The following is a 72,089-nucleotide window of genomic DNA, read 5'->3' on the forward strand; positions in this document are numbered from 1 at the left end:
TTTTTTTTTTTGTCTTTTGAGGGCTGCACTCATGGCATATGGAGGTTCCCAGGCCAGGGGTCCAATCGGAGCTATGGCCACCAGCCTATGCCACAGCCACAGCAATGACAGATCTGAGCCACATCTGTGACCTACACCACAGCTCACGGCAACACCAGATCCTCAACCCACTGAACAAGGCCAGGGATCAAACCTGCAACCCCATCGTTCTTAGTCAGATTCGTTTCCGTGGAGCCACGATGGGAACTCCCCTAAGAATCAGTTTTTAAACTATCTGTATTCTCATTCCTATTTTGAGCTCCACAAATGTGCTCACCATCTGAAAAGTGAAATGCAGCCCCAGGCCTTTGCTTGGATTACTTAATACGTGTTAGCGCCGATCCATTTCATCTGTCTGCACTTCCTAGTGAGTCACTGAGGAAGCAGGTGGGCGTTGTGTGACGGGTCTCATCCTAGAGGCAGGTGCCCGCGGAGGGCCACAGTCAGCCTTCAGTAGCTCCGAGCCCACCGTGCAGCCTCAAGGCCTGGAACAAGTACTGAGGTTACCCAGCATCAAACCCAGTGTCAAAGGGCAGCTTCGCCCCTGGATTTCAGGATCCTGCTCCCTGCAGAGCTTTTCCAACCCAGTCCCCACTGCGGGACACGACGTGCAAGGGAGACCCACCTTCACCTTCCTTCTCTATTCCAGCAGGCTGCCCGCCGTCCTCCACGGAGGTAGCCACCCCTGGGTCCAGGGCACACACGGAAGCTATGTCCTCACCGCATCCTTGCCGAGCCAATCAGCCAAAGCACAGACACAGGCAGGCAGCGCCCAGAGAAACAGCAGCTCGCGGGGCTGGCTGCAGAACAGGGCCACGGGAGGTCCCTGCTTGTCCAGGGAACCAGGGCTCGCAGACCCCGTCTCAGGTTCTGAGAGGAGCTTGAAACCCTTGCAAACAGCATTTCTATGCTTCTACCAACCCCTGGGGCTTCTTTAGCAAGGACTATAAATGCAACTGTCACGTACATTATTCCGCCTCGTTTTTCTGTATCAAGAGAGCCTCTGTAATGATGCGCAGACACAGACTGAGAGGAGGAAATGCGACCTAAGGAAACTCCTATCACGACCGTCTGGGACCTTGCACCTGCTGGCCTCTGGACCTGCCTCTGCCCACCTCCCTTCCTGCTCCAGCTACCTTGGACGTCTTCCAGGTCTGTGAACAAACTGGCCTCCTGGCTTCCTCAAGGCGTCACACATCCTTAACCCCGGTCCTTGCAGAGAGGCTCCTGCTTGACCCTCAGGCCCAGAGAGGCCCTTCTTGACCAAGAACGTGTAGGTCCAGCCATGATCCACGATGGCAGCCCTCCATGGGGTTCTCCTTGGTGCTTAAAGCAAATTGCAACGGTGTTGGCACCATTTTGCGGGGAGGGGCACTGTCTTAATAAAACGAGGGACCCTGTGTGGCTGGTTCACTATTGCAGCTCCAGCACGCAACACGGTGCTTGGCAGCTTGTAGACACGGGTTATCTTTGCATGATTTCTGAAGACTTTTGAATTGGAACCAAAGCTCTCAGCCAAGAGAGCAGGGGCAGCCTCAGGCCAAGAAAGGCCACAGGTAGTCTGCTCATCCTTTGTTCTTCAAAAAAATCATAAAAGGATTTTATTATTTGAGGGGAACACGCAGGCCTCTAGTGACATGAGGTGAGTCAATCTGCTCGTCTACGTTGCAAGAGCTTACACCATGAAGGGGGTTGTCAAGTGCATCATAAAATAGCTGTAGCCCAACGTGATGAGTGCTAGAATAAAGGCTCAAAAAATGGACTGAGAGTTCAGGAAGTGAACATGAACTCTAGGGGCCTAGGGAGGTTATATATAGACTGGATTGTGAGACACGGATGGAATCCATGGGAAAGGGAACACTGTGGCTCCAGTGCATGGTGGCTGGGAGTTGACATGGGTTGACATGAAGGGCTAAGGACCAGGTGTGTGCAGACCTGGCTGATCATCAGGTTTATCCAGAGATCTTAGAGATTTCTGGCATTTCTGTGCTATTCGGATTCACCGGCTGTCAGGTGAAGTCCAACAATATAATATCCTGATGGGCTGAAGAGGATGCTCTGGGTTCCTCGCCCCTGATGTAAATGAAGAAATCGTGTCGGGTGGAGTTTGAAATGGGGAAGGATCAGCCCTGGTCAGGGCCCAAGGTGATGGTGGAAGGCAAGGGAAGGTGGCTCTAAAGGCCGTCTGCTTCTTTGTGCAGTCACCTGGAGGACAGTAACGACAGCAACAATAACAAGGACAATAATGATACCGAAATGTTGACTGCCCCTCCTGCACTGCCACTCTGCTGTGCTCTGTGTCCTCTCCACAGCCTCAAAGAAGACTTGAGTGCATCCTGCTATGGACTGAAAGTGTGTGTCCCCCAAATGCAAATGGTCAAGCCCTACCCCTTTATGGGATGGTATTTGAAGATGGGCCCTTTGATTCTGAGATCAAGAGGCTGGGGCCCCCATGGCAGGATCCCTTATGAGGAGATGGAGAAACGAGAGAAAGCACGCTCTCTCTTGACACATCCACCACGGAACACCCAAAAGAGCAGCAAGAAGGCAGCCAATGGCAAGCCAGGAAGAGGGTTCTCACCAGAACGCACTTGGACTGAATCTTGGACCCCAGCCTCCAGATCTGTGAGACAAAAATTGTCCATTTTTAAGATGGTGTACTATTTTGTGGTGGCAGCCCAAGCAGACTAGGACACCCCCAAATACCCTACTCTGCTCTCTGAGCTCCTGCAAGTCAACCTTTGCTCAGGTTCTTCAAAGGGCTCTGCTCCTTCTCTCATCTCCAGAGCCTCTGCATAGGCCTGGCACGCACCTGATTCCTATTGCTTCTGTAGCAACTTGCAGAAAACGAAGCATCCTAAAACAGCACAAACATGACCTCAGAGCTTTGCAGGTTGCAAGTCCTGCCACAGTGGGATCACCTCCCTCCTCTGATCTCAAGCTCATAACACCCAGCGACCAAGGCTTTGGAGACCACTCTTTCTGAGAGGTTCTAGGGGAGAATTTGTCTCTAAGTGTATTCAGATTGTTGGTGGAATTCAGTTCCATGTGCTTGTAGGCCCATATGCCTTTGCTGGCCATCACCCGATCATCATATTTGCCTTCTACAAGCCACTCGAATCCCTGTTTATGGCACCCTTCATGTCAGAGCTCGCAAAGGTGTATCAATTCCTTCTTGTGTTGCAATATCTTTGTCTCTGCTTTCTGTCACACCTCTCTTCTGCCTCTAGTCAAGAACAGTCTCTTGTATTTAGATGGTATTTTCAGGGCTCTTGTATTTAGACTGGGCCCATAGGATAATTCAGGATAATTTCCCTGTTTTAAAACAGGTAACCTAATTTTAATCCGCCAAATCCCTTCTCAGTAGAAGAGGTTAACATTTGAATCTTAAGCGGGTGTGCGCCTACCATCAGAGTGTGAGAGGATGTGAGATAATAGCAATGATACCGATGAGTGAAGTAGACAAATATCCGGTCATGGCGGGAGATTTCAATAACCCTCCATCAGTACCTGTGAAATCTGCAGACATGAGAAAGTTGACCTAACCAGCACTATCAATAATCTTCATCTCATAGATGTTTATAGATTTCTCCATCCAACAACAGCAGAATATACATTCTTGTTAAGTTCACCTAGAGCGCTTACCAAGATAGATCACGTTTTGAAACATAAACACACATTAACAAATTTAAAAAGTAGAAGTCATACAAAGTATGTTCTCAGACAACCATGCTATTGAACCTTTCTCTTCCCTTCCTACCTGATTCCCTGGGGCTCTTTCTTACAGCCTTGGTTGGACAGAAGTCTTCCTGCCGCTTACTAGTTAGTTTCCAGGGAGAACTTTTCTGCATGTAGATTATTTTGATGTGTTTGTTGGGGGGGGGGCGGTGAGTTCCAGGTCCTTCTCCTCTTCCACCACCTTGATCTCCTCCCCGTCTTTCAGGATACTGGCCTGTTTCATCTAAGTTAGGGAGGGAAGAGGAGTGATAAAGTCAGGACCTGTGCCCCCGGGAGGGTCTCAGAGGAAAAGGGAGATTATACAGAGAGATTCCCCCTGGGGAGGGAGAGGTTCGAGGCATGTATTGGGCACCCTAGTCCTGGGGTCCAGCACAGGGAAGACAAATTCCCCTGGTTGGATGGAGGGCTGGTGGGTCCAACAGGAAGGCTATGGGAAGTCTGGGACTCCAGTCATGAGGAGGGTGTATGTGCTGGCTGGCTCCCAGAGCAGGGCGGAGAGGGAGGATTGAAATTTGCTCCAGTGATTGTTGGATTCCCTGAGACACCCCCCCCCCCGGGGTGTGCCCCCACCCCTGCCGCAGCCTGAGCTGAGCCAATTCTCCAGCCTCACTTACTCCAAGTTGCAGCTCTGCACTGGAGAAAGGGCTGTCGCGACCAAAGAAAGAGCTTGGACGTGAGACACAGAGGAGCTCAGCCCCAAAAAGAACATCTAAGCAAGGCAAGGCAGCCATTACCAATGCTAGTACAGGTGGTGCATCAGAAACAGCTCCAACCTCTGTCTGCAGCTGGATCACTCCAGCCCATGCTCATCACACACTAAGAGTCACACACGAATGAGCCCCTCTTGCTCTGGCACTGCTCCTCTCTGCATCAAGGTGCCTGTCCTGGGAGGGATAAAAGCACACATTTACGTGGAACAGAACCAGCTCAAACCCACTCCCAAGGGATTCTGCTCTAGCAACTTTGGACATGACCATGCACCCTGAGGGCAGGGATAGAGCCTAAGCAGAGAAGCCTTGTCTTGTACCTGAGTCTGGGCCTAGACCCTCCATCTCCAGCTCATCTCCAAGCAAGTTATTAGCTGATAATACATCCACAGAAAATATGCAACTTGTGTTCATATTAAATGCAGTTCTCCCACCAAAGACAATGGGCACAGGCAGCCTGTATAGGGACAGGCCCACATAGAGATACCTCTGCAATATCACAATAGGTAACTGTTTCGCCTAATTTTACAGAGAAAGTTAAGCAAAATGAGAAGATGGAGGAATATATTTCTGTTGAAAGGCCAATAGAAAACCCCTGAAAAAGCAACTAATGAAATAGAAATTTAAAAATTACCAAATCGTTCAAATCACTTGTAATAAAAATGCTAACTGCATTAGGAAAAGAATAGATGCAAAAAAAAAAAAAAAGAGTTCCCGTCATGGCTCAGTGGTTAACGAATCCGACTAGGAACCATGAGGTTGCGGGTTCAATCCCTGGCCTTGCTCAGTGGGTTAAGGATCCACTTGGACCCCTAGCCTGGGAACCTCCATATGCCTCAGGAACAGCCCAAAAAATGGCAAAAAGACAAAAAAAAAAGGAAAAGAATAGATGAACACAGTAATAATCTTAACAAAGAACTATAAATTATAAAAAGGAACCATCAGAAAAGAAGCATACAGAAACTGAAATGACAAATAGTTTGCTTGATTGCTTTCATTCTAATCTAAGTGATACAGAAAAATGTTTATGTGAGGACAGAATAATGAAAATTACCCAATCAGAAAGCAGAAGGGAAAATAATTTTTTAAAAACAGTTTAAGAGATGTATGGGATAACATAATCACATCAGTATTAGCATGTGAAGTATAAGGAGAAGAAAGAGAGAAGAAGGTCAAAACATATGTGATAAAATTGTGACTGAAAAGTTCCCAAACCTGAAGAAGGAAACAGACATCCAGGTACAGGAAGCAACGAGGATCCCAAACAAGATGAACCCAAAGCGACCAAAATCAAGACATAGCATAGTTATCACAGCAAAAGGTAAAAAGAAAAAGAAAATTATAAAGGCAGTAAGAGAAAAACAAAGAGTCATATACAGGGGAACCCACATAAGGCTAGAACAAATTTTTCTACAGAAGCTTCTCAAGCCCAAAGGGAGTGACAGAATATATTGGAAGTTCTGAAAGGGAAAAACCTGCAGCCTAGGTTACTCTACCCATAAAGATTATCATTTATAATTAAAGGAGAAATAAAGAACTTTGAGAGAAGAAAAAACGAAAAGAGTTCATTAATACTAAAGCTCCTGTAAAAGAAATGATAGAGTCTTCTCTTAGTGAAAAACAAAAGGCTATAACAAGAAGAATCTATAGAAAAGGAAAAATCCCACTAGTAAAAGAAAATTCAGAGTAAAGTCTGAGTATCAATCATGTAAATAAGCTAGTATAAAGATTAAAAACAAAAAGTGTAAGATCAGTTATAATCACAGCAATTAGTAAAGGGATAAACATGATGATGTAAAATATGACATAAAAAAAAAACAAACCCGGGGGAGGGGAGTAAAATACGTTGATCTTGTGGAATGTACTTGACCTTAATTTACCACCTGTTTGAAACAAGTAGATATGGTTATAGGTCAACAGATATAAACCCCACAGTAACCACAAATCAAAAACCTACAACATATACACAAAATCTACAGATAAAGGAATACAAGCATACTACTAAAGAAAACCATCAAACCACAAGGGAAGAAAGGAAAGGAAGAAAAGAATTGAGAGAGACTACAAAACTACTGAAAACAAGTCATACAACAGCAATAAATACATAGCTATCAATAATTACTTTAAATGTCAATGGACTAAATGAGACAATCAAAAGATAAAGGGTGGCTGGTCGGATAAAAAATAAGAAGCATCTATATGCATCTCACATAAGACTCACTTCAGACCTAAAGACACACACAGACAGAAAGTGAAGAGGTGGTAAAAGACAGTTCATGCAAGTGAAATGTCAGAAAGCAGGGGTAACAGTATTCATCAGTAGACAAAATAGATTCTAAAATAAAGTCTATATCAAAAGATAAAAAGGGTTTTATATAATGACGGGGGAGCAATACAAGAAGAGGATATTACATATCAATTATTTGTTGATGTACATGCACCCAATACAGGAGCACATAAATATATAAAGGAAGCACTAGCAGACATAAAGAGAGAAATGAACAATAATAAAATAATCATCATGGGCGTTAACACCCCACTTACATCAATGGACCAATCATCCAGCCAGAAAGTTATTTAGGCAACAGTGGTCCTGAATGACCCAATAGACCAGTGGAGATTCACAGATGTCCACATGACATTCCATCCCACAGCAACAGAAAACACATCCTTTTCAAGTGTGCATGGAATGTTCTCCAGGACAGATCACATACTAAGCCACAAAACAAGTCTCAACAAATTTAAAAGAAAAGAAATTATATCAAGCATTTTACCCTACAACAACCATATGACACTAGAAATCAATTACAGATAGGAAAATGGGAAAATCACTAATACATAGGGACTAAACAACATACTTCAAAAAAAAAAAAAAACAACTACAGATCAATAAAGAATTCAGAATATACCTCAAGATAAATGAAAATCAAAACCCAACTTTTCAAAATTTATAGAATGCATCGAAAGCAATTCTAAAAGGGATACATGCCTGCAAGAAAAAAGGAAAATCATAAATAAACAACTTAACCTACCATGTAAGGGAATTAGAAAAAAAAGAGAGCAAAGTAACAGAATAGGGAGCCTAGAAGTAGGATCAGACAAATAGTGTTAACTGATTTAGTGTAAGAATCAAAGGCAAAACCAAGGAGAAAGAACGGCCTTTCCAATTTGTTGAAAAGTGCTAGAATGTTTAGACAACTATAGATTTTTTTTATTTTTTTATTTTTTGCTTTTTAGGGCCGCATATGGAGGTTCCCAGGCTGGGGGTAGAATCAGAGCTACAGCTGCCGACCTACTCCACAGCCACAGCAGCACTAGATCAGAGCCACATCTGTGAACTACACCACAGCTCATAGCAATACCAGATCTTTAACCCACTGAGCAAGTCCAGGGACTGAACCTGCATCCTCATGGATACTAGCCAGTTCATTTCCAATGCACCACAATGGGAACTCCTGTACATCTATATATTTTATTTTATTTTTTTGTCTTTTTAGGGTCACACCTGCAGCATATGGAGGTTCCCAGGCTAAGGGATGAATCAGAACTATAGCTGCTGGCCGATGCCACAGCCACAACAATGCCAGATCCAAGCAGGGTCTGTGATCTACACCACAGCTCATGGATCCTTAACCCACTGAGAGAGGCCAGGGGTCAAACTGGCATCATGGTGGATACTAGTCAGATTTGTTTCCACTGAGCCACGATGGGAACCCCTATCTATATCTATTAAAATTAACATTTCCCCCAAATGAATTCAAAATACATCTTTGGCCTAAGTGTGTAATGCAAAACTACGGCAGCTCTGGAAGAAAACATCGGAGAAAGTCAATGTTACTTTGCATTTGATGATGCGCTTTTAGCTACAATAACAAAAGCATAATCCGTGAAAGGAAAAAGCTCACGAGCTGGAATTTATGAAATTAAAACCTGATGCTCTATAAAAGACATTGTTAAGGTAATGAAAATCAAAGCCACTGACTGGACGAAAATATTTGCAAAACTCATAACAAATTAAAGACCTGTATTCACAGTGTGCAAAGTATGCTCAAGACCCAGCAATGAGACAACAAACAACCCAGTTTTAAACTGTGCAAATGATTACCTCACCAAAAAGCTACGAATTCGGCCTATAAGCAAATCAAAAGGTATTCAACATCGTGTGTCACCAGGGAGTTCCCAGTTCAAGAGCAATTAGATACTGACGCCTGTTAGAGTGGAAAACAAAGCAAAGCCTGCCAGCGCCTCCAGAGGAACTCACTCATTGCTGGGGGGAATGCAAAGTGACACGGCCACTTCGGCGGGCAGTATGACAATTTTTTTAAAAATTAATCCTACGGTACAAATCAGCAATAATATTCTTTGGTATTCACCCAGCTGAACTGAGAACCAATGGCTATAAAAACTCTTATGGGTAAATGTGTGTAGTGTATTCATTCACCATCGGCCAAAGCCGGGAGCAGAACTGGGAGCAGCCACGACGTCCTTCAACAGATCAGTGGAGAAACAGACAGAAACACCCTTCCAGCGGGGATGGGGATCCTGGGCAGAAGGCTTCAGGGACAAAACGTCTATTACAAACACAGCATATGGAGCTCCCGTCGTGGCGCAGCAGAAACGAATCCGACTAGGAACCATGAGGTTGCGGGTTTGATCCCTGGCCTCGCTCAGTGGGTTGAGGATCCGGTGTGGCCATGAGCTGTGGTATAGGTTGCATACATGGCGCAGATCTGGGGTTGCTGTGGCTGTGGGGTAGGCCGGCAGCAACAGCTCCAATTCGACCCCTAGCCTGGGAACCTCCATAGGCCGTGGGTGTGGCCCTAAAAAGACAAAAGACAAAAAAGAAATACGGGGAAAAAACCTCACCAAAGAGAAGGAGGGAAAATCCTTTTTCTCCCAAGCAAATTTAGATATTAGAGGAATCTGTAAAAATAAAGGCAAAAGAAATGAGACATAGAAAAGTATGGTAATTGATGATGTAATTTCACCCAGGAGTGCGGATTCACAGGTATGCGGTTGCTCTCTGGGGGCCCTGGAGCCGAATCATCCAGAGAAAGGACACTGGAACCCAGCTTCCTCCCTCCAGACACGGAAGAAGAGGAGGAGAGCGGATGGACCCGTGCGGGATACAGTCTCAGATATCCGCATAAATTCCCAGTTAGCCTTATTAGAAACACAAGAAGTACTGAAAGTCTTTAAAGGCGATGTCCATAGGCTGCAGGTGCAGCCCCCCCCCCAAAAAAATGCATTGGATAGAAAACTCAGGTAATCTGAATTTGGGGTAAGCACTTTAGTTAATAATAATAACTCTATATTGGTTCATTAATTGTAACAAATGATGGTACTGAGGCAAAGTATCAGAAAGAGGGAAACTGGTTGTCAAGCAAATGGGAACTTTCTGTGCTACCTTAACAACTGTTCTGTAAGTTTAAGACCATTCTATGGAGTTCCCCTTGTGGCTCAGCAGAAACAAAACTGACTAGCATCCATGAGGACGCAGGTTCAATACCTGGCCTTGCCCAGTGGGTTAAGGATGCGGCATTGTCGTGAGTTGGGGTGTAGGTTGCAGACACAGCTAGGATCCCGAGTTGCTATGACTGTGGTGTAGGCTGGAGGCTACCGCTCCCATTTGACCCCTAGCCTGGGAACCTCCATATGCCGCAGGTGCAGCTCTATAAAGACAAAAAAAAAAATTAGAGAAAAAAAAGACTATTCTAAGATAAAATATATATTTTTTAATGAAGAGGACACCTCTAAAAAGCTGGGTTCCAGTGTCCTTTCTCTTTACCAAAGAGACTGAGATAACCAGGAAGAGGTTTTTGGTTTTGTTTTGGCTTTTTAGGGCCTCATCCATTGCATGTGGAGGTTCCAGGCTAGGGGTTGAATTGGAGCCCCAGCTGCTGGCCTACACCACAGCCACAGCCACAGCCACGTGGGATCCAAGCCACATCTGCGACCTACAGCTCATGGCAACACTGGATCCCCAACCCACTGAGCAAAGCCAGGGATCAAACCTGCAATCTCATGGTTCCTAGTTGGATTCGTTTCTGCTGCACCACGACAGGATATGCAGGAAGAGTCTTTTAGGATAAAAAAAAAAAACTGTGTCATTTTGACTAATTCTCTGAGAAAGATACCCTAATCATGGAAAATTGGGGGTTTTTATCATTGGGAAAAAAAAGTTTTATCTGTGTATAACTGAATCATAACATGTAATCATGAACCAATCTAGGTAAGTTTAATATATAAAATATTTTTATTTCAAAATAAGGTAACAAGTAAAAAGATGATGTTTTGTATTTCTCCCTAGGTTTATCCCAACTCAGACACATGCAACCTACTTATTAAAGTAAATAAAAAATAAACACTGAAGTAGCAAATAAATAGGCTTTACAACCATCTTTACCTATTAGCATTAGTTCTCCTAGAATGTGATTAATGCCCTCCATTATTCTTTTTTTTTTTTTGTCTTTTTAGGGCTGCACCTGTGGCATATGGAGGTTCCCAGGCTAGGGGTCTAATTGGAACTGTAGCTGCCAGCCTACACCACAGCTCACGGCAATGCCGGATCCTTAACCCACTGAGCGAGGCCAGGGATCAGGGATCAAACCCACAACCTTATGGTTCCCAGTCGGGTTCATTAACCACTGAGCCATGATGGGAACTCCCCATTATTCTTTTTGTTAAGGGTTTTCTACAGAATCCCACCATCACTGTCTTCGTTCTCATCATGCTTATCTTCATCTTCATCTTCATCAGAGCAAACACTTCCAGGAGGCTTACATGGGTCCGACATGCTTCTCAGAGTTTAACTAATTCTATTCATCCATTCCCACACCCTAACAGGTGGATTCCGTGGAGAAGCCGAGACGCAGGCTGGGTGAGTTTCCAGGTAGTGGAGTTAGTGAGGAGCCAGGATGCACCTGCCGCTGTTCCATTCAAGCGTGCACACATCTACCACCACGTGATCCTGCCTCGGTGAACAGACCAACCCCCAAGTGACACGATACTGACCCTTGGGAAACCCAGGGATCCACCATTTGTTGGCTGCAGTGGGTGAGTCTGGAGAAAGCACCTTTTACTTCTGTGCTGTGGCAAATAAAAACCAGCCTTCCTTGAACTGGATCAGTGGCGAGAGAGCACGGCAGGACTTACGCTGCCCAAGAGCGGTGTGAGAGTGTAAGCACAGCTACGTGGCACTAACACATTGGGCATGGGGTCAATGGAGGACCGTGCCGGGTCTGCTTCTCCCAGCGACTCCATCACCCCAAACACATGTGTTTGGCAGCTGGGAGAATGCGTTAGTTCAAAAGAAATAATGATAAAAGGCAGACGAAAAGAAAGCTAATGTGCATTCTTCAATTTAGTTGTAACATATGTTAAATAACTGTAATCTGTTTGTTTTCATGTTTCGTTACTAGGAACTTTCACCTTATCTCCAAAGACTAGAAGACAGCCAAGTCACAAACAGTCTTGCCTCTTTCTAAATAAGTCAGTTATGAGCAGGGGGTGCAATGCTGCCTCTGACTGTATTAGCAGCCTATCCTGGCTACTTAAAAACTGGGACATAGTTTCCAGACATTTAATAACTAGCAGACCAGTTCTGCTTGAAAAGCCAATGTAAATAGTACCTGAGATTCTTCTTGTCAGGGCCCTGCAGGGGAAGAGTAGCACCTGCTGAGGCTGACACCCAACCACCCTGTCTCATCATTCCGAGTCTGAAAAACGACCAATTTTGAAAGAAGCAACCACGACATCAACTCAAAGGGCCAGTCGAAAAACGATCTTACATTCTTCTGAGAGTCAGAACGGCACAAGGGACAGAACTGGGGCTTTGGAGTCAGGATGCGAATGCCTGGGGACTAAGCATTTCCTCTCCGTGAGTCTCAACTGTCCCATCCAAAAATTTGGTGTATGATAAACTACACCCCGTAGAGCCATGTGAGACTGAAGCACGCGTGGAGCTATCCAGCCGTGATAATAAACATGAAGCCACTTTTATTTATTTATATTGCTCTCGGCACCACACCCTCAGATAACTGAGATGGAACTTAGTCCAGCTGAATCTCAGGAGTAGGTTACTCTCCTAGCAGTACTTAGAACCAGCACTTGAGGGAGGGGACTTACTGTCACGTGACAGAGAAACAACCCAGCTCCTTAGCCATCTGGAGACCCCCCCCCCCGCCTCACTCTAAGGAGATGCGCAGCTCCCCTCCCCAGTTGCAACGTGGAAGGAAGCGTGTTGATAGGTGGGAACAGCTCCCTGGAGTGGGGATGCAGTTTGTTAGAAGAGGCAGCAAAAAAGTTTGCAAGATAATCCACAGGACGCCAAAGAGTGTCCTAAAGAACCGTCACATCATCCGAACGCTCTATCAGGACCATTCCTGCCGCCCACCGCGCTCTCGGGTAGGTCAGTCCTTCCAAGCCTTCTTCCAACTACCCTCTGAGGGGCAATCACCATCTCCATTCGGAAGGTGAGCAGCCTGGAGCGCCGCGAGAGGGAGGACCTGTCCAAGTTTGTACCAGTGTGGAAGCCCGCCCAGGCCCCCCCAGAGCCAGAGCCCCAACCCAGGGGCTCCCCTGCCACCGGCATTCCCCAGGCTCTGAGCATCACGAGGACAGCGTGATGGCTTATTTAGCTTTGCTCTGCTGTAGCCCAGCAGCCCCAGCTGCCAAATCACAAATAGTTGTTGGATGAATGCTGTCTAGGTTGTAACGATGTGACCCAGGCCAGGTCATGATGAAACGGGTGCTTGGGGAGCATTAGTCTGATAGAGTGCAGGTTGGTTGGAGCAGAAACGTGGGTGTGGAGATGAGAACCAGAAAGCTGTCTTGAGGGACTATCGCAGTGGACTGGTGTGAGGACATCTGAGGCAGCCAGAGCTTAACCCTTCTTTCTCCATCGCACGGAGCCTGGCTGGCTGAAGCCACAGAGCCTACGGTACTGGCCACTTTGCATAACCATTGTCCATTTTCTGTAGCTTACCTTTTATCTCTGTGGAGTTAGAGACCCTTCTGCCTCTCTTGAAGGTTCCTCGGGGATGGAGATTCATTCCAGCAGCTTTGCAAAATGGTCCCAGGGAGATGGCATGACGGACTAAAGAAGACCGCACTTACGCCACGTATCCTACTGCCCGAGTGACGTGTGAGTTCAGTGTGAGGTTACTTCATACATAATTGTATGTGTCTCATCCTGACTCCGTGCATCTGATTGCTTGCATTGTCATCCAGAAGCCACCCAGGTCTTGACTATAGCAGGGATTTCCACCCAAGGCTTTTTTAAATGCATATCCATCCACCTGGTCCACGTATAATTACCACACGCCGGCTGTGCACCAGGCAGTCTCATCCATTCTAGGAGCAAGACAAGGTCTCTGCGTTTTAGAAGCTACATTTTAGAGGGACGAACAAGCCAGGAAGGAGTAATCCACTCAGGCCTCTCTTTGGTTCAAGTCTTCTGGTCTCATATTATTTGGCTTAGGAAGAAATCTAAACTTAGCCTGACTTGGAGGTTCCGATGAGATCTCACTCCCGCCCCTCTCTGAGCTCCCTACTGCAGCTCTTTCTCTTGAATCCCGTCTTCAAGTTATCCTGAAAGATGTACATCCTTCTTAAGTGTTCAGAATTCTCTTCTGAAAGTTTCTGGGCTTCTGCTACTTCGAGGACCTGGAGAGAAGTCCTTTCCCGTCCTTGTCCACCAGCTGCTCATCTTTTAACCGTCAGCTTAGATGGTAACTCCTCTTCCAGGAAGAGTCCTGCAGCACCCATTCCAAGTGGACAGACTTCCTCTTTCTTCTTCCCCAGTATTTGTGAGTGTTTATAAGGACCTCCTTTAAGGATAAGGGTTTTACTCTTCTGTGAACCGAGGGACGGGACCGCCGTGAGAGGCGCTGAGTGTGTGTCTGCAGAGGGAAGGAGGAAGGAGGCGGAGAGAAAGGAGCGGGAGAAGGAGGCAGGGGTAAGTCAGGTCTCCTAACACTCTTTGCCATCACTCTGCCCTGTGATTCAACGTGATTTCCTGCGGGTCTGTCCCATCCCCAGTTCCGCGATGACCAAACAGGAGGTGGTGCCGGACCCCAAGAGAGAATGTGAGAGAAATATGGAAACAATTGGAATGAAAGAAGCAATCGCTGGTGACAGGTCCTACCGCGAAAGAAAAGGAAAAGAGTTTTCTTCATCTTGCGAAGAGAGCAGGCAGATTTAAAAGCGAACGCAATGTATTTTCGCAGACAGTTCATAGTCTACTGGGTGAGAATCAGATGCTTGACTGTTCCCATCTAAATTACTCATAAGAACGTAAAGTACGCACTAATGTGGAGCCAAGCATGAAAGCCTTAACGTACGTATATAAGAGGAACCACGGCCCTAAGTTACTTCACGGGGGTGTAGACCGTCCAAAGCGTCCCTCCCAAGCTTCAACCAACAGACATCGACTGTGAATCATAACTTGCCCAACAAGGTTAGCTCTTCACCTGAAATTCCTCCCTCTTCCCTCAACTTCAGATCGAGGGCTGCCGCCAGCTCAAAGTGTGTGTTTTCTTTTAACGTGCTTATGAGGGCTTTAAGCAATCCAGACAATCCTGATGACATTTAAAATGAAACCAAAGGAACCAAATGTTCATTAATTTACACAGTAAGGATTCAGTTGATGGATCATCTGCTCTGTGAGTATCAGCAGGGGGCTGAGGAAGGCAGTATAAGATGAGAGGTGGGAACCCTGGAGATGAGGTACATATACACAGAGGAATACTATTCAGCTATAAAAAAGAACAAAATAATGTCATTTGCAGCAACACGGATGGAACTAGAGACTCATACTGAGTGAAATGACTCAGAAAGAGAAAGACAAACACCGCATGATCTCACTTATAACTGGAATCTAATATACGGCACCAATGAACCTTTCCACAGAAAAGAAACTCATAGACTTGGAGAACAGACTTGTGGTTGCCAAGGGGGAGGGGGAGGGAGCAGGAGGGACTGGGAATCTGGGGTTAATAGATGCAAACTATAGCCTTTGGAATGGATAAGCAATGAGATCCCGCTGTGTAGCACTGGGAACTATGTCTGGTCACTTGTGATAGAGCCTGATGAGAAAAAGGAACGTATATATGGGTCACCTTGCCGTGCAGCAGAAAATTGACAGAACACAGCAGAAAATTGACAAATCAGCTATGATGGAAAAAATAAAAATCATTATTAAAACAAATAAAAAGAAGCCTTGGCAGATGGACCACAGCCTGGCCGAAGATGGACTTGAGGAAAAGCCAGTACCGATCAAGAATCGGTCCTCAGAGGAGCGGCCCTGTACATTTCTCCCCATGGGGCTGGATACGGAGGCTCTGACTGAGGCGCTTCAGAGGAAGAACCGCTTGCCTGGGAGCTAAGGTACATCACCCTGAGACGACCCTCCTTTTAGGTGCGGATGTAAGATTGCTGTCAGCACTGGGGGATTTTAGAGCCGGGGTAATTCCAAGATCCCATAAGGATTCTGATGTTGTTTGAAAATTCCCCATCAAACTTGAAGCCTCGGAACACTCCTGGGGCCTTTCCGAGAGGAGAGAATGGGTTTCCCCAGAGACTCTCCTCTTTATGAAGCAGTGATTCTGACTAACGTGCGCCAGCATAACTGCGGTACCCTCATTGCATCATTAATTTGGCGTATCTTTCCCAGGCTCCCGTGGAGCTGAAGCTGGTGCCTAAACTGGCCAAACCCTAAGGACAGACCCTCAGGGCAGCCCTCCTATTATGATTTTTCTCTGGACTAGATGCACTTGCTTCTATTTGTAATAACATGTATTATTAGAGCATTTTTCAAATACATTATCTCATCTGGCCTAAGGATTTGGCACAGTTGTTGGGCATAAGTGAACATCTGGGAAACTCTGACTTCCAAGTCCATCATTAACCCATCAACAAACAGTCACTGAGCAGCTACTGCAGGCCAGTCACCACAGGACTATGGGATGACCCGGGAGACGCTGGAGAAGAAAAACGAAACCTCATGATAACATGAGCTGAAAGAAATGTCAAGTTGGAGGGAAAAAAGACCATTCACAAATATTCAAGTCTCAAGGAAAATGTTCACATTATCTGAAATTTCATCTTTAACCGTTTCTGCCACTTTTCATTCTTAACCGTTTCTGCCATTTTTTTTCCAGCTAAGTTTGTTCGTCTCTCCTCAAGGTTGCACCTTCGACTTTAGAAAAATGGTTCCGATATTATCTAGCGCAAATCTTCCTGGCCAGGACCACCTTCAGAAAATCATCTTCCTACATGTCCTCTTGGTGCTTCAAGCTCCGTCTGTCAAGTTGGGGATATTTCTCCCCAAATCTAAACTCCCCTTCTAGTTCCTGGCTCAACTTCTAGATACTCAGTCCAAGTTAATTCTCAGAAACTTTAGATTTTTCCCACACTTTTTTTTTTATCGATCATCAAATCCTTTTGGTTTAATTTAAAACAGAGTTGTGCCTTTCCTGCTTTTGTTAAACTAGTACTTAACACTTAATGAAGCATAGCATTGATTACGCCATTCGGTTATGATGTGTTTACATGTCCCCTGCCCGTGCAATGTTGTGAAGTCATAAGCTCAGGAGAACTCTGCCTTATGGTGTACACGGTTAGTTCACGGAAGAAAAAGTAAATACCTGCGACTCCGAAGAATCGATGATTGTGTAATGTGATCATTTTCCTTCTTGTTCTGAGAGGTCCCCCCACATTCTGTCTGGTGTTTGCACATCTTTACCCAGTTATTACGCAAAACAAGATGCGAATCTAAGTACTGCTGTGAGGGGTTTCCCTTAATAAGTTAATAAGTTATTAAGGGGTTTCACTTCATATGGGATTAAGTTCCCAAATAAGTTGACTTTCAGAGAAATTATCTTTGTTGGGATGGGCAAAATCAGGTAAACCCGTAAAAGAAACTAAGCCCCTTTGGGACTGGCGCAGGCACACTGAGGTATGTGGAATGACTGGCTCCCAGTGACATTAGCACAGGGAACTCTGCCCCAAATTCTGTGGCTATCTATGTGGGAAAAGAATCTGAAAAAGAATGCATGCGTTTATATGTGTATAACTGAATCGCTTTGTTGTACAGCAGAAATTGTCAAAAGACTGTAATTCAACGGTACTTCAATAAAGCCTTTAAAATGAAGATAACATGGGAAAAAGAGTGTATATGTGTATGACTGCATCACTTTACTGTATCGCAGGACATTGCAAATCAAATCTATGTCAATTAAAAAAAGTGTCCCCCAAAAAGAAAACAAACAAAGGAATGAAGAGATTGCGAGGAATGAGAGGGGTTTGGTAAGAGAGAGGGCTTCCATTTGGGGCTTTACAAGCGGAAGGGGCCTCATGGTGAGGGATGTGGACAGCTCCCAGGAGCTGAGAATGGGTCCCAGCTGGCAGCCAACCAGGAAATGCAGCCCTCAGGCCTACAACCACAATGAACTAAATCCCGCCAACGACCTGAAAAGGCTTGGAAGGGAATATTCTTCCCCAGAGTCCAGGAAGGAACAGGATGCTGCTGACACCTGGACTTCGGTTTCATAGGTCGATGAGAAGAGAATCCAGCCCCACCTTGCCCAGAAAGTCTAGGGAACTGTGAGCTGATAAATGGTGGGGGTGGGGGTGTTGTTTGCTTGGTTGTTCCTGTCTGTGTGTTTGTTCTTTGTTTGGCTGGTTGCTTCTGTTTGGCTGTGCCTGAAGCACATGGAAGTTCTGGGACCAGGGATTGAACCTGCCTTACAGTGGTGACCCAAGCCGCTGTGGTGACAACACTGGATCCTTAACCTGCTGCGCCACAAGAGAACTCCTAAAGGAGGGTTTTTTAAGCTGCTGAGTTCCTGATAATTCGTTCTGCAGTCAAAGAAAACTAACACACTTTTCTTCTAATTGTGCGATGCTCCCTTCATATGCTTAATGCTCGTGCTCGACATCTCAAGGTCGGCCTTCGAATTAAATGCAGGCCGTACATACCTGATCCGCAGTCCTTGGGAAGGATGCCCCATATGATTGCAAAGAATGCTTTGGATCACTAAAGATTAGTATCTTAAGAACGACTGAAAAATATTAAGATGTAAATTGTCAAAAATTACGACATTCTACCTAATTCTATTAAAAATAATGTGTAATGCTCCACTAGAAGGTTTAAACTGGGTTATTTCAGAAATTTGGTTTTGGCCATCTATATAGACCAATAAATTGGTAATTTATTCACAGGTCTTCAGAGAATGTTGGCTTCAAAATTCTATACCACCTTCAGCCAATTTGTTTTCACTATAGATACAAAAAAGTTTGTCAAACCCAAGCATTTGTATCAAAAGAGCCAGAGACATAGCATCTCCTTTAGCCTCTTATTCTAGGCATGATTTAAAATGCATGAGTCTAAGATTATTTCAACCTCTACTTGTACTAAACTACTTGAATAAGGGTGTGTAACCCCTAGCTTCTGTAAACTGCTAACAAATAAAATACCAACAGCAAAAGGTGCCCGAGAATGAAGTTGACTAATATCAAGAAAACATCCCAGGAAGCAGAAATTTAAGTAGAGCCAGATATTTAATTTTCACCCCCTCAGAATAAATTGGTTGCTTATAAGGACTTAACTTTTTGAAGTGTACCTTTTATGCTAATGAGGGAAATTATGTTCAGGCAACGGGCTTGGGTTATTTGCATAGCAAAATATTCCCCCTTCCCACCTTAATGACATTTCCTTACTCATCCTAAGTCCCCATCATAATAGCTCTTCTGATTTATGGGTAATGCCACTAGCATAAAACCAGTAGTTCCATTCTGAGTGCATTCTTTTCTTTTCCTTTCTTTTTAATTTATTTTTATGGCCATATATGGAAGTTCCCAGGCTAGGGGTTGAGTCGGAGCTGCAGCTGCCAGCCTACACCACAGCCACAGAAATGCCAGATCCAAGCCTCACCTGCAACCTACACCGCAGCTTGCAGCAACACCAGATCCTTAACTCACTGATCGAGGCCAGGCATCCTCATGGATACTAGTCAGGTTCTTAACCCACTGAGCCACACGGGAAACTCCGCTGAGTGCATTCTTGCAGATGCTCTACTTAAGAGAGCTGTGAATCGAGGCAGGTGTTTCAACTGAGACCATTTCAGGTGAGCTTCCACCCATACCTAACCCTAACCCCATCCCTGTGTGTCCCTGTACACTATGCTGTCCCTGTGTCTACACCCACACCCACACTCAGTCTTTATATCTGTCCCAAAGTGTTGTTTTGAGGATGCAGTGAGAGGCAATTCCAGGTGAAACGTAACCCCTAGTCGCTGCTCCACAATACTGCTCCTGAAAGGGTTCCCAGGGAGACATCAGCTGACGCATTTCAACCTCTGCGGAGAGGTGGGTGTTGGACTTTAAGCGACGGGTCATCAAAGTGGACCTTGCAGGTGCAGTTCAGCGCTTGGTAACCATCCATGTTCTTAAAAAACGTGCATGCAATTTAGCTTGAATTTACCAACCGAACGCTCGACCCTGTGATCAAATACTCCTGTTCACTTTGTGCTTGGCCAAGAGGGGCACTGCCTCACCCTCGTCACGAACAAGGCCCCGTTCCTTGCCCCAGCCTGTGGCTCACTTCCAGGGCTTAGGATAAACAACAACGCATGGCCGTGGAGACAGGGCATGGCCGGAAGCCCGAGGTGCAGAAAGGGCCATGCCCACCAGGACAACCAGGAGACACCAACAGGGTGTCAGCGAGGTCTGGCAAAGGAAGGCATGAAAGGGAGATTTCTGAATGTGGTTGGAGTGGCAGCAGCCAAGAAGAGCCCACGCCCCTGTCGACTGGCGGACACTGGACACACTGCCCGATGCCCTGCGTCCATCCTGCCCAGGAGCGCATACACCCAGAACACTTATGGAAGGAGCACGATGTGCCAAGCCGAGAGCTAGAGTCTCGAGATACAAAGAAAAGTAGAAGCTAGTCCAGTCTCTGGACCTTTCGGTCCTTCCAGAGAGAGAGAGAAAACGGCTCTATACCACCAGCTGTAGGGAAGCCAGAAAAACCTGTCATTCCACACCTAGAGGGCTTCCGCTTGTAGAGTCTGGACCGTAGAGTCAACGAAAAATTCATACAAGTGACATTTGAATTAGAAATTGAGTTAAGAGAGACCTTCTCCAGGGAGCAGGGAGTGAAAGACACTCCTGGTAGGAAACTCCGCAGAAGGACAGGCGTGAGGGGCAGAGTCAGTCAAACGGGCGGCCGCTTGAGAGGAGAGGGAGCATGAGGTAAAGGAGAAAGCAACCAAGGGCTATCTGGGGTGTAGACTGCCCTGTGATCTCATCCAGTATAGACATGCACCTGCCAAAATCCATCTTCTCGGACTTCCCGTCGTGGCTCAGCGGTAACAAACCTGACTAGTATCCGTGAGGATGCGGGTTTGACTCCCGGCCCCGCTCAGTGGGTTAGGGATCCAGGGTTGCCATAAGGTGGGGTGCAGGTCGCAGACACAGCTCGGATCCTGCGTTCAACTCCTAGCCTGGGAACTTCCATATGTCTCAGGTGTGGCCTTAAAAAGACAGAAAAAAAAAAAAAAACCTGCATCCTCTCTACTGCTGACCCTATTCACCTACTGTGTGCACTCTGGGGTTCAGTGACACCCCGTTACTCCACCGCCTACATTCCGCAGAACCCCAGCTATTCCATTGCTTACAAATGCCACTCTGAATTAAACTGCCTCTTTGGAATTAAGCAAAACTGTAGTCAAAATGGCTCAGAAAAAAATGTACAAAAAAATCTCCGATTAATGAAGTCCGAGTGCCTGTTGTTGAATCATTTCTCAGGCTTTCCAGCATAAGCAGCGGGCGTTCCTTCTTCTGAATCCCTCTCATATGACACGGACAGGAGTCCTTCCTTTCTTTGTAAGAGCTCCTACTTCTCTGCGCAGACAGCGGGCGGCCCCAGTTTTATCTCCCTTCCAGATCATTCGCACAAACGGGTCTGTGAACACATGCTCCCCTCTCTTCCGTCCTATTGTTTCACATGTTAGTTCAAAGGAGGGTTTTGCATCAAGAACACATTTCTAATCCTAAAGATTAGATGTTTCCATCTTCTCCAATTTCCTTGGCTCAGACCCGCTCTGTACCCCTGCTGTTGGTTCAGGACGTGGTTCGCCTTCTCCGGAACCAATAAACCTGAATCATGATATCCATCTAACTGGAACCTTCTTGGGGGTGCCTTCTTGATGGTTGAGGAGTGTACGGTCATCGTCCCAGACTGTGAACGTGCTGGCTGTCAAGCGCGACACAGCGTGTCCCCTGCCCGGGACAGCAAGGGTCCTTCGCCCTCTGCCCTTAGCTCTGTAAACAGAGCTGGGGTGTTTCCAGCAAGAACACGAGGGTCTGTGTGTGGTGTCCTCACGCAAGACGGCTCTTGCTCCCCAGGCTTCCAGTGGCTCCTGTGTCCTCAGTCCCGCAGACGAGGCCGCCACCTTGCTATTGTCCACCTGAAGGGCAGGTCTCACTGTAACCTTTGAATGCGTCTCCTGTGATGCTTGAGGATCCACAGCCCCAGGCTGTGTGGACGGCTCTTCACATCACTAAACTACATCGAAACTGGACAAGCCGTGGGCAATCACATCACAGGAGCCACACCAGGAGTGATGAGTGGGGAGTTCCCGTCGTGGCTCAGTGGTTAGCAAGCCCGACGAGTATCCATGAGGACCTGGGTTCAATCCCTGGATTTGCTCAGTGGGTTAAGATCCGTCATTGCCGTGAGCTGTGGTGTAGGTCACAGATGCGGCTCAGAACCCACGTTGCTGTGGCTGCGGTGCAGGCTGGCAGCTGTGGCTCCGATTCGACCCCCAGCCTGGGAATCGCCATATGCTGCGGGCGTGGCCCTAAAAAGACAACAGACAAAAAGAAAAGAATGATGAGTGGCTTAAGAAATGGATGGATGAATGGAGGAAAGAATAATACAGCCAAGGTAACCGCCTGGTTTTGGAACAGGCCACATCTTGCAATTCAAGGTAAAAGAGCACCAAGAGCGTCCATCCTTCCCTTTCTGAAAAAGGGCAGGAGATCCCGTCGTGGCACAGTGGTTAATGAATCCGACTAGGAACCAGGAGGATGCAGGTTCAATCCCTGGCCCTGCTCAGTGGGTTAAGGATCCGGCATTGCTGTGAGCTGTGGTGTAGGTTGCAGACGCAGCTCGGATCCCACGTTGCTGTGGCTGTGCTGTAGGCTGGTGGCTACAGCTCCAATTAGACCCCTAGCCTGGGCACCTCCATATGCTGCAGGTGCGGCCCTAGGAAAAAAAAAAGACAAAAACAAACACACACACACACACACACACAAAAGAAAAAGGGTAAACACAGACTGAGAATTCAGGGGTAGTTTGCAAGTTTATTCCTCAGAGGTAAAATATGGGGTGACTGCTGTTTGTTATCACCAGTTACTAAATTACACTGTATCTAATAAAACAGACTGTTACCATTACTAACTCCATATTTTTCACAATGTTTTCTACCTGTTGTCTCACTTTATAAAGAGAGAGACAAAGAGCAGGTCCTAGGTCTTCTTTAATCTTCAAGTTTCCATCTATCGCTTTTTCCTGATATTCTATTTTTTTTTTTAATTTTCTCTAGAAAAAGATTGCTGTTCCTTTCTTGTGGAAGCAATTTAAAAAATTGCCAATTACAATACAAGTTCTTTCATTATTGTCCATAGATATTTTCATCAGGTTTTCAGCACCCACGCTATCCTACTTCAGAAGCTGGACCTGGGACAAGCATTAGCTGAGCATCCAAAGTGCTGCCACAGGAAACGAGTAGAAGCAAAGGGGGACATGGCTACAATGCAATCAAAGTCTCATTAAAACCTGATAGCCGTGCTCATTAGATCCAACCAGCTCTTACTGCAGTGGCAGCAAAGGTGAACCAGAAATGCCACCCATGAGATGCTGTGCTTCTGAAGGGTTACCTTTTGGGAGAAAGCCCACAGTCACAGGATAGGACCTGGAGCCAGACAGCCTTTATTTCATCCACATTGGGCTCTCTTCTGAGTAGAACAGCGTGTGTGTGTGTGTGTACACGCCCACACTCCTGGAGAGAGCTTTAAGCACCTGGCTCAGATCACAGGAGGAGAGGCTCTTAGAGCTGGATGGGGCTGAAGTCAGCTGATTCCCTCCTGTCCTCCAACCCCCATGCAGGATTAACTCTGCACTGTCCCACTTGTGACCCTGCAGCCCTGGCTTGAATTCACATCATGACACGTGGCTCACCATTGATAGGGGTACTTCTGGACGCACCTTCCTTCTAGCCAAGCCAGGATCTGACTTCTGATGTGCATTAAGTGTGCTCATCATGACCTGTGGGACAATGGGTTCTATCCCCAACACCTCCCGGCATATTCAAGCCCCATCTTCCCAGAGGACCTGGGCCAGGGGTGCCTTGTGAGCATGGGGTCTCACCGAGCTCGCGCCCTTCACCGCATGCATTATTCTCTGTGGATGCTCAGAAGACAGAAGCCACGCTGCTCTGGATGTGAGCACCGGCCGTGCCTAGCACAGACAGCGTCCCCACTGCCCCTGAAATCAAGACACTAGCACTTCCACAAATGCCCAGCCAGGTATTGTGAGCTTTAGTCTGAAAAATGTATAGAATTCTGAACAATTGCCCATAAATTCCTAGAAACGCCTAACTGACCATTGCCCAGTTAAATTGCACCCTATTTTCCTGGTCCTGGTTCCCCGGTTTTGAATAACTCCGAAGCTCAGTTCTGTCATCTGCTGTATTAACTCTCCCTCCCAGGCTTGTGTCATGTGCAGATCTCCTAAGCATGTGTTTTGTGCCTCGATCCAAACCACTGAATAGACATGAACACATGACAAAGAACAAGACACAACTGACTGTGCGTTAGGGTTTGCCCCTTTGACTGACACCAATTAATTAGTAGCAGCCTTTGAGTCGATTGTTCAGGCGGCTCTGACCTACTGGATTGTGGTTTCATCAAGCGCACAGGCATATCAGAAAGACAGCTCCACGCTGTGCTGAAGGGGGAAGCTCAGAGCCTAAGCCGTGTCTGATGCCCTGGCAGAAGGAGCTCCTTGAGTTCAAGGACTGCTCCGAATTTATCTTTGTGTCACCAGGACCAAGCACATGAATTTACTCAACACAAGGAGAAAACACGCCGCTTTCCGTGAGACTCATGGAGCCAGACCGTGTGACTGCTACTCCTTTTTAACTGTCCATCAGCCTGTTCACAGCCATGGCCTCACTGCTGTCAGTGATCAGTGCTGAACCGACCGGCCCATCGGCTTAGGAATTCAGCCTTTCTCCAATTTTGAAATTGGAAAAAGACTTGCCTCCTCCACTCATCTGGCCCCTCTCCCACAAGTCAGCATTTTCTCATGGAAAAGGGGCTCCTCGAGCCTCCCTTCCCTGCTCTGCCTGTGCTCTCGGGCCCCGAGTTTACCTTCTGGGGGGTTGCGTCTGGCCCTTTCCTGGAGCATCTGACCATCTTCTTTCTTGCTGCCCTCTCAAGGGTGCACAGCCTTTTTGCTCACAGCTCTGGATTTAGCCTGAAAACTGTCCTCTAGCGGAAGATGATGGAAAAACCCAACGGTGCTCAAGGGACCAGTTCACACGTGCTTCTCCCAACATCGTAAGTTTCCCTAAGGGTCAGACACTTCTTTTTTCTGTTTGCTCTGCAGATATCCCATCTGCGGTTATCTGTGGTTCCCTCCGATGGCTGACAACAAAGAGGAAGATTTCCCAGAACATTAAAAATGGGGAAAAAATGTTTAGGGAGTTCTTTTCTTCACTTTAACTTTCTGGAGAATAAAAGTGAAAAAAATAAGTACACAAGTAGTGACGGGGATAAGCTTCCAGTATTTTGTGAAAATAGAGTCTGGAACAGAGAGATGGTGAGTATATAAATGATAGCTGCAAAATCTGAAGCTATAAGAGGATCTATAAAAAAACAAAATGTCAGATTGGTGAGGCTTAAATAGTCTGTGTGTTCTCATGGATCATATTATTCAAGACATTGAAATAATAGTTATGTGAACATTAATTATAATAATCATTATTAATGGAAATAAAATTCCTTGGGAGTTTCACTGCAGTGTTGTAAAAGTATCAAAATTCATAAAATGGTGATACGTGCGTGTTTCTTCTGTGTGTGGACATGCCTCTCTCAGAGGGACCTGAGATGGAACGGTTCCCAGTGCCAGCAATTTTCCCAGGACCCTGCCTTGTTTGGAATATCTCTTGGTAATTGATTCCTATCCTTCTGGCAAGCCACCTGCGAGCTAAGGCGGAAGCTGAGAAGGAGGGCTGGATGGGTGGAGTTGGTTCTGTTTCTAGCATTACTTCATTACCCTGCAATGCAAGCTCTTAGCTCCTGAGTCCACAACATTTTTTTAATAGAGTGTGTGGTTGATTTATTAATGCCATTCAGGTCAAGCAATCTGAGGGGTTTTTTTATTTAAAATTTAAGAAAATATTCTTCTTGAGAAGTTTTGAACTGAGAACACTTATCAGTGATTTAAAATGGTCCCCTAAGTCAACCTAAATGTGGCAGCATCAGTGAGAGACTTGTTTGCCTAAGGACAGTGTTGGAGCTCCAAGTGAATGTTAATTTCGCTACTGTTATATCAATGCAATCCAGGTAAAAGTCAAGCTATTGTTTTTTGCTTCAAGATTGAAAATTTCATCACAGGACAAGGAATCAATTCTTTTTGTTTGTTTGTTTGTTTTAGTGCATTGGCCTCCTCCACACCCAGTCTGTGTTTCCCGTGGAGTTACGATAAGAGTTTGAGGGGGTGTAACACCTCTGAGCACATGGAAGAGAGTGGAGTGAGGGTCCCACCAGACCTCCCTGGAAACTTAGTCCACAGCAAGTGGATGCTGGTCTAGGTCTTGGTGTGTGGTCCCAAGACCACTGGTATCAGCGTCACCTGTAACCTAGAATATGTCCTAGGATTTCTGAATCACAGACCCTAGGGATGTAGCTCCTCAGTCTTGTTTTAAGGAGACTCCAGGCAATTCTGCTCTACTGGGAACCACTGACATTGACACATTCACTAGGTGGACCAAACCATCTTGCTGGAAGCAGCTTAATTAAAGACCAATGCAGAACATGCTTATGTGAGACAATGTCAGGAAAATGGCATTCATATGATTGGATTTTTATATATGCCAATGATAAGGATTGATGCCAACACTTTCAATATCCATTCAAGTCCCTACCATATGACCCAGCAATCCCACTTCTGGGCATATATCCAGACAAAACTTTCATTGAAAAAGATACACGTACCCGCATGTTCATTGCAGCACTATTCACAATAGCCAAGACATGGACACAACCTAAATGTCCTTTGTCAGATGAATGGATTAAGAAGGCATGGTACATATACACAATGGAATACTACTCAGCCATAAAAGTGAACGACATAATGCCATTTGCAGCAACATGGATGCAACTAGAGACTCCCCTACTAAGTGAAGTAAATCAGAAAGAGAAAGAGAAATACCATATGATATCACTTATATCTGGAATGTAACATATGGCACAAATGAACCTTTCCAAAGAAAAGAAAATCATGGACTTGGAGAACAGACTTGTGGTTGTCAAGGGGGAGGGGAGGGAGTGGGATGGACTGGGAATTTGGGGTTAATAGATGCAGACTATTGCCTTTGCAATGGATAAGCAATGAGATCCTGCTGTACAGCACTGGGAACTATATCTAGTCACTTATGATGGAGTCTGATAATGTGAGAAAAAAGAATGTATACGTGTATGTGTAACTGGGTCACCATTCTATACAGTGGAAAATTGACAGAACACTATAAACCAGCTATAATGGAAAAAAAATCATCATTAAAAAATGTCTATTAGGGAGTTCCCATCGTGGCGCAGTGGTTAGCGAATCCGACTAGGAACCATGAGGTTGCGGGTTTGGTCCCTGGCCTTGCTCAGTGGTTGATGATCCAGCGTTGCCATGAGCTGTGGTGCAGGTTGCAGAAGCGGCTCGGATCCCGTGTTGCTGTGGCTCTGGCGTAGGCTGGTGGCTGTGGCTCCGATTGGACCCCTGGCTTGGGAATCTCCATATGCCACGGGAGCGGCCCAAGAAATAGCAAAAAGACAAAAAAAAAAGTCTATTAGAGACAGATTCCTCAAGTGTGTGAGACAAAGACAAATACCATACGAGATCATTAATATGTGGAATCTAATAAAAATTATACAAAAGAACTTACAAAGCGGGAAGAGACTCCAAGATTTTGAAAGCAAATTTGTGGTTACTAAGGAGGAAACCTGGAGTGGAGGGATAAGTTAGGGGTTTGGGATTGATATAACACACTACTATCTATAAAAATTGGTAGCAAGGACCTACTATAGCACCCAGGGTTAGCTGCTCAATACTCTATAGTAGCCTATATGGGGAAAGACTCTGAAAAGGAATAGACAGATGTATATGTATAAAGAATTTACTCTTCTGTACCCCTGAAACAAACACAACACTGCAAGTCAACTATGTTCCAATAAAACTCATAAAAAATAAGAACAAACAAGCGAGTAGGGGGACCATAACAAAAGAAGATGACTCAAGGGGGCTCATATGTTCCCTTTTAAATGCTTGAGTGTTCAAGACACAGACCCTCAAAGAGCTAATGGAAAGTTAACGCTGAAAAAGACCCCAGACCCTTCACCCCTCATCCCTAATGCTTTGTCTAAAATAACCCAGGGGGTGACTAGAACCCAAGTCCTTGGATTTTTAGACCAGTTTACTGTCCTGTTTGTTTTCCCCCTCTTTCAGAAATTGCTATTGAGCAGGTAGAAGAAAAGTAAGACAGTGTTAACACCAATACTATGGTTCCGTCATCAACAGCAAACTCCACCTGTGCTCCTCCCATTCTGGGCTCCTCTATAAAGTCTCCCACCATGTCCTGTGCTGCTCCTTTCCAGCATTGTATGATCACGATAATTAAGTATGTGTGCACTGATACGTCTTTTTCACCAGACTGCAAGGTCCAGAACGACAGGGACCTCCTATTTCATTCTCTGCACTCTATCTCCCACACTCAGCAGTGTATCCAGCATGCTTATATTCCACATATTTCTGCAGAACTAATGAATGAATAAATAATGATTCATGCATATGCTGATCTTAGGACACGTATCACATTGTAGTTTTCCACACTGACTTACATGCCCTGCTGACTCAAATTTATCTCTCACCCTTACATCTAGTTCAATGTTTGATTCCTGGAGATTGTTTTAAAAAACTGTTTTTTATTATTAAATGAATAGCTCTTGGGACCTAGGAATAAGTAAATACGGGCTTTATTCTCACTTTCATTGCTGACCAGGGACTTTTAACTGAAACATTCTACCTTCCAGTTTTTTCTCATCCATTATATAGACATCATCATATTTGCCTTTGTCTCCCTGGGAGATTATAAAACTATGTGAGAAAAATGGTGATACTACACTGAGGCTTGAAAACAAAGGCATTGTGTAGTTCTGTGACAGCAACAATAAATCTATTACTTTTATTCTCTTTTTCTTCTGAAATATCTATCCTATCCTAATAACTCAGGAAGAATCTAAAAGAAAATATACTCTTCCCATCTTATTGGTTTTATTCTCTAAGTAGCTTTTTCCTTATCAGCACATTACTAAAACCTCAGCAACGGAAGACAGACATCAACAGTGTAGATGGATACCTCTCCGACTTGTTTTGCAGACACTTCAAAGCCTTTAGACTCTCTCAAACTCAGAGAAATTATCCTAAGTCACCCATGGCTCCTTTTGCAGCCAAAACTCTAAATGGTACCTCTGGAAGCCCACAAAGGAGGTGGCTGTGGCGCCATGTGAAATGCAACACATGGGGACCTGACATCACGGATAACTCTTACAGTGGCTGTGGGCTTTCACCATAGTGTCCAGCTCCAGCAGTGAGGCTTCTGCCACAGTGGCTAAAATCCAGTAAGTACCAAACTGCTGATTGTGGTCTGTGACCTGGTTGCTGGGCCATTGGTTAGTAATTGAAAAGACCTACCTGCAAAGTGCTTTTCCAACTGAAGGGATAAAGACCAGGTTGGTAGGAAAACTGTGCTTAGAGGAAGAAATGGAAGACTGTCCCCACACTGAAGAGTGTGGGTGAGTCAGGGAGGGTTAGGGTGGAGAAAGTATAAAGCCATAGAAGCCACTTAGAACAAAGCTAGATCTCTGCCCACTGAAGGGCATTCATGGCTTCCCCTCACACACACCCCTCAATTTGTAAGCTTTGCTGTCAGGTGGCCTGCTCTCTAATCTAAATGGAATGGCACAGTTCCCCTTGTGGCTCAGTGGGTTATGAACCCAACTAGTATCCTTGAGGATACTATCCATCCGTGGCCCCACTCAGTGGTTTAAGGATCTGGCACTGCTGTGAGCTGTGGTGTATGTCACAGATATGGCTCAGATCACACATTGCTGCTGCTGTGGTGCAGGCCAGCAGCTGAAGCTTCGATTTGACCTCTAGCCTGGGAACTTCCTTATGCAGCAGGTGTGGACCTAAAAAGAAAAAAAGAAAAAAAAATGGAATGGTGAAAACAGCATAGAAAATCTAGTCAGGCCTGATACAGAGATTCTAAAACCTGGAAGCACCAAGGGCTACATCATTGATTCCCTAGGAGGACCCTGGACTCAAGGCTCAGCTGAGCTCCCTGGTTGGCAGCCCCTCACAGGGGGTGTCATGCATGGTGGTGAGGTTGCTGGGGGCCTTAGGCATGTCCGCTGGGAGAGGACTGGGAAGCTTTTGCTCCTGTTCGTCTGGATGTTGCCCAAGCTCTCTTCTCCTTGTGCCAAACTTTACTCCATGTCCTTTTACTGTAATAAACTATAACCATGAGCCTCAAAACCTCCCTGAGTCCTGAGAATCATCAAGCCTGAGGGTGGTCTTGGGACCCCCACAAGGAGAAGAATTCAGCAGGTGCAGGAATCAGTGTCAGGGAAGGAAACCAGGAGAAAGACAGAGTCACAGATTCCCTGGCAACCACTGGAGAGAGGAATGGTTCCTAGTGTGTAGGTGAGAAAGTTAGGTCACTTTTTTTTTTTTTTTTCAAAACTAAAAGATGGATAATACTCCTATGATGGATGACAGGAGGAGGAATAACCTCCCATATCCTGCCTTCCTCTTTTGTTTGTCTGGTTTCTCCTCATTATTCATTTGTTGTGTTATTCATTCTCATTATGTTGAAAGTATCTTTTAACAAGTGATTTCTATAAAACTTTTGAGGATAAACTGATTCATCAACTTAAAGAAATATCTCACAATGGTACTCCTCACTTCAAATCAGATAAATATGACAACAGAACAGGTGACCCCACTTTGCTGTGTATGGCCACCAGCATCGTGTGCTTCTAAGAATCCAGAAAATTCCCTTAAGGTAGGAGGCAGCCACTCAAACTCTCTCCCACAACTTATGTTCCTTTCCATTTTGAGAGTGAATTGGAGCTTTCACCCATACAAGTGGATTGACCCACATCCTTGTCCCCAAGGCTACATATTCTATAACCAAGCTGAAATGATCTGTCCTATTTCCCAATATATGAATAAGGGTAGATTAGCAATTCTGGGATCACTGTGCTTAACACACCCAGATATCTTGCCTTTCTTTGACAGACAGGCAAAGGAAGAGCCAGACACATAAGAACTCAGTGCAACTCATGGACCTTGAGTGGCTTTTTTCAATTTACTGCATATTTTAACATGGTTGCTCTTTATGAATCATGCCTTTGAAATCATCCTAGTGTTCTGTTTCATTGTTTTATAAATTGGTGGCTATAAGCTGTTATTTATGTTATTTAACTGCTCTATTTTGTATGTGTCTTGTTTGCTTTGTTGTTGAGCACACTGTTTAGTCTGAGAATTCGCAAGCACAAACTGTTAGACAGGATGAAAGTGGCTTAGAACCTGGCCTGGGGTTGGGAAATGCCTCACAGAGCCTGACTCATTAATGCAGTCTATAAATGATTAGAGAGAGGCTGACAGATGGTGCATATTTTCACCAGCCTCCCCTCCCCTCTCTAGATGCACTAACTAAAGTGAGTATGTTATTTTCCATCAGCTGAGAGCAGTGCTTTAGTTGGTTCCAGGTGAGAAAGCAGTGCTGACTCAATGTGGCCCCATCGCAGATCAAAGGCAGATCTTCTACTGGGAAAACATGTCTGTGTGCAAAAGTCCCAGAAAATCAAAGCAGTTGGTTCTCACGGAAATAGAGAATTGTTTACAAATACATTCCAGAAAAATATAGGCTTGGCTGGCCCTTTTTATATTTGACTTTTCAGTAGACTGTTTTCAGAAATTCATAGGTCCCACAGACGCCCATTCACCTGTGCCAAATCAAATATGGGGCTTGCCATGCACCCTGGCAGCATCATTAATTCTGCTTTTCCTTGTCCTCCTTTGACTGAGAAGTGGAGTTTTTCAACAGCAATTTATGCATATTGGTGATCGTTATTTCTGTGTACAGGGGCCACTGCCCTGCTGGCCCCTGTGGTAGAGAGTTATTGAACTCGGTTGACTTAGCACTGAACCTCAGGCTTGCAGGGAAATCTATGCCAGGAGCCCATGTTTCTGAATACATAACTGAGGAAACAGTGCCTGTGTTCAAGCCGATGGATGAGAGTAGATGGTTCTCAGTAACACATTAAGCCCTCGCCCTCAAGACCCCTACTTAAGACTCCATGCTTTTTATTTAGGGCCACACCCCTGGCATATGGAAGTTCCCAGGCTGGGGTCAAATTGGAGCTATAGCTGCTGGCCTACACCACAGCGGCAGCAACACAGGAGCTGAGCCTCATCTGCAACTTACACCACAGCTCATGGCAATGTCAGATCCTTAACCACTGAGCAAGGCCAGGGATGGAAGTTGCATCCTCATGGATCCTAGTCAGGTTCGTAACCCACTGAGCCACAAAAGGAACTCTAAGACGCCATGCTCTTGCTTCATTTGCTGACTTCCTGGAGACACACGTGCCCCATTGGGGTCAGGCTTCCCTTCAAGGTGGGAGGAGCACGTCCCAGAATCACTGCATAGAGAAGAGATACCTATGTGTGGGGGACACGCGTTGGGGTTTTGAGTGAGCAATCGCTTCTACACACTGACACCGTTACTTCTGTGGCTGAGCTGCACCGCCCTCTTGGCTCTCTTGATCAACTGCATGACCAAACCAGCTCAACCATCTGAATCTGGAAGACGGCCACCGTGAGCCACAGAGCTACGCCAAAAAGCAAAACACAAGTACTCACTCCGGAGACTGACAATGCCGCCATGGTTACCGTGGCAGTTTTGTGGTTTTAGTGTCACTTTACTTGTTACTTGGAGGGTGGTATTCAGATGTATTGCTTCCATCACTTCCAGTATACTAAAAAAAAAAAAAAAAAGCCAGCTGGCCCTCATATACAATTACAGATTTTTTTTTTTTCTTCTCATCCAACAGTCCATGTTTCCAGCCATTGTGGAAAGTGGATCTGGTATATCTGAAAGCAGAGAAGTGTCACTAGAGTCTGCTTCCAAGGAGTGTCTGCATAAAAGACACAGGGTTGAGTCTTCCCAGAGCTGAATGGAGTTTCTGCCAGGAGGTTGCAGGCACAGGTGTGTTTTTTGGATGATAGACTTGCCTCCAGGATGACCAAGGCTTCTTGTTTTCCAATAGTTTGGTAGAAAAGTTGTTTCTAGGACACCTAGGGCCATTTCTTTCAGTAACAGTAATGTATTGTTATCACCATTAAATAAAATACACAGAAAATAACATCAAAATAGTATATGTTATAGCACCTGGACTTCTCACTAAGTAGCCTTCCTTTCCAATAGCAGCAGTGCAGCCTGCTGTTTCTGTAACAGTATTTCCAAGGTACTCAAAATACTCAGGAATGGAAGTACTAGACTCTGGAATAGGAGCTAAACTATGAGGCCAGGGTTCTGAGATATGTCCCAGGACCTTTTACTGGCTGGTTATTCAAAGACAGCTTCGCAGGACTAATTTTCTTCATCTGTCTAAGAGTTAGTCTATTTTTGTAAAGGTCCTTCCACCTTCAGAATTCCCTTTCTCTTCATCCTAGCAGTATGTATGACCCACTTGAGAAGCATGTTGCTCAGGCCGGGGCTGGCTGGATGCTGCATGACCCTGGACCCTCTTCTTTGCAGATGCAGGACATTTCCTGCAGGAAGATGTGGCCTCATGACTGAGTGCCAGGGACATGTGCCACTTCCAGGACACCTCTCATGGGATTTGGTCTTTCCCAGCCCCTCCGGGGATTGCATGCAGAGCCCTCGGAGGAGGCTGACGAGGGCACAGTCGGGGTGGGGCTGGAGAACCTGAAGAAACTTGTAGAAGATGCTTCACTAGGGACCCTGGGAGTGGACTCAGATGGGATGCAAAATGAGCTTTCCCATGTCATCCAGCAGGCATTGGGCATGTATGTTTAAAGTATCTGGTGTTTCCAGCGTGTACAGACATCTCTCTTTTAGGTCTTCCACCCTAAAATAGATGACATATCCATGGGTGAAACCTCAGTCCCTTGTCCTTAACCTGAAGCTTATGCATTATTCCAGAGACAAAGCATCACTGATGATGGCTAATGACTCCTTTGCAAAAGAGGCGGCCAGTTCTTCTAAATCACACTTTCTCAGCTTTGACACTGTTAGTATTTGCGCCAGGACATTCTTTGTCGGCAGCAGGGCTGCCTGAGCATCATAGGATCCTTAGCTGCATCCTGGAGCTTTGACCACACAGGCCAAGAGCACCTTCCCTGAGTGGCAAACACAATGTGTCTCCAGGTATTGACAAATACCTCCTGGGAACAAAACGGCCCCTCTTTCAGAATCACTTCACAAGTCACCGTCACCTTTTGCCAGGATTATTGCATCACCCTTCTACCTGGCCTTCCTGGTGCCCCCCCCCACACACACACATACACACACCCCGCCATCATCACAGTCACGGCAATCCCAGGTGGCAGTGGGATCTTTGCATGGTTTTCCTATTTGACATGGCCACCAAGACTCACTTCAACTCACCCTCTATCCCCGTCATCCCTACTCGCTTTTTCACTCCAGCTAATGCGGCATCCTTTGCATCTTGTGGACACACAAGCTCTGCTTCTTCATGCCCACCTTTAGATCTTTATTTCAAGCTTCATCTTCTCTGATAGTTCTCTGGTACCTCTTTCCAAAACCAAATTCTAACACATGCACTTTCATATGTATTTCTGCATTATGTTTCTCCAGGAAACCTACCAAGAGTTAAAACATTATTGCTTTTGCATACATGAATTCTCTATTATGTGTTTGCCCCCTTTTTAAGTAAGCTTCTTGCAGCCATGGCTAGGTCTCTTATTCACTTTTGTAGCCCCTTCTACCGGAAGACCACTTGGCCCTTCATAGATCCCTAGTGTTCATTGAGAGAATAAAAGCTAAAGCCACAGAATTTGTTTTATAGTAGAACATGTACCAAATATTTTAAACATACTATATCTTCGTTCTTTTGCTCATATAATCTGGGAATGTGTGAGGAATGTTTATGATTTGTGAATTGTAACATACCCTAGCACTTAGAGTATGTTCCTAAACTATACGATGATACCTGGAATAAAGTACAGAAGGCGACTTTTCCAGTTACCTCTTGTCAAAAAAAAAAACATTTATGGCAAATTGTTAAAATGGTAAGGCAGGCTTTATTCGAGGTTATTACAATAGACGTAGGGACTGCCGCCATGGTGTTTTGTAGGCAAGGAAAGAGATTGGGCTCAACCTCAAACACAACAGAAAAAGAAGGACTTTGTGGCCAAGGAGCTGGGGGGTGAGGGTCAGTGGATGGAAAAATCACTGAAAGGAAGTCTGAGGAGTAAAGGAGTTTCAGAGAAACCAGTGCATTAGGACTCTTGCTAAAGGCAGGCCAGGATGACTAGAGAGCTCTTGGGGATGACGGAGGATTAGGAATTTGGTCAGATATTGAGGGTGATCCGATCACCAGGGTGGAACATTCTGATGAAACTGACTGAGCAGGGATCTTGCTAAATTGGGTTCTTGAAGGCATAGTGAGGACAAGGTCCAGTTGAAAAAAACAAACAAAAAACAATAAAGAAACAAACAAAAAACTCTCAGAGTAGCCTGCCTAGCATTGATCAAGGAGAGAACTATCTTGGTCCACTTGGCAGTTATTGAAAAATACCGTCAACTGGGAGTTCCCCTTCATGGCTTGGTGGAAACAAATCTGTCTAGTATCCATGAGGATGCAAGTTCAATCCCTGGCCTCACGCAGTGGGTTAAGGATCTGACGTTGATGTGAGCTGTGGTGTAGGTTGCAGACTCGGCTCAGATCCTGAGTTGCTGTGGTTGTGGTGTAGGCTGGCAGCTGCAGCTCCAATTCAACCCCAGCCTGGGCAGCTCCATATAGTGCGGGTGCGGCCCTAACGAGACAAAAAAAGAAAAAAAATAGTGTACGCTGGGCTAAAAAAAAAAGTGTGTGTGTATATACATATATTTCTGACAGTGCTGGAAACTGGGAAGTCCCAGAGCAGGAGCCAGCGTGGCCTGGTCTGGTGAGGACCTGCCTTTGGATTCCTGGCCGCTCGCTGTGAAAAAGCCCCCTCTTGTCTCCTACAAGGACACTAATCCCCTGCACCAGGGCCCCACCCTCCTGACTTCATCCCGTCTAACGACCTCCCAGAGGACCCAGCTCCTAACACCATCACAGTGAGGGCTTGCGACTTACGAGTTTGGGGTGGTGACCTCGAATATTTAGTCCATAACAAGAATCTTTCTCACTCCTCAAATGCTTTAACTGCTAAGAAGCTTATAAAAATGATGCTTTGTATCTGTTTGCATCCCCGACAGACTAAATAGCATCCGAGTCATCTGCTTGACATCCACTAAAATTGAGGTGATGTTTTACCACTTTTCCGCGTCATGTAATGACTCTCTCACAACCTCTAGAGCTTTGTAGGGAATATGTCGTTTACAACAGTATTTCAAGTTGCTCTGTATTTTATATCTTGTCCATTTTCCAGGTTAATGAAACTTTCCCCTTTAAATTCATTTCAGCAAAAATAACCATGGCTACAGAAATCTTTCTAAAGCATTACGCGTTTCCCTGATTTAAAATGGGATAGGACAGTATTCTTCTTCTTGATGACTTTGGGGTGTCTTGGCCCCTAGGTGGTTCCTCTCTCTTTCTCTGCTCTGCTTTGAGCTGCAGGCCTTAAAGCTCCAAGTTTACTTTGCCAGATCCTAGGTCATTGGCTACCAGCTGGGGGAAGCCCCGCCAGGCCCTGGGGGAAGCCTGGAAGGTAGAGGGAAGAGAAAGGCTGGCTTGGCATCCTTCCATCTGCCTCCATGGGCAGGGGCTGAGTGGTAACCCTGGGCATCTCCAGAACCACCCAGTGAGGCAAATTTCAGCTCAATTCCACCCCTGCCCCCAACACCCACTGGCCTGGGTACAGGGGCTTCCTGCTGATGCCAGCTTCTGGACCCTCACCCCCTTCTCTCCGCCCCCTCCCAGCTCCCCGCGAATCGATGCAATGGTTCTCCTGCATCAGAGGCTCTCTTGTTATATATATTCTCTTTTCAATGACCCAAGGTCATGTTTATGAGCAATGATGTCTCTTCTGAGTCCTACGTAGGCAGGACATGTCTGCAACTCTTCCTGTATCAAAGTTATGCTTTGCCTAATATTCCAGTTGCCACCAGTGTATCCCCGCCTAAAGGAGTCCCAGGACACCTCTGCTTAGCTTGGTGCAGAGGCTTCTTTGTGGTGGCTTGGGCACTTGGAGCAAGTTTACTCTTTTCCGTGATATGAATGTTGGCTTCTCCAAACAAGTCAGACTATAAGAAATGACGTCTGATGGAATAGAAAACATCTTTCCATGGGGATGTCGGCTTTGATTTTTTAACAAAAGTAAAAAGACTTTATTATCTATCAACCACAAAGTTTTTGACGATATTTAAAATGTATGTAGATTCTCGACAGAGCTGCACAAATAACCACTTTTATTTTGTGCGTTGTACTTGAGCTCTTGTCTTCCAAGCCTTTGGTTCACGCACAGCTCCGTACCGCACGATCACCGTCAAGGTCAGCCGACGTGGGTGTCTTCCTGTATCTTGCTCTGTGTTCCTGACGGCGCCTTCCCGCCGCTCACCCTGCCAAAGACAGAAGCTGGGAAGGATCTGAGCGCCAACAGGAGAAGAAAGGAAACCCACCTGGTGAGCCCTTTTGCTGTGTGGTTTAGGATTGTGCCTGAAGTGAGACGCATCTATTCTCTGAGCCTCCGTGGCCTACGTTTTCAAGGGCAGGAGGAAGCTGCGGGTTTCCCTTCAACCAGTGAGCCAGGGGGTTTCTTCAAGGCTGTCGGACGGGAAGCCCACTTGGCCGGAGGTGGAGGCGCTGCGGCCAACGGTCTTCTCCACAGTAAAGGGAGCTGCTGTGTCCTCCTTCTCTTTGCCTTGTAGCTCCGCCTCACAATCGGTGCCACATGGAGAGATGGGAGACGCTCAGCCCCTGCCTCAGAGCCCTAACTACAGTTTACAGAGCAAGCCCTTCCTGCCACGTGCTCCCTGGCCCGGGTTTAATCCTCCCGGCCCAGCATCCCTGCCTCCCTGAATGTGAATCCCCAAAGGCAATTAAAAATTCTCCTAATTCCCAAAGAGAAGCAAATGTCTACTTTTTGGCCATGTACCTATAAAACCTTCCTCAGTAACATGAATTTAAAAATAAATGCCATCCTGCTGTATAGCACTGGGAACTATATCTAGTCACTTATGACGGAGCATGATATCGGGAGATAAACGAATGCATGTGTGTATGTGTGACGGGGTCACCTCGCTGCGCAGTAGGAAATTGACAGAACACGGTAAACCAGCTGTAATGGGAAACAAAAAAAATCACTATAATAAATAAATAAGTAAATAAATGCCTCAATGAGAAAGGTACACACGATTGCCTTATCCCGAATATGTGGCGTTTTATTGTTTTAGCCAAAACACGGGACAGGCCAATGCTGGCTCGTCATACTCTTTCAGCTTTCATAGGAAAGGCAGAGTCATGCTTTGAATCTACTCTCGGTTCCTAAGACTTCGGTGGATGGCATCACACAGTCAAAATATTCCCCCCAAATGGGCTTACGTTGAAACGGTCCTTGCAGATGTTTTCATGCTCTTGTTGTAAAGAGGGCACATTCGGAGGGGGCATTGCACCAACCACCACGCCATCCTTTTGTGCTGGTGGATGCCCCCTGGGCAAGGCAGAAGCAGGGCATGAAAGGATCAATGGTCAGACCCTGGTTACTCGATAAGGGCAACTCAGACTTGAATCTTATTCTAGCTTTTCAGTTATCTAGGCTATGGGCTTCCCACTTGGAGGGGAAAATATATACATATATACTAAAGGCTTGGTGAGTTATAAGACATTTCTGGGGAGTTCCCGTGGTGGCTCAGTGGTTAATAAATCTGACTAGGAACCATGAGGTTGCAGGTTCGATCCCTGGCCTTGCTTGGGTTAAGGATCCGGCGTTGCTGTGGCTGTGGTGTAGGCCGGCGGCTACAGCTCTGATTAGACCCCTAGCCTGGGAACTTCCATGTGCCATGGGCACGGCCCTAAAAAGACAAAAAGATCAAAGAGAAAAAAAAAAATTCTGACCTATTGTGGCTTAAGAGAAAATGATGGCAGTTCTTATCCTGTCAAATAAGAGAATCTCTGTCTGTGCCCAGCAGCTCTGTCTGGACGGTGGCATTCAGATCCTGCCATTGTTTAGAGGAGATCAGAGATTCAAGTGCATGTTTCAAAGATACATCGAACACTAGCAAGTGTGCCTCAGGTTCTAAAAAAGAAATCTTGATAATCCTTGATTTTCTGAAAGGAAAACTCTCCACTGTGGTGGGCTTGAGAATGCCCCCTGCCCAAAACACACACACACACACACACACACACACACACACGTGCACACACGTGCGCGCAGCTATCTCCTAGTTCCTGGAACGTGTACATGTCAGCCTACATGGCCAAAAGGAGCCTCTGCGGATGAGATTAATGATCTTGGAACGGGGGTGCTCTCTCAGTTGTCTGGGCGGGTCCCGAAGGCAGTCCTGTGCACCTTTACAGAGGCCTTTCCACACACACGGAGGAGCAGTGGGGCAGAGGCCCCCAGAGACCAGGGAACTCATGTTCCCTGAGACCAGGGATGCAACAGCCCCAGAGGCTGAAGAGGCAAAGAACAAAGTCTCCTCTCCCATCGGGGCCTCCAGGGGGTGTGGCTCTGCTGACACCGGGGATTCTGGTCCAGTGAAACTGATTTCCAACTTCTGGTCTCCAGAACAATCAAAAAAACCAGTTTCAGCTTCTTTGAAGCCACCAAGCTCATGGAGATTTTTTTAGAGCAGCCATAGGGAACTGGTATATATACCACAGAGTCCTGCCTGTTTTCTCCAGGTAAAAATGCTCCCTGCCCTCTGTTTGGACTTTCAGGGCCCATAGACGTGTTGGCCCATGTCCTAAACTGCCAAGAACGCACACACACACCCCTTACTGCACAGGGAGCACTGTCTAAACTTTGATGTGTCTAAAACAAGTGGTAAGGAGTTCCCACTGTGGCTCAGTGGGTTAAGAACCCGACTAGTATCCATGAGTTGGAGGGTTCCATCCCTGGCCTCACTCACTGGGTTAAGAATCTGGTGGGTGAAGGCATCTTCCAAAGTGCTTCTTTCAGTGTTAAATACCACATAGGAGTTTTTCAAGGGCCGTATGAGTTGCTATCTCTCTTTTTGTCTATATATTTGTGAACATGTAAGCACTAAGTAACAATTGACCTATATAAACTAAAACCGCTAGAAAAATAATAAGAAAAATAACAAAGCTGAGAAGCATATAGACTAAAATCAGTTAGAAATCACAATTGCTAAGAATGCAATGGTATATTTTGGAGAAAAAACAAGAGAATCAATTGAAAACTGTTAGAATCAATGAAAATATTCTGTGAGGAGAATCCACAGTAATTTTTCATCTACCATATTCAATTTTTAATCTACTATACTTATGTATCAGTTATATTCAACTAGGAAATGAAATGAAAAATCTCAAATCACAAAATCAAACAAAATATAAATTATACTGAATTAAGTTTATCAATGAATCTCAGGCACCAGGAACAGTGAGGATCTAAATTTGCTTAGAAACTTTTGTGCTGGGGACATTTTTATGTATTTTTTATTAAAGTATAGTTGATTTACAATATTCTGCCAATTTCTACTGTACAGCATAGTGACCCAGTCATACATACATACATATATATGCATATATATATACATGCACATACATATATATACATATACATATATATATACACACACATTCTTTTTCTCATATTACCTTTTTTTTTCTTTTGTCTTTTTAGGGCCACACCCATGGCATACGGAGGTTCCCAGGCTAGGGATCGAATTGGAGCTTCAGCTGCTGGGCCTACATCACAGCCACAGCAACACCAGATCCAAGCCACATCTGTGACCTACACCACAGCTCACAGCAACACGGGATCCTTAACCCACTGAGCGAGGCCAGGGATCGAACCCGCATCTTCATGGATACTAGTCAAGTTAACCAGTGAGCCACAATAGGAACTCCCTTTTTCTCGTATTATCTTCCATCGTGGTCTATCCCAAGAGACTGGATAGAGTTCCCTGTGCTGTACAGCAGGACCTCATTGCTTATCCATCTAAATGTAATTCGTTTGCATCTACTCACCCCAAACTCCCCGTCCATCCCACTCCCTCCACCACCCCCCTTGGCAACCACAAGTCTGTTCTCCATGTCAGTGAGTCTGTTTCTATTCTATAGAAAAGTTAATCTGTGCCATCTTTTAGATTCCACATATAAGCGGTATCACACGGCATTTGTCATTCTCTTTTCCAACTTACCTCATTTAGAATGAGTATCTCTAGTTGCATCCGTGTTGCTGTAAATGCCATTATTTCATTCTTTTTTATGGCTGAGTTGTATTCCATGGTGTATATGTACCACGTCTTCTTAATTCATTCATCTGTCAATGGACATTTGGGTTGTTTCCATGTTTTGGCTATTGTGAATAGTGCTGCAGGGAACATCGGGGTGCATGTATCTTTTTGAATTCTAGTTTTGTCTGGAGAGACGCCCAGAAGTGGGACACTACACAGCTACAGTCATCAAAGTAATAGGGTACTAGCACAAAAACAGAACTGTAGATCAATGGAGTAGGATAGAAAGCCCAGAAACAGGCCCAAGCACTTACGGTCAACTGATCTATGATGAGGGAGGCACAAACATACAGTGAAGGAAAGATGCTCTCTTCAGTAAGTGGTGCTGGGAAAACTGGACAACCGCATGCAAGAGAATGAAATTAGAACATTCTCTAACACCATACACAAAAATAAACTCAAAATGGATTCAAGACCTAAACATAAGGCCAGACACCACAAAACTCCTAGAGGAAAACGTAGGCAGAACGCTCTTTGACATAAATCACAGCAATAACCTGTTTGATCCACTTCTTAGAACAGTGACGATAAAAGCAAAAGCAAACCACAATGGGATCTAACTAAACTCAAAATCTCTTACACAGCAAAGGAAACCATAAAACAATAAGAAAAGATAACCCACAGAATGGGAGAACATTTTTGCAAACAATGCAACCCATGAGAGCTTCATCTCCAAAATATATAAACAACTCCTACGACTCAACAACAAAAAAGCCAATCTCCAAAATATATAAACAACTCATATGACTCAACAACAAAAAAGCCAATCTCCAAAATATATAAACAACTCCTACGACTCAACAACCCCATCAAAAAATGGGCAGAAGACCTCAGTAGACATCCCTCCGAAGAAGAGATACGGACGGTCAACAGGCACATGAGAAGCTGCTCGCCACCACTCATTACTAGAGGAACTCGGATTGAAACTGCAATGAGGCACCACCTCACACCAGTCCCAGTGGCCCTCATTAACAGGTCCCCAAATAACACGTGCTGGAGGGCGTGTGAGAAAAGGGAGCCCCCTGCACTGCTGGCGGGAGCGTAAGCTGGTACAACCACCGTGGAGAACCGTGTGGAGGTTTCTCAGAAAACTAAATAGAGAACAAGCACTGGTAACAAGTTGAACCTCTAACCTGCTATCATCACCATCATTGACAAACAGAAAACAGACAAATATTTGCTTTTTTCAAAAAGCCTCAGAATCGTCACTAAAAACATCAGTCTATGCCAAGTATTGGTTAATTTCCTAAATCTTCCCCATAACTGAGGATGTGTTTTTAAATATCAGGCTCTTTAACCTTTAAAATGGGAGTGAATGAGGGAGTTCCCTTCCTGGTTCTGTGGTTCATGAGCCCGACTAGTATCCATGAGGTCACGGGTTCGATCCCTGGCCTCGCTCAGTGGGTTAAGGATCTGGTGTGGCTGTAGCTGTGGTGTAGGCCAACAGCTACAGCTCCAATTCGACCCTTAGCCTGGGAACCTCCATATGCCACGGGTGTGGCCCTAAAAAGACAAAAGTAAAATAAAATAAAATAATAAAATAGAATAAAAGTGAATGGTTTTTCCCTGTATTTTGTTTTTCCCTGAAAATCTCAGTTTTTTTCTCTTGTGCTGTGTGTCGTGTTTCCGGCTCTATGCTAATCCCACCCTAAATCCCTATTTATCCTTTCAACATTCAGCAGAGGCCTGTCATCCAGAAGTCTGAAGGTTTAAGAGGAGCGGCACCCACTCCTTCACTGCAGGCAGTTTGGCCCCTATTTCCCACACATGCCAAGTCCATGTTTTATGGGATTTTAAAAATGTTTAGAGAAGTGTCTTGGGTAGAAGTCAGCCTCTTGAATGAAAGCAAAGTGACAGAGGCCAAGAGCAAGTCCAGAAGTGATGCATGGTGTGTCCACACCGTCTGGGGCTGGCAAGGCAGAAAGACGGTCCCTGCAAGCAGACTGGAACTAAACGCGTAGACATTCCTGGGCTGCCAAGAAATGGCATCACAGAGGTTTTTTAAAGGAGCCATGATTGGTGCCAGTGTCTTTTGGTTGAAAGTCGAATTTCTGCCAGGTCCTAGGAGGTCTCCTTGGATACCTCTCTAACTGCGGCTCTTTTTCTTCCCCCGACAAAGCAAAGCCTTGACACCAGAATGTCTTGAGTGGAGTCTTCGGCCAAGCAGGATTCCAAGTGGATTTCTTCTCTCACTGAGACAGTCAAGAGACCCTTTTGTCCTGTGTCCCTAGATCGTCTCAGCAGTTGCGTGACAACATTACAGCTTTGTCCCATTTCGAAGGTGAGCTGGGACAATGTCATGTGGCTTTTCCAGCATCCCATGGTGTGAAGAACAGGATTAAGATGTAGCTGCAAGGTTTTCCAATTCCTTTTTTTAATTACTCAATAAGTTTATTACATTTATAGATGTAAAATGATCATCACAATCCAATTTTATAGGATTTCCATCCCACACCCCCAGCACATCCCCCCACCCCCCAAACCGTCTCCTTTGGAAACCATAAGTTTTTCAAAGTCTGTGAGTCTGTATCTGTTCTGCTAAGAAATTCATTGTGTCCATTTTTCAGATTCCACGTGTCACTGATAGCATTTGATGTTGGTGTCTCATTGTCTGACCGACTTCACTTAGCGTGATAATTTCTAGGTCCATCCATGCTGCTAAAAAGGCTGTTATTTTGTTCCTTTTAATGGCTGAGTAATAGTCCATTGTGTCTCTGTACCACATCTTCTTGATCCACTCCTCTGTCAGTGGGCATTTAGGTTGTTTCCATGTCTTGGCTGTTGCAAAGAGTGCTGCCATGAACATCGGAGTACTTGTGTCTTTTTGAGTCAGCTTTCTCTGGATACATGCCCAGGAGTGGGATTTCTGGATCTAATGGGAGTTCTATGTTTAGTTTTCTGGGGAATCTCCATATTGTTTTCCACAGTGGTTGCACCAACTTACAATCCCACAGTGTCCTAGGGTTCCTTTTTCTCCACACCCTCTCCAGCACTTATTGTTTGTAGACTTTTGGATGATGGCCATTCTGGCTGGTGTAAGGTGCTGCCTCATCGTGGTTTTGAAGGTTTCCAACTCCACACCTCAGTGCCTTCCACTGTGCCATAAAGGTCTCGAGACCACAGGCAGCCAAGGAGACATTTTTCTAGCTCCTTCCACATTTATTAAATACCTTCAATGCTTCCTGGGTGCCTGTTACACATAACACTTGCTGCCAAGCATTAGAGAAGTTTCAGTGACACATTTATTCCTAGAACACATGGTCAGAAGGATTTATTAAGCACCTCAGGTGTGCCCGGAGCTGAAATAGGTACTGAGACTACAGAATTCTTGCCCTAATAGAGCTTAGGCTTTTTGGGGTGGTGGGTAAATTTTGTGTCTGGTGGAGTCAAATGTCACAAAAAACACAAACAAAAAAACCCAACAAACAACAATGAAATAGGATCAGAAAGGGGGCTTGGTGGATGGCGGCGAGGGGGTCTGGCCTATGTGAAAGGAGACCTGTGAACATGAAAGCATTGCCTCCTGCTCACGGGGACCAAAACCACCCCAAGCAAGGAGGCCGCCAGTCAGAGTAACCGGGACCTGCGGCCCGGGTCTGAGGGGAACCCCGGTGGCCGGGAGGCAGGATGAGGACGGAGGAGCTGCCCTGACGGGGGCGCGGTGGGGGGAGCCTCTGCTGGGTCGGGTCCAGAGAGCAGGGTTGACCTTCGAGAAGGAACCAGCCAGAGCCACGGGAGGGAGGCGCCCTCCGCCAGCGTCCGCCCCGACGGCGCGGTCTGAGCAGAGAAGAACTTGGCACATCCACGGACCCGAGAGGAGCCTGCGAGGCTGGGGAGCAGAGAAGGTGGAGGGTGGCCCAGGACGGGGCTGAAGAGGTGCATCTGAGCCCGACCTGAGTTCCGGGGCCGGGGAGACGTGCCGGCTTTTCCCAAGGCAGAGGGGATGATTTGACCTGGGGCCCCGCCATCTCCCTTAGGTGGGGCCTGGATCAGAGACGGGGGAGGGGGGCGGAGGAGGAGTCGGGACCGTGAGCGTGCGTCGTGGGGCGGGGGGGAGGCGATGGGGGCCCGGACCGCGGGTCCCGGAGAGGAAAGGAGCTCCCGTATCTGGAGTCGCGTCCAGGTGCGCCCACAGGGCTGGTCTGGAGCAGGGATGGAGGGCCCGCTGGAGACAGCTTGTCACCTGCCCTTTTCTGGAGGGCGGGGGGACTTTGTGCAGAGACTGGAAAGGGCTCAGAGGGCGGACTCTCGGCGGCCTGGAGAGGGGCCTGCAAATGGGCCCTGCAAACGCCACGGGAGTGCAGGTCCCGACGTGCATGCAAGCAGAGTCTCATCCGGCGTGGGGGGGGGGAGGTCTCGGAAGGGGCCTCCAATCCCTCTAGACCTCATCAGGGACTCCTCCCCACCCCCCCACCCCCACCCCCGCCCCCGCCCCGCCAGGTGGGCAGGCAGCTACACTCTGAAGCCCCCAAGGACGGTTTCACCACGGTGACCTCCCCTGGCTTCTGTCACACTGGGCACGAGCGCCTGCCGCAGGACCTGAATTCGGATGCTCCAGGCCCATCCAGCCCGCACCGTACTGCCTCCGTGTGTGGATCTTCCCGCCAGGCAAAGGCAGCTCCTGGTTCTTCGCTTCTCCCAGCAGCTGCCCGGCAGCCACGGCGTCCAACTGCCCTCTGCTGGGACTTCTCCGGCCAGTTGTGGGGACCCTGGTGTCCCCACTGTGCTTTGGTTGATACCCTCCAAATGAGGCATCCAGAACTCATGTCCAGGGCTTTGATGAGGCCAGAGAGACCGTAGAGAAAGGCCCTCCCTCCCCCCAGCCTGATACTCCAGGCCCAGAAATGCTCCAGGTCCAGTCTCTCCTCTGACTGAACCCCCCCACTAAGGAGTCACCCTGATCCTGGTTGGCTGAGGCTTCTTTATGCACGCAGACCTCTGCACGGCAGGGCTCCTGGACCCCAGATCATCTCCCCAGATTTGGAGGCTCCGCCGGACAGCTGGCCCTCTGACTTCATTCCTGGCACTGCTTCCTTGGTGACAAGAGCACGATGGAAACTCAGCTATTAGAACCGGGCCCGCGGTCTGAGCCGTGCCCACGGTGGACAGTCCCAGGAGCAGCAGCAGACGTGTCCTTGTCCAGAGGCTTTGTGACAAAGGACCCAGGCGGGGTGCTGAGCCTGTGTGTGGGTCAGTCGGGCAGATCGAGGCAGGACCCACAGATTTGTCCTCTTGTCTTAAACCAGGGCGGAGAACCCTAAATGCTCTCCTAAAATGGCAGGGCTTAATTCCGCAGGAACCGGGAAATCGCGGAACAAAGGATTAAAGAAGAATGTGGAAAGTTCACTGGTGGGAGGGTTGAGCATGAACTGAAGACAATGCGAAGCACTTTTTAAAAAATGAATATTCCAGAAAGCAGTCCATTTTCGATAACCTTGGAGCTGTGTGACGGGTAAAGGGGGTCCTGACGGTGATGGGCTCTGGGTGCAAAAGGCATCGGCCACTTATTTCTAGAGCGCGTTTGTGTTTCGCTAAAGGCAAGGGCCCGGCTCCGGGCGCGGGAGAGGGCGCTGTGGCCGGACGCCGTTTCGCATCAGCGCGCAGGGCAGCCGGGAGGAAGGGGCTTCCGCAGCAGGAGCCGCGGGGGGGTGACGCGTGGGGATGGCGACGGGCGGATGCCCAGCAGCTGGTCACGGGTGTCCTCTTGCTGACTGTTCAGTGTGTGATACACCCCCACAGATCAGAACGGCTCCCTCCCGTCCCCGGGCCTCTGACCGGGGCCTGCCAGCCCCTCTGCCAGCAGGTTTGCTCTCTCACGCCTCTTGCCAGGACGACTCCGCAGCTAAGCTGTCTTGCCTCTGCTCTCTCTGCCCCTCAGTGCGCTCGGGCCCCCAGAGCCCAGCGCCCCAGACCCGGTGGCCTCAACAACAGACAGTTCTTTCCTGGGCGTCCGGAGGCGGGGAGTCTGAGGTCGAGAGGTGTCGTGGGTTGGTTTCCTCGGAGGCCTCTCTCCTGGGCTTGTTGACGGCCGTCTTGCCCCTGGGTCTTCCCATGGTCACGTCCTGGTGCCTGTCGGGGCCCGAACCCTCTTCTTGGGAGGAGGCCAGTCATGCTGGATTAGGGACCCCACCATGTAACCTGTTCCAAGGCCCTAAATCACCCCCGGATGCACCCCTCTGCCGAGGTGTTTGCTAGGACTTCAGCATGTGGACATCGGAGCTACCGTTCAGCTCAGCACAGCCGCTCTCACTTTTTGGGGTTCTAGGAAATGAACAGACTACACAGGGTAGGCTAGAGGCTAACCCAGGCCCAGGAAAGCACCTTCTGTGGGGATGGCCCATCAGGACAAAGATGACGTGAGCTCCGTGGTGGGCCACACCGTCCGTATGCTCACGCAGCACCTCAGTCCGCTCTGGGCAGTTATTTCTCTGTTACCCACATGGTAGCAACATGGCGACATGGTTGTGGTTTATCCAGTGGATTGAGAGTTCGGTTCTTCCTGCACAGCACTGTTTTACAGAGTCCCGGCAAAAAAGGTCCTATGTAGGAAGAGTTGGAAGCCACCCCTGCAAGAGGCACAGCAAGCAGGCTTTTGTAGAAACCGCCTCCTGCCTGTCGTGTGCAGCACGGGACGCAGCCACATCACAGCATCTGGGCTCCGGGCTTGGACGTCCGTCCTGTTGACATTTTGTGGAGGACAGGACATCCAGTGCCCCTAACAAGCTCATCATGCAGGTTTATGTCCTTTGGCTATGTCCCTTTATAGAGCAGATACCAGCACATGAAGGGGAATTTAGGAAATAGATAAAGATTCAACTCCATAAGCCCAGCCAAGTTTCGATAGAGGAGGTATTCTCCAAAGAGTATGTCTTATGTGAAACTATCCCATAAACCATTGCAGCCAAAAACTCTGCTTATCAGAAAATACTAGACTCCTGGAGTAGCAGAATCCTAGAATGGGCTCATTACCAATGTTTTATGGGGTCAGAATGTCCAGGTCCCAAAAAGAGAGGATATCAAAGGAAAGAGCAGAGGCCAGGCTTCCAAAGAGGCCAAGTGGCTCCCAGTGAGAGGGGAGGGGCGGAGGGGCTGCCGATGGCATATCACAACCTGACCTTGGCTCGCGCACCAGCAGGCTTCCTCCAGCCCCTCCTGGAGGGGGACGCCAGGCATCACCCAACCAAAGAATCACAGAGATGCATGTTCTGAAGAACTCCGTATCAGTTAGAGGTCTGCTAGCTTACAGGGACCGCCCTGTCATTGTCGTGGGAGGAGAGAAAGACAGCGCAGGCGCAATCATCACCCAGCCAGGGCACGGGGAAGGACTCGGGATGCAGGGCTGGCAGCCTCCCTGCTGTAGCTTGCAGTTCAAGGACCGGGCCTGGGGAGCTCCAGGAGGTGCTAGCTCAGCTGCTCACCTACGGGAGCAAGGGGTCATATCTTCAGCATCCCCTGGACAAAGCCCATCACCCTGGCGGAGAACGCAGGGATAGAAAATGCGTAGGAAGCTGACGTGTGCAAGACAGTCAACTCCCTGTATGTACTGGATCATACTGGCGCCAAATTCGCTTGTGGGTATAATGACATTTAAGTGACATACCTTATATATTTATTATGGTAAAGTTCAAAATTTGTGTATGCCTACCTTACAGAAGCAAAGAAACATTTCATAACTTGGACACTTTATGTTTAGCTTGTTTCATTAAGTCAGGAGGAAATGAAGCAAGTCACATGACTGGATCCCCTCCTTTCTGCTCTGGTCACATGGTCTCCCACACGGGAGACGAGGGGTGCATTGTCTTATATGAGAACTGTTGATTCTTCTGATGCATTTCCAAACTCGGGATGGTTTTCACTGGAACTAGCTTCTTAGAAATGCCTTCCCAAGGAGAGGTGTGGTAAAAGAATACTGTTTCATTACACCGTCAATCATCCGTTTGTCTGATCTACTCTTTTATGGAACTTATGCATTTGTAATATGATCCTTTCAGTGCAATACCTCTTGCCAGTGCTGGTCCGTTAGCACCTTACATATAAAAGGGAAGTGGATATTTGAAATTCGGAAGACCTAGACTTTAATTCTAGCGTGCTATTCATATGAAACAAAATCTAAAGTCTACAGTATAACTGGATATGCAAGGAAGCTATATGGTTAAACTTACACAGTGAAAGATAAACATCACATGCTATCACTTATATGTGGAATCTATAAAAAAAAAAGGATGCAAATGAACTTATTTGCAAAACAGAAACAGACTCACAGACTTTGAAAACAAACCCATGGTTACCAAAGGGCACAGGTGAGGGGGATTGGGATGGGCCAGGGGTTTAGGACTGGCAGATGCACACTGAGGTCTGTGGGAAAACTGGCCATGGAGACCAGCTGTACAGCACAGAGGACTCTACCCAATATTCTCTGATCATCTATGGGGGAAAATTATCCGAAACAGAATGGATGTGTGTGTGTGTGTGTGTACAACTGAATCACTCTGTTGGACAGCAGGAATTATCACAACATTGTAAATCAATAAAACCTTAAAAATAAAAAAGTTAATATAACATACAATCACAAACAATTAGAAAGTAATTTTGAATAAGTTAACAATATAACCTATGATTTTACGTAAGACCAATATGTTAATATGTTTCTCTTCAGAAACCACACAGATTAAAGGCAATTTCAATCAAAATGTCCATCATTTGGGGTAGTTGATGAAATAATGAACATCACCTGGATAATTCAGAAGTGGTCAAGGAAATACTGACGCAAGCAATAAGGACAGGGACCTGCCACTTACTAATAAAATACAAAGGAAAGCCGGAGTTCCCGTCGTGGTGCAGTGGTTAACGAATCCGACTAGGAACCATGAGGTTGCGGGTTCGGTCCCTGCCCTTGCTCAGTGGGTTAACGATCCGGCGTTGCCGTGAGCTGTGGTGTAGGTTGCAGACGCGGCTCGGATCCCGCGTTACTGTGGCTCTGGCGTAGGCCAGTGGCTACAGCTCCGATTCGACCCCTAGCCTGGGAACCTCCCTATGCCGCGGGAGCGGCCCAAGAAATAGCAACAACAACAACAAAAGACAAAAAAAAAAAAGTTTTTTTAGGACACACAGAGGTTCCCAGGCGAGGGGTCAAACTGGAGCTACAGCTGCAACCTACACCACAGCTCACGGCAACGCCGGATCCTTAAGCCACTGAGCAAGGGCAGGGAGCGAACCCACATCCTCATGGATGCTAGTCAGATTCACTTCTGCTGTGCCACCCTGTGAGGTCCCCTACAATAAATTTAAGGGACTTGTTTCTTAGGTCGGGGGTGCAGGAACTAGAGAGACCAGAAAGACTAAAACTGGGGGGTTTATTTTTAGAGCCACTGTTCTGTGCTTCTCCTGCCTGCACCTTGCCTGGGTCTTGTAGCCCCAGGATACTTTTATAGGAGGCTTTCTTCTGCACTAAGCTAGACTGTTGAATGCGGGAGGTTTAAATTGCAAACAAGACCATCAGGGCGCTGTCCCGGACCAGGCAAGTTGTAAAAGTCCCAGTCACTCTTCCTGCTCTGCTAAAGGAGGCAGGTGGCCGTGCGTGCGCCCCAGGCCACCAGCCCACGAGGTCCTGCACCCCCCTCGTCCCCCTGCCCCTTCTCCAACCGCCTCTTCTTCCTGCTGCTCTGCCCTTTGGAAACCAAGAGTGCTCTCAGCTGCACTGCTCAGCGCCCTCTCCCGAAACCCAAATTATTAATCACCCCATCTCGGCACTAAGGGAAAGATTCAGACCCCTGCCAGGGGTGCTGACTCAAAAATGGGGTGGATGAACAAACAAGTAAATAAATAAACTGTGAGAGGAGTGTTTATTGTTGTGTTGTGGCTTAGAGAGCCCCACGTTGTTCTACGAAGGTTCTTGGCCCAAGAAACAGACTCGCTGGCCCCCCTGCGCCCTGGCAGAGCCAACTTGCCTTTTCCTGCTGCTTCATCAGCCCCCCAAACCGGCTGTGAGCACCCCTCCCAGGTGACCAGGTGCACAGGTGTGGGAAGCCTGGCCTTTGCCACAAGCTCCTTTCCTGTCCTCACACACACCTTTTGCTTTTGGGTTCCACCCAGACCCCCATAAAGGCACTTGCCCACAGGACCTGGCTCCGGCTGCGCACCTGCTGGGCGCTGGCTCCCCTGCCACGCCCCCTCTGGGGACCTGGAGGGGTGATAAACCTCTCTCCCCCCATACACCACTCCATCCAGCTGTCCCGTATCTGCACCTGACTGATCACCTGAACACCCCGTGTGAAGTACAACAATTATTCCTTATAACACCACGTAAGGCTTCTACATAAGGAACTTCTTTTGAACTTTAAGACCAAGAAAACTCTTCGTGTCACCTAGAACTTGATAGGTTCTCCTTCATCCTAACTGGACTCACTACATTATTCTACTTTCCTTCGTACTGAAGGTGTCAGTAGGCTCCCAAGCCTTGTCTGAAGTTCACTCAAGGAGTTCCCACTGTGGAGCGGTGGGTTTAGAAACCACCTGACGTGGCTCAGGTTGCTGCAGAGGCGCGGGTTTGATCCCTGGTCCAGTGCAGTGCGTTAACGGACCCAGCATGGCCATGTCTGCGGTGCAGGTCACAGCTGGTGCTCTGGGAATGTCCACAGGCTGTGTGTGGAGCCATAAAAAATCATTCACAGAAATGATTCCCCATCTCTTATGTGCGTTATGCATACTTTTTTGTGTTTCTCACTTTATACATTATACATATTTTACTATTTTGAGAGATATTTATTTAATTTGAAAAAGCTTTAAATAGTCTATGGAAAGAGATGATACAAATAATACTATATATTTACACACACACACACAAACTCACATAGTTAAAGATCTATCTTCTAACACCAGCTATTTAGAATACTTAAAATTGTTTGCTATCGTTGGTAAATAGGCTGGGCTAACTTGGTTCATCACATCTGGGAAAGAGGTCCATTTTATAAATTCTTAAGAAGTTTTCTGGACAGTTCGAAGTCTCTGGGTGTATTGAGAGCATTCCCCAAATGCTGTCACGGCGATTTTCATTATGACACCTGCGATACACAGCTGCTCCTGTTTCATCGGGTATCCGTGCCCTGATACTCCTATTACAAGTTATACCAAATATTTTACAACATACTCGCTTTATGATCGGTGTCCTGACATTTTTCCCCGTAACTCCAGTGCAATTTTTATGTGACCAGTGATGTTTTTTTATCCACCCCAGTTGAAGCACATGTTTCCAAACTTCTGTTGGCTCTTTCATTTTTCTTCTTGAGATTTGTCTGCTGCTTCTTCTGAAAGCTGAAATAGTGACAATCACTCTGAAGCACTGTTCCCTATGTCCTTGTTTTTGCATAATATGATATTAATCGTTAACTTTCCAAACTTTAAAAACAATTTTTTTTTAGGGCCCCATCTGCGGCACGTGGAAGGCCCCAAGTTAGCGTTTGAGGCAGAGCTGCAGGTGCTGTCTACACCACGGCCGCAGCAACGTCAGATCCAAGTCACGCCTGCGACCCACACCACAGCTCATGGCAACGCTGGGTCCTTAACCCACTGAGCGAGGCCAGGGGTTGAACCCGCATCCTCATGGATCCTAGTTGGGTTCATCACCCACTGAGCCACAGCGGGAACTCCTAAAACTATTCAATTCACACTTTACTATATTTTAGGATAATCACTGCTGTACAGAAGACAATTTTTCTGAGTTTTCCTTTAGTTAGCTTTCATACATTTATCATTCTAGTTTTTAGCTGACGCGCTCAGATTGCCTGGCTACTGAAGCAGTAAATCTGAAAATAATTAGAGCTTTAGTTTCTTCATTCCAACGTTATTAGAAATATAAAACACACTTCTCTTCACTAAAATCCTGAAAGTTGGCTTGTAGGATCATCTTCTATAATCACATAACCACTAGTAACCTAATTAGCTAAAAAGGTATCATATTACAGATTATTAAGAATAAGAGTCATGGAGTTCCCATCATGGCTCAGTGGTAACAAACCTGACTAGTATCCGTGAGGACGCAGGTTCAATCCCTGTCCTTGCACAGTGAGTTAAGGATCCCGTGTTGCTGTGGCTGTGGTGGAGGCCAGCAGCTGCAGCTCTGATTTGATCCCTAGCCTGGGAACCTCCATATGCCATGGGTGTGGTACTAAAAAGACAAAAAAAAAAAGGATAAGAGTTTACATGAAAAACTATATGCTTATTTGACAACATTTAACCATCTTTGACTGATTCACAAAATTTCAAGAAGAGTCAGGGGTGGGGAAAAACGTTCATGTAATTTAGTGAGTTACGTAAGGCTGAGAGAGAGAAAGCGTGATATACACCTTGAAACACTCAACTGAGAGAAAGAACAAAGGTTTTCCAGATGATGAAAACCCAGCTTCTTGTTGTCCACGTGGCATCAGCCAGCCCTCGTCTGCCCGCTGGAGCAAAGGCAGCCAAGGTGTGGAGTTGACGCTGTCCCATGATGCTGGGGGCACTGGAGACGCTGCATGTGCAGAGCAGAGGGTCCTGGGTGGACTCCGGAGCAATGGGGCTCCATCAGGTATGGGAACTTTCAGCTTCATCTCTGCTTCTGCTTCTCCCTCTGATCAAATGCTCACACTACCATGAAAGAAATAATTATTATTTCCTTACTGTATTTTCTTATTGTCAAGATATGAAATGAATCCTAGTGAATCAAGCCTCACAACATCCAATGGATATCCACTAATTCATTTCTACAGTCTTTAATAGAAGGAAAATACAGACTCTTTACTATGGCTTCCTTTTGGGGTCATGAAGTCCTTTGGGTTCTGCTTTTGAAAATAACTCCTCCTTCTGCTCCAGCCCATCTGAGCAGCACTCTGTCCCACTGGGCAGTCCCTCTGCCTTTGGCTGTGGGTGGAACCTTCCACCAGAGCCTGACCTCTGCCTCCAGAATAAACTCCCAAACATGCAACTCAACTAAAGCAGCCTCCTGCCTAAGAAACGTCTTCTCTCTCTCGTTTAGGGTGAACTCCCAATTCTCTCTCATCTGGTAAAATGACCGCAGTGAGCATCTTTAGCCTCCTTCTTTCCCTGGGCCATCCACGCTCGCGCCAGGACCAGCGTCACGCCCGATGGAGGATGAGTGTGGAGCCACAGCGCGATGTCTCCTAATTCAGTTTCATATCGGACATTTATTTTTTTGCCTGAAAAATAAATTCTCCTCCTGGAGACGAGGAAAAGAGAATGTCCCATAAAATTCTAGATGATGTGGAGGGGCAAGTAGCGTTTGGAGCACTTTTTTAGCCATGTTTGGGAAAGAGTAATTACTAGTCACGTTCCCATGGTCATCGTAAATCGTGTTAACATTTTTATGGCTTCTCCCCTAAGCGAGCGCGCGCCCTTGTGGAAATAACAAAAGAAAAATAGAGGTCCAATGTAAGCTATGACTGTCTCCGCTTCATGAAATGCTGCTCAGAAATTAATAAAACTGACTCCTGATGGACTATGTCATAAATCTGGCCAAACGCGGCTTAGGGGGGATCTGGAGCAGTAACATCCTTCCCACCAGCCAACCCCCAGCCCAGTGGCTATGTCACACTTTTTTGTTGCTGTTGCTGCTGTTTGTTTCTCCAACTTTGACTCAAAATATTTCTTCCAAGCACCAGGAATTTACCTATATTCTGAAGAGTCCCATGTTTGTTTTCAGCCTTATTCTCCCAGGCCATGAGGAATCTGCTTTCTATTCCTAGCATCACTGTAGTTCAAGTGCAGCTCAGTGGCAGGTGCTCCAAGAAGATTTTGACCCAAGAGGTCAAGAGCAGGCTCATCCCCTTCTACCCAGCACTCATCACGGCACGCACTTTGCATTATCGGGCTTATCCACACTAGGGTTTATTATTTATTTATGTATTTATTTTTGCTTTTTGCTTTTTAGACAGCACCTGCAGCATATGGAAGTTCCCAGGCTAGGGGTCGAATTGGAGCTGCAGCTGCTGGCCTGCACCACAGCCACAGCAACGGGGGATCCCAACTGCATCTGCCACCTACACCACAGCTCCTGGCAACGCCAGATCCTTAACCCACTGAGTGAAGCCAGGGATTGAACCCACATCCTCATGGATGCTAGTCGGATTTGTTTCCGCTGCACCACAAAGGGATCTCCCACATTAGGATTTAATAGCAAACAAGGACTTTTTAACTCATAATCTGTTTGCCCTCCAGACACCTTCATGCCTCCCAAGCAGATATTAGATAAATATTCTTTAACTGAATTTTGATCATTTTAAAGACAATTTAAGAATATTTTTCCATTCTTTTATTTTAAACTATTTTGATTTATTAATATTCATATTTGCATCTTTTAGACAATGTGGAGATTCAAATGCATTGCCTTAATTTATAAACAAGTAATTTAAGGCTTAGACTGGAAAATTATATAGTTTGAATACATCTGGTTTAAATATTGTCAGTAGAAGTGACCTAAGGGTGGCACGCTAGCAAGTAGCTTACGATGCTGCCTAAAAAGGAAAAGCTGCCTGGCATACAAAGGGTTGCTGACGTGCGCTGTCGTTTTTGTTCAGGATGTGTCTGCATGTGGCTGGAAAGTGATGGGACTTATTTATGTGCCTGACAAGCCTCACGCTGACCCTGAATGACACTGCTGATGAGCTGTAGGACAAACCCAGGGAGAGCCCGGGGACTTGCTGGAACAATGGTCCCATCTCTTCTCAGGCACCAGCAGGTCCTTTGCCGAGGGCCCCAGCAGGTGCACTGCAGTGGGCCCTGCTCCCGCGCAGCCGCGGGCCCTGCGGTAGCATGAGTGGGGGAAGGCTCCTCCCTCCTTATAAAGCACAGTCAGGGGAGAGGATGCCGCCCCTGGTGAAGCGTAATCATGAATTTCGGGTTCAAACACACAGTTTCTTTTACCGCCTTCCGATGTGTGTGTGTGTGTGTGTGTGTGTGTGTGTGTGTGTGTGTGTGTGTGTGTGTTAAAAACACGGACTCATTTTGTGTTTCAGTGCACTGCTATCGTATGGTTGTTCTGACACTATTTGTGTTGCTTCCAAAACATACATTTGAAAAGTCAGGGGGGAGGTTCAGAAGGTTGAGGTGTCGGGCAGAAAGAGAGGCCAGGGTTTCACCTCCGTGGCTCAGCTCTGCCCGGGACACCATCGTCCCCGCACGTGTGTTCAGAAACAGCTCCTGCGGAGGATGTGGTCAACCGAACTGGACCTGGCTTTGCCCAGAAAGGGCAAGGGCAGCTTGGAAACAGAGCTGACAGGGACCCTTAGAGAGATCCCTCCTGCCTCTGCGTTTGCTGTTTCACCTACAATTTTTATGATCTATTTGATCAAATAAGACTATAAGAACTGAAAATATAATTTCATATGACTTTATGCCATTGTGTTACCTAATCCATAGAAAGCCCTCGTGGACTGTTATTTAGTCTGGATGCTGGCAAAGTCACGTTCAATCGCTCTAGCTCAGTCTCCTGACAGAAACACGGTAATTCATGCAAGTCTCCGCCTTCCTAACTGCCCCCCGCCCTGGTCCAAGGGAGCTTTCTGAGTTGAAAGACCAACCTGTCTTCTTCCTTGGTGAGAGCAGCATTTTTTTTTTTGGTCTTTTTGCCTTTTTCTAGGGCCGCTCCCATGGCATATGGAGGTTCCCAGGCTAGGGGTCTCATCGGAGCTGTAGCCACCAGCCTACGCCAGAGCCACAGCCACGTGGGATGCGAGCCACGTCTGCAACCTACACCACAGCTCACAGCAACGCTGGATCCTTAACCCACTGAGCAAGGCCAGGGATCGAACCTAGAACCTCATGGTTCCTAGTCGGATTCGTTAACCACTGAGCCACAATGGGAACTCCATAAATCTCTCTTTTAGCTAAACGATATCACACAGCTTTACAGAGTAGACTCTTATCTAACCCCCCCAAAAAATCTACAAGGATGACTGCTATTACCTAGCCAAATATACAAAACTTAAATCACATAACTAGGAGGTTAAAATGTTTATACAGCTTCCCTGATGATAGGAAAATATATAATGAGAAAGAAGAAGTAGCATCTGTCTAAACAAAATGCCAAATACATGAAGCTTACAAACAACTTAATTTTCCTCCCATCGTTTTGAATATCTCTTTGAGAAACGAGTAACTTCTCCTTTGGGTATTAGAAGGTCATTTAATTATAGTGGCAGCTTTGACAGGCCAAGGGGAAGCCCTGGGAAGGGCCAGGATTGGGCAGGAATGTGGAGCTGGTCTGTGAATAAGAGACAACGCAGGATGTCCCATTCTAATGTGACCTGGGACCTGAGACGCACCACATGGGGTTGCCCGTGAAGGCGGGGCTAGAGGTAGAGGTACAAGCATCATTTTCACAGATGTGACCTTCTAGAGAAAGCAGAGGGAGAGATAAAGCCCTAGACACAGCCAAAATGCTGTAGGTTCAGTTAAAAAATAAATACATAAAAGCACAAGCCAGGTCTTTTAAATCAGATATTGTATCCTAAGCTTATGACAAGCTACTAGAAAGTCATTACTAAATATCCAGCGTCAGGGTTACCATGTGACTTTTTGATATTTTAATTATAAAAGTGTGCTGCTCTCAGAGAAATCCACTTCTCAGTTGTGACACAGCCGTCATTACAAGTGAAGAAAGCAGAGCTCCTGTCGTGGCTCAGTGGAAACAAATCTGACTAGCATCCATGAGGACTCAGGCTTGATCCCTGGCCTCGCTCAGTGGGTTAGGGATCCAGCGTTGCTGTGAGCTGTGGTGTAGGTCACAGACTTGGCTCAGATCCTGAGTTCCTGGGGCTGTGGTGTAGACCTGCAGCTGTAGCTCCAATTCAACCCCTAGCCTGGGAACCTCCATATGCTGCAGATGTGGCCCTAAAAAACAAACCAAAAAAAAAAGACAAAAAAATAAATAAAATAAAAGTGAAGAAAGCAAAGGTCACTCAGTATGGGCCCCGATGGGGAAGAGAGGGCACATTTAGAAGGGGCTATTTTTAGAATTATTTAACGAGGTGACTTTTATAAACGTGTGGGAATGTGGAAAAAACCTCGTACCTGGCACTTTTCACAGTGAGTGGCTGCTGCTGCCCCCAAGACTACAGAGTGTTTACTAAACCCAGAGACCTGTGCAGAGAAGGGCTTCCGCCAGGAGCTGCAGCTTGGGATGGAGGACCCGGCCACACTGCGGAGCCTGGAGGGCACCACGGATGCCCACCGCGCTCCCTTCCCACCCATCCGGCAACAGATGCCAGGGCTCAGGGCACATGGCGAAGGAGCTAGGAGGCACGCACGCATGCCTGCCAGGGCTTTGGGGAAAAGGCACGTTTTCTGGGGGCGGATGCATGTGTGCAATTTAGACGACAGTACGGCCCACGTCCGAGGAAAGGAGAAGGTTGAAGCTATTGAGAAAAGGGGGCTGGAGCCACATCCTCTATCTCACGGGAACCACTTGTTTCAATAAAATGCTGGCTTTTTTTTTTTTAAACATGGGGAATATAACACAAAGAGAGTGGGACTGTTCACCCCACAGAAATTTACAAGCAGCCACATCAGGACTGGCTCCTGCCACGACGCCCGGATGCCGGTGGCACCAATTCCTTGAGAGTTCTCAGCAACCCTGAAGGATACAGGCAGTTTGGGGTTTCTTTCTCCTTCTTGGATTAGGGGGAGAGACACAGGATAGGAACATAGGAGGAAAATTAGCTCATGGACGTGATAGCAGGAGAAAAAGGGGAAAAAACACTAAAAAACAATAAAACCAAAAGGTTACAACGTTTCTGTTCTACTTCTCTGCTTCTCAGTGTTTGTAGCATCTGTTCCAAAATACTCCTGATGCATCCGGGGTTTCTGTGCTATTTCAGTTGTGAAAGTGTGGCAATCTCTTGAGAGCTAGAAGGTCATTGGCCTAAATGAATGAGTGAAACGTCCTTTCATAAGCCTTCACATCTCATCAGCTCCCCGATCTCAGATCGCACTTCATCAGCTACCCCATTATCCAGACAATGCTGCACCCTGAAGCCCTGGGGCCTGGTTTAATTTCCTGGCAGATGGGGACTCTACTGTAGGTCAACTGCTGAAGGTAGGACAGGGCTCCCCAAAGATGAACCCTTTTAAGTTCCAGAACCTGTGACTAGGGGACCTCATGGGCCAAAAAGGACTTCCCAGGTGTGGCTGGAGGGAAGATGGGGAGATGATCCTGGAATATGGCAGAGCCTAAGCTAATCCCCTGAATTATTAAAGGCAAAGAACTTCTCTCAGGTAAGACCAGAGAAAGAAGTAGGACAAGAGAAACAGAGCCAGAGAAAGGGGACTTGGCTGGCTTGGAGGATGGAAGTGGGGGCCGTGGGCCAAGGATTCTGAGCCCCTCTCAGGAGCTATAAAAGGCAAGGAGCCTGGAGAAGGGGGTCAGCCATGCAGACACTGTGATTTTAGCCCATGACGCGTGTGTCCAGCCCATAGCACTATTATGCTGTTTCTTGTTTTATGCCACTGAATTTGCTGTGATCTGCTATGGCGGCAATGGACTATGAATGGGCCACGCTTTAACTTCCATGGAGTGTTTCACACTCTTATTTGTCCACAAAATGTTGCATCTGTGATCCTTTTTTCTGTTTTTTTTCCCCCCCATTATTTTTTTTCCTGCTGTACAGCACGGTGACCCAGTCACACCTACATGTACACATTCTATTTTCTCACATTATCAGGCTCCATCCTAAGTGACTAGACATAGTTCCCAGTGCTACCCAGCAGGACCTCATTGCTCATCCATTCTAAAGGCAACAGTTTGTATCTATGAACCCAGACTCCAAGTACATCCCACTCCCTCCCCCTCGGCTACCACAAGTCTATTCTCCAAGTCCATGATTTTCTTTTCTGTGGAAAGCTCCATTTGTGCCATTTCAGATTCCAGATATAAGTGATGTCAAATGGTATTTGTCTTTCTCTTTTGGACTTACTTCACTCAGGATGAGAGTCTCTAGTTCCATCCATGTTGCTGCAAATGGCATTATTTTGTTCTTTTTTATGGCTGAGTAGTATTCCATTGTGTACATATACCACACTTCCTAATCTAATCATCTTCCAATGGACATTTGGGTTGTTTCCATGTCTTGGCTATTGTGAATAGTGCTGCAATGAACATGCGGGAACTTTTTTAAGGAAAGTTTTGTCCAGATACATGCCCAAGAGGGGGATTGCTGGGTCCATACGGTAGTTCTATGTATGGTTTTCTTTTTTTCTAAGATCTGCCCTGAACCTGGCAGCTTCCCTAACTGACCAAACTCAAAGGGATTGATGAAAACCCACATGGAGCGATTTCCACGGCAGGTGGAGTAATTGGAAGACAGGCTGCTTTGCAGCAGAGACAGGATTCGGGAAGAGCTGATGATACAGCTTCAACATAAAGACGTCGGTGGGATTATCTCTTAGTCCCTGCCCCTCTCCCTGGACCGCCGTGCTGGCGAGGCAGGAGGTGGTCTGTCACACCCCCCGGAAGCTTAGTTCTCAGGGAAGAACAGGCACTTTGCCAAAGAGCTTGCAAACAGCCTTGGATGTCCGACAGCCCACGCTCAAACCCCAGCTTGAGGGTTTCCAGCTGTGTGACTTTGGGCCCGTCGAGCCAAAAGATGTGTACCTCCACTTCTTCATCTATCAAATGGGCCAACATCAGCACATCCACCAGGGATGCTGGCAGGTTTAAGTGAGTTGAAAGAATGGTCCTAATTTATGTTAAGAAATTTCTAGACACCCATGAACCTTCAGGGAGCAGAGGAGAGGGGCCTCCTGTGGTTTATGGTCTAGCAGAGGAAGCAAACAATTTCTACAAAAATCAGTAAGTGGAAAAGCAGGAACGATGGTGGGAGGAGGCCTGGAGAACCGGGCTGGTGCCCAGCAGGAGCCTGGCTGTATTAATTCTTCTCGCAACACGGGCTTGGCTCACAGCAGGCTGACCACGCTGTCTGCTGAATTATTGGCAGAATACAAATGTGCAGCTTGCTTAGATCAGGAACCAGTATGTTTTGGTTGTTTTCTTTGTTTCTAAGTTTTATCGAAGTAGAGGCGGTTGACAAGGTTGTGAGATCCCTTCTGCTGCGCAGCAGAGCGAGTCCGTCACCCATGGACACGCGTCCGTCCTCCTTTGGATTCGCTTCCCTCCCAGATGGCCACCACCCTGAGCAGAGTTCCCTGTGCTCTACAACAGGTCGCTGTCGGCCAGTCACTCCACAGACCCCAGCGTACACTCCCAGACGCCCCGGTCCGTCCCTCCCCCCACCTGTCCCCTCTGGTCGTCATAAGCTTTCAAAGTCTGAGTCTGTTCTGCAAATAAGTTCATTACCACGGGGAATCTTAAAAAAAATGATGTAAAGGAACCAATATATTGATTTATTTATACTTCTGAGAAATGTGGCCCCATTTTTAGGTAAATTCCAGTCCCCAAACTTTGTTTTGCTGTTTATTCCAGTGTACATTGTAAAGAATTATGGTAACTCCACACCATGCTATCTATGTTAGCAGAAAAGTCGAATGGGGAAATACGCTATTAGTCTAAAGAGAAGCACATATGGTCCTTCCTCTGATTGTTTATGGTGATGATAATGTGCCGGAAGTCTGCTCTGATGAGCACACTAGGGATATAGATACGGCGTCTGTGCTGAAAGCCAGGCGCTTGTCATCTCGAAGCACTTTTCGGAATAGATAAAAGCTCTAAGAAGAAAGAAAGAAGAAGATAGAAGTGGCAGAAACATAATTGTAGGAGGAAGCAACTTTCAACTTGAGTTAGGCAATTTTGCAATAAAAAAGCAGCAGCCTTATTTCACGGAGTCCGTAAAATCACAGAGTTCACATCCCCCAGGTTTTATACCAGTAAGAAGGGCAAAAAAGAATGGTTTGGCTGAGGACTTCCCATCATGGCTCAGTGGAAATGAATCTCACTAGTAACCACGAGGACACAGGTTTGATCCCTGGCCTCACTCAGTGGGTTAAGGATCCACCACAGCCGTGAGCTGTGGTGCAGGTCACAGACGTGGCTCTGATCCAGCGTTACTGTGGCTGTGGTGTAGGCCGGCAGCTGTAGCTCCAATTCGACCCCTAGCCTGGGAACCTCCATATACCACAGGTGCAGCCCTAAAAAGCAAGATTTGGTTGAAATAATTAAAAACCTTTCCGTGATGAATCTTAAAATCAACGTCAGATCAAATAAGTGGGCCATTTCTTAGAGAGTCCCTAGACAGTCTTTTTGGCCACAAAATTAAGGTTTTCTTCGGTCCAGATTCTCACAGATGTGCAACCACCCTCATTTCACCATTACAGAAATACCTGCCTCCGGAATATAGAATCTGTGTAGGCAAAACCTACCAGTGTCAGGTTGGAGAGCAAGGGGTTACTTGATACTGATAAGAAACGTACAACAGGATTGATTTTTCAATAAAAATATGAAATATTTTAATAAAATATAAAAAATATGGAATTAGTTTCCTCGCCTCACTTAAAAGCTCTGGGAACTTTACACCCAGCAAGGAACTGTTCTCTGAAGTGTCTTCCTGGGACTCTGAGACCTTAGCTGAGCGGACAAACAGAAGCTTGGGAAATGGATGTCTCGGGGTTGCTGCAGAATTCCACTCTGTGGACGGAAAATTGGATAATGCAGGGTTTGCACTTGAACTTCAAATACTCTTGAGAAAAGCGACCAGTCTGTAAAAGAATGTCATTGTAAATTCCCATACTCCAATGGAAATATGCCCACTGGGAAAGTTCAGTGAGGACCAGTTTGTATCTTACAATGAGCTTAAGTTTAGAAATGCATTCTAAATTTGTCTATCACCCAGGGATTCTTGCAATCCAAGACGGCAGAACAGCAGGATGCAGGCTGCTTCTGCGCCCTGCGCCCTGACTTGGGATCCTGCCAAGCAGACGTGCAGAAGCAGCGTTTCTGCTGCGGGAAAGGGCTCTGCGTCCATCCAGCCCAGCTGGGTTTGTACGGCTTCTGGGCCTCTGAAGTGACCACTAGCCATCCACACGCACGCGTGTATGGTTCACGGATAGACATATAGATGTCTGTGTGTGTTATATTTTTAAAGAAACGTTTTCCATGTTAAGTCGTTCCGATCATTGATGAAGATTAGCTTGGCATCTGAGATATGGTGGGATCTATTTCAGAACCTGCTAAAAATACATGAACCACATTTCATTTCCCTGCGTCAGCACATCCTCTGCGATGGTAATCTGCCAGCATAAAACAGAGTAACTTGAGTCCTTCCGAAACATGTTTCTGAAACCTTTTAACAGCTTCACCATCCTCTCCTGAACGTCATAGTTGCTGCTGTGCTCGAGTTTCATCCTATCACGGGATTTAGAATTTAGAGAAACAGGCGCATTGTAATTAGTACAGAATCCTGCATCTCGGAGACAATACTGGAAAGCGGAGGCTCACATACCAGCAGCGGTGTTGCTAACATTTAGATGAATCCTCAGAGTTCCACGTTCTAGTCAGAGGTGTGTAAAGGCATCTATCCACCAGTCCTTTACCCTCCACCTAATGGGGCCAAGCTAAGGAACAGGGCTGAAGGATGAGTTGTAGGGGTGTGTGGGTGTGGGTGTGTGGGGGGGTACACTTATAAACACACGTTTATGTACACACACACATTCATCTATGTGCACGGGTGTGCAAGCAGTTATGCATTCATCTTCTGCTGTCTCTTTTTTCCATCTACCCATTTCTTTCACTTTTAATGTGATAAAATTGCCAAAAATCTGCTCAAAGAGCTTGCGTTATTCACACCCCTGCACGCGGTTGTTAAACCCCAGGATCCTGCACCAGCAGAACCCAATGGCCTCTGTGTGGAGGCCCCCCCGGGGCAGCTTGCTGTGCAAAGTGGAGCATGGCAGCGAAGCCAGCTGAAGTCACCACGCTACTGCCAGCCTCAACCCTCTTTGTCTATAACCCCCACAAAACCTACATGTAGAAGCTCGGGTTTGAGGCCAAGCTCTGGAGTTTCCTCCTCTGCAGAACAGCAGTAGCCGTCATCGTCCCTACAGGATAAGATACAGGACAAGGACGAGGCAGTGGCTGCACAGCACACTCAGTGCGGTGATGGATCTGGGATATTGGGATGAGTCAGCCATTGTCTGCTCTGCCTGAACCCCAGCATCCCGTGAGCAGTTGTGCCTTAGGTCCCGGGAATAAGTAAGGCAGGAACCCAGGCCACTGGGATTTGAACCAGAGGGTCTGAGCCAAGCCCCTGGGGTGAATTATGCACCCCAGGTGAGTAAGAGGAGACTGCAGTCAGGGCACAGAGCCGAGGCTTGGGAGCTAAACAGAGCCTGGCTGGACCAAGCAGGCTTGGAAACGTGCAGGGGTATAGTCTCCTACAGTGGGTGCACAGACTGTCTCAAAGAAGTCGGGGCGGGGAGTTCCCGTTGTGGCTCAGCGGTAAGGAACTAGGATCCAAGGGCGCAGGTTCAATCCCTGCCCTCGCTCAGTGGGTTAAGGATCTGGTGTTGCCGTGAGCTGTGGTGTAGGTCGCAGACACGGCTCAGATCTGGCGTTGCTGAGGCTGTGGTGGAGGCCGGCAGCAACAGCTCCGATTGGACCCTTAGCCTGGGAATTTCCATGTGCCATGGGAGTGGCCCTAAAAAGACCAAAAAAAAAAGTCATCGGGGTGGGGCAGGTTTTTTCCCAACAACTGATGACACTTGATCCTCTCTTTGGGGCCCATTCCCCACCCTCCACCTACCAGAGCAGTTCTCATGCATCCAGGGCAGGCTAAGAATTCCAGTCAAGGGCACAGGATTGCAGGTTTGAGCTGACCTGAGAGGGACCGATCTGCTGTTTGGTCAGAGGGCACTCATCCTACCCTTCAGACCTCATGCCTGAAAACCAGACTTTCCTTCTCTCTCCTGTCTTCCAGGCTGTCTAGAGCCAGGTCCATCCTTAGCTGGACTTACACTTTGTGTCGTGATAGACGCATTTAAAACAAAAAAATTCTCTGAAGTGCCTGGCAATGCATTTACCCATTTATTTCCCCTGCTTTGATTTAGACCAAATGGCTTCATTTTGCATTCTTTAAAAATTGTTGTGAGCTGTGTTTTTGAATACATCTTTCACTGTGCACCTCTCCTAGTGTTACCATTTGCATTTCCTGCTCCCATCATTTTTTTCTTTTGTCTTTTTTCTTTTTAGGGCCGCACCCATGGCATATGGAGGTTCCCAGACTAGGGGTCTAGTCAGAGCTGTAGCCACCAGCCTATACCACAGCCACAGCAACATGGGATCCAAGCCATGTCTGCGACCTACACCACAGCTCATGGCAATGCCAGATCCTTAACCCACTGAGCGAGGCCAGGGACTCAGCCCAAATCCTCATGGCTTCTAGTCGGATTCATTTCTGCTGCGCCACAACAGGAACTCCTCCTGCTACCATCTTTACACCTGCATTCTTACTTAGAAACATTTCAAATCTCTGAAACTGGGCATCAGAGGCTTCAAGGTGACAGATGATGTGATATCTGAAGGGTGACCCCTTTACAAATCTGAGTGCCACCCTACCTGGACCCAACATAAGCTCTGCTTCTCTACTTGCTTTGTTCCTGAAATGAAGAGATGAGCTTCTTGGAAGCTCAAGGCCACTCGTTGAGAGACACAGACGTTTTGGTCCAATTCTACAGAAAATGTAGGCTATGCAACAATCTGATCTTTCCTTTAGTTTTATCCTTGGGCTGCTATCTGGCCTTGATTGAAGCCATTCACTCCCAGCTTTACCTGGTCTATTGCCTGCTAGTTACATGGTTCAGACTGGACCATTCTGGCAAGACTCAGCTTACAGCTGCAACAGCGCTCTCAGCCGTGGCTCTCGGGTGAGTTCTGGAGGCTGTGCTGCCTACCAGAGGCTGATTTTAGACAAGAATTCAACCTCACAGGACAGCTGAGCTCAGACCACGAGCTCATGATTCCCACGTGGTTCAGCTACTGCAACCAGCGCCGGCTCCTTCTCTTTTAGTTTAAAAAAAAAATGAATAAGTTTTTGAATAAGTCCTGACTCATTTATAAGTAGGTTACTTTTCTATTTTCTTTTTTCATGAGACTTCGAATAATGAAGGGTAATTTCTTGGTGTTTCAGGTACGGAGACGAGCTAAGAATTACTAACCTGAGCATGTATTCCTGGTATAATTGCATCTTGCTCGACTTCTTTGAAATTCACTCATATTTTTTTCCCTGAAAAGCTCTTTTCAGTCTCTGTGGTTTGTGTCAGCAAATCTCAATGACCTGAGAATATAAAGGGAGCTGATTCAGAGGTTTTGGAAACCTTTGCAAAGAGGTGGTCATTCGGCTGGGTGCCTTTGTCAGGTGCCTGAATCTGATCCCGCTCCCTGAAAGGAGGGTGCAGGGATTCTGACCCCGTCCTTTCTCACCCCCTCCTGGGAGTGATTACTGAAAAGGCAGCCCTCACCACATTCGAATCGTAATTGTTTTGGAGAACATTTTTTCCTAAAGTTCTCAGAAGTTCTTTGTAGGTGAACGTCCCTTCCTAGCCAAGGAACTGTCCAATTTCCCCGAGGTTAAATGATTTCCCCAAAGATAATTAAATCTTAATCCAGTTTCAGTCGAACAATCTCATTCTCTTGAATTCCTTGCAGAAATGTCTCCAAGCTTTAATTGTATCTATCCAAAAGGACAGTTTTAAGTTTCTCAGGTTGTAAGGAAATTCTTTCAGTTTCCAAATGTTGGCAAACAATTATACGCCTCATTCTACTCTCAAATATGCAATGTGTGTAAGCCCAGTAGCTGAAAATATTATTCAAGCAGACAATATGTCAGGACTGAAACTAACCTATGTATAAAATGTATTAAAAAAAAAAGAAGCTATAGTGTAGGTTTAGAAAATAGTGTTTGTAAAATAGAACCTTAGAAAGGGATGATTGTGTGCCCTCTCTATTAACCCTGGTAGGAAACAAACAAACAGGCTATGGAGGCCATGTGGCCACAGAGATGTCAAAAATAAAGAGACTCTGTGTGTGTGTGTGTGTGTGTGTGTGCGCGCGCGTGCGTGCGCGCGTGCAGGAGCTGGAAGGAGGGGACAGGTTTTAGGAAGAGCAGAGCCGGAAGCGCCACCCTCCGGGGAAGCACCATCTGTACCCTTTGGAACAGCAGCCCTAGATGTGTTTCCCACTCGGGGGACAGGTCAGCCGAGGATGGAGAGCCCCTGTGACACTCTGCAATGCCCGTGTCTATGCAAACACCAAGGGCCACTTAAAGGACGTCACGGATGACCCCAGGGCAGACAGGCATTCAGAGGTGGCTGTGAGGAGGCGCCCAGGCAGGGAGGGGAGAGGGAAAGGGACTCCACAGGGCAGGTGACCGTCTCGTTTGTACTCAGCCTCGTCCCCCCAGACGGAGGCTGCCTTTGCCTTGCGCCTCCAAGACCCTAACTACACATACGTAGCAGACCCAACCTGGGGCGCCATCGGCCCACAAAGCTTTGCTCCACCAAAAATGCCATTTACTGCTGGCGAAAAACACAGAACCCCTTCTGTTAGCTGCCCCTCCAGCTTCCCTTCATGCCGAAGTCATCCCCTCTTCCCCAAAGCACTCCAGCTCCAAGTCGTAACTGATCCTTCCTGACACTGATCAGGTAATCGGTGAGGCCAGGGATCGAAGCCACATCCTCCTGGAGCCTAGCAGGGCTCATTTCCACTGAGCCACAACGGCAACTCCCTACATTCTCTTTTTTTTTACACCATCTCTGACATTCACTGTGTTTTTCACTTACAGCACGTCTCAGTACAGACAAGATTAAGTTCAAATACTCGGGAGGTACACACAGTCTGGAACGATCATATCCGAAAGTGCTGGTCTAGAGAATCACAGCGCCTGTCTGCCTGCTGGCACTTATCACTGTCCGTGGTATGTCCAGATCCTAGGGCACCATGATAACACTTCGACTTTTTCAGTGACCTCCATCCACCCACTGCTGAACTAATAAAATAAGTATTTCCTGCATGAACTCAGGACTTTCAGATAACAGACACACAGACATGGAGAACAGACTTGTGGTTGCCAAGGGGCTGGGGAGGGAGTGGGATGGACGGGGCGTTTGCGGTTCGTAGATGCAAACAAATTACATTGAGATGGATAAGCAATGAGGTCCTGCTGTACAGCACAGGCAACCAGATCCAATCTCTTGGGATAGACCATGACGGCAGAGAAGATGAGAAAAAATAATGTACGCATATGTAAGACGAGGTCGTCTGCTGTACAGCAGCCACTGGCACAACACTGTAAATCAATTATACTTTAGTTAAAAATATGCATATTTCGGGGAGACCCCATCGTGGCGCAGCAGAAACAAATCCGACCAGCATCCATGAGGATGCAGGTTCGATCCCTGGCCGCACTCAGTGGGTCAGGAATCCAGCATGGCCATGAGCTGTGGTGTAGGTCACAGACGTGGCTCGGATCTGAGGTGGCTGCGGCTGTGGCATAGGCTGGTGGCTGCAGCTCTGATTCAACCCCTAGCCTGGGAACCTCCATATGCTGTGGGTGTGGCCCTAAAAAGCAAAATATACATATATATATATATATATATATATATATACACACACACACACACACATATATACAGATATGTCACATCTCCTGGATACATTAGTCTGCTAGAGCTGGCAGAACAGCACACCACAAACCAGGCGGCGTCACCAGTTGACGATGACTCTCTCCCAGTTCTGGAGGCTGAACGTCCAGGATCAGGGGTGGCGGGGGGCGGGTGGGCCTCTGTGCCCTCACGTGGTTGCCCCTCCATCTGTGCATTGTCTGTGCGCCCCCTCCTCCTCCAAGGACACCAGTCCTATTGGATAAGAGCCCATCCCTCGGGCCTCATTTGACCTTAGTCACGTCTTTAATGACCCCATCTCCAAGGAGAGTCACATTCCCATGCATCAGGGTCAGGAGCTCAACACCAAGACCCTAGGCTGCCGTGGAGGGCACGCACCCAACGCGTGAGCAGACGTGGTTCTCAACCCCTCCTCTTTGCTTCCATCGCTAGAGAAATCTGGCCCCTCGCTCACCTTAGAACAGCCCACTGCATGTCCACCTCTCTAGATCAAACCTCCCTCGCATCCTGTCCTACCCTGGGAATGAGAAGAAAGAGCATCCTATGCCTGGCCTGTCACCTCTGACCCCAACTGAGCCAGAAATCCAATCAAGGGTTACCCATTTCCTCCACATTCGGGTGAAATTGTAATAAAATGGGTTCAGACTGTGTCAAAGTACTTGTTTCACATTTATTCTAAGTTACTCGACAAAGTCCCCACTTTTTTTTTCCTTTGGAACGCCGTTCCAAAGCCAAGGTCTGTGTGATTGGTGGATCGACGGGCGATTGATGGGCTGATAATCAGAGGGATCTGAAAGTCACTTGCTGCTGTCGGCATAACCTGCAGCAGTTGGGGCGGGAGGGGTCTGGACATCTCGAAGCCGCCGTAAGTCCCTGGCGTGGGATCAGTCTCAGCAGGTTCATCTTGATCCAGATCTGGGCAAGTCCTGGACGAGGCAGAGCTGGGCTGCCTAGAGAATGGCTGGCCTCAGGCTCTCTGCACGCCCTCCCCACAAGGAGCACCTCGTGGCCAGCCCCCCCAGGGCCTATGTCCCCCCCACCCACCCCCGGGCCGTAGCATCTGACTAGTGATCCCTGTACCCTCAGCCCAGTGCTTCATTGGGCCCAGCAGGGCGCTGAGCAGAAGCACCTGGTGTCTAGAAGCTGCGGATGGCTGCTGAGCCTCCCAAAGAAGCAGCAGTCAGGGACCATAACAGAGCCCGGAGGGGGGCCCAGCACTGTCCCAGTGCCCTCCGCGGCCTCAGCAAGGCGCCCACCGCCAGGCCTGTGTGAGTGGCTTGATGGTGAAATACCAGCACACTGGCATCTGGCCATCCCCCAGCGCACAGGGCCAGGACTGCCCGGCCTGCGGGGGCTCCTCCACCAGGCACAGCGCCAGGGGCTCTGCTGTGAGGGCATCATCTGCTTTACCCTCCCAGACACGCCTGGGTCAGACGTTAGCAACCCCTGTTACAAGGGAGGCAACTCGGCTTCTCATGGTTCAGTGGCTTATCCAACGTCCGGCAGTCAGAGGAAGAACGAGGCTGGAACCCCAGGAGCTCCCCCTCTCCGCTGCTGCTCAGGCCGGGAGTCAGCCCCGCACAACTGCCCTTCCCTACCCTCAGCGGACTCTCCAAAGCTTCCATTCAAGCTTCAGCTCCTCTGCAGTTTCTGTGATTGACTGAGAGGTGTTGCGGCTTACCTCCTCTGGGATCTCTCCGGCCCTGAGGAACCAAGGAGCTGTGCCGTGGCCGGAATCTGCTCTACATCGGCCACTCCAGGGAACCGGAAGGCCTGGAGGATGCGGTCCAGGGGCCTCCTTGCGACACTCGCCAGCATCCGGCACAGGACAGACAGCAGACACTTGACAGAGGGAGGCGCCGAGGAGAAAGGGAAGGAGGGATGGGGAGAAAGCAGACCTCTTAGCCGACTTAACCACAGCCTTCTATCCAAAAAAGAATATTTCTAGCCTGCTAACTGAAAATAAAAGAACACTTTAACGTGGCCTGACTCTTCCTCATTCACTGTGGGACAATGAATGAGACAGGTGTGATGCTGTGACCCACAGGGGGAAAACATCACGTGCCCACAAACAGGGGTCAGAATCAGAGAGAAAGGCTTTGATTTCTCTTAGGAGCCCGTTACCGAAATTTTCAATCAGGGTTTATTAAGAATGATAGCCTGAGACTTCTGTGCTACATTTTTCTTACCTTGAGCTAAGATGATAAAAATATTTAGGTAAAGAAAAATTGATCCATTTTCTGACCGAATAAAAATATGGACTAGTCTTCCCCCGACACTCAAAGAATTCTTGCAGAAAGCACGCACGCATACAGGGATGTCTGAATCAATGAGCGAATGAATCTTTCCTAACCATGGGCGTAGATCAAATAACAAAAGCTAAGAGGGTCGAACTGAAAATAGGAGTGAAAACAAGATAATGCTGAGCTCCCCCAGATGCTTACTGAAGAGTAAGACAGGGCTGAAGAGTTCATTAAGAAGGGAGTCACAGGAAAGTCAAGGAAAACGGAGCCACTTAAGATTCATCGCAAGACTCCAATAAACGTTTAGTAGCAACAATCAATAGTCTAAGAGCTAACAACTGAAACATTGTCCAATTTAAGAAAAGCCGTGCATCTTCTATAAGAAGCTCAATCTGGTTTCAAAGTGAGTTGAGAAAAATCAAAGCCACATGAAATCGTCAAGCAGGAGAATTTAGAGGAGCAAAACACAAAAAGAAAACATTTCTGAATTGGTTTGAATAAAAAGAAGTATCTGATTAATAGCAGACTGCTCCTTGGCAAAATTGAAGAAGAAAGCATTGGAACAATAACTTCAAAGCATTAAGGGGTAAAAGATTGACAGTGAATTCTATGTTGATCCGTGGCCATTCACACTCATGTGTAATAAAGCTATTTGCAGTTTAAAAATCCTAAGCCAGGGAGTTCCTGTCGTGGCGCAGTGGTTAACGAATCCGACTAGGAACCATGAG

Source organism: Phacochoerus africanus, chromosome 1 (genome assembly GCF_016906955.1).
Source record: "Phacochoerus africanus isolate WHEZ1 chromosome 1, ROS_Pafr_v1, whole genome shotgun sequence".
Lineage (NCBI taxonomy): Eukaryota > Metazoa > Chordata > Mammalia > Artiodactyla > Suidae > Phacochoerus > Phacochoerus africanus.